The sequence below is a fragment of the Arvicola amphibius genome, chromosome 12 (assembly GCF_903992535.2).
Source record: "Arvicola amphibius chromosome 12, mArvAmp1.2, whole genome shotgun sequence".
NCBI classification, from domain to species: Eukaryota; Metazoa; Chordata; class Mammalia; order Rodentia; family Cricetidae; genus Arvicola; species Arvicola amphibius.
Genome location: NC_052058.2, coordinates 121,088,040 through 121,159,868, shown reverse-complemented (window position 1 = coordinate 121,159,868; position 71,829 = coordinate 121,088,040). Strand labels below are relative to the sequence as shown.

The 71,829-nt window shown below is 44.7% G+C and overlaps 2 protein-coding genes across 3 annotated transcripts; one reads left to right on the top strand and one right to left on the bottom strand.

Annotated features, from left to right (window-relative positions):
• Nucleotides 1–1,223: 1,223 nt before the first annotated feature.
• Znf473 (zinc finger protein 473) lies at nucleotides 1,224–12,697 on the top strand. Its single transcript, XM_042054046.1, is given in 17 exon segments — nucleotides 1,224–1,351; nucleotides 2,374–2,616; nucleotides 6,435–6,500; nucleotides 9,419–9,495; nucleotides 9,498–9,615; nucleotides 9,617–9,879; nucleotides 9,882–10,113; nucleotides 10,115–10,242; nucleotides 10,245–10,343; nucleotides 10,346–10,636; nucleotides 10,779–10,832; nucleotides 10,835–11,006; nucleotides 11,541–11,665; nucleotides 11,668–11,824; nucleotides 11,826–12,076; nucleotides 12,079–12,148; nucleotides 12,547–12,697. Coding segments are annotated over 17 exon segments (2,625 nt in total).
• Nucleotides 12,698–37,797: 25,100 nt separating this feature from the next.
• On the bottom strand, nucleotides 37,798–49,661 carry Izumo2 (IZUMO family member 2). 2 transcript variants are annotated; one of them, XM_038314340.1, is made up of 7 exons: nucleotides 49,430–49,661; nucleotides 49,275–49,349; nucleotides 48,111–48,197; nucleotides 47,925–47,945; nucleotides 45,419–45,499; nucleotides 41,907–42,030; nucleotides 37,798–37,840 (listed from the first exon to the last, which is right to left on the bottom strand). In XM_038314340.1, the coding sequence occupies exons 1-7, from the start codon at nucleotides 49,659–49,661 to the stop codon at nucleotides 37,798–37,800; spliced, it is 663 nt and encodes a 220-aa protein (XP_038170268.1). The 2 variants fall into 2 exon arrangements, with proteins under 2 accessions (XP_038170268.1, XP_038170269.1); XM_038314341.1 differs by lacking the exon at nucleotides 45,419–45,499.
• Between the last annotated feature and the right edge of the window lie 22,168 nt (nucleotides 49,662–71,829).

Here is a 71,829-nt window from a genome sequence, read left to right as displayed (position 1 = left end):
CACAGTGCACAGGACAGCACTCTGAACATTGACAGTGCTGAGCCTGTATAACCTGCTCTTGGTCCCTTCCTGGCTTCTTGCATATCCCGCTCCCCTTTTCCTGCTTGATAACTGTATAGTCTTTTCTTGGGCAGGTGGTTCAGGATCCTGTGGTTACTGTCCTCTTTGCCCACACAGCTCAGTCCAGTAGAACACACAACCTGCCAGGCGGTGGTGGTGCACGCCTTTAATCCCAGCACTTGGAAGTAGAGGCAGGTGGGTCTCTCTGAGTTCAATGCCATCCTGGTCTATAGAACTAATTACAGTACAGCTAGGGATACACAGAGAACCCTGTCTTGAAAAACCAAAAAGAAAGAAGGAAGGAAGAAGAAAGAAAAAAAATTGCACATGATCCCCACCAAGTCTGGATTGTATCTTTGGGATAGGGACTGGTGATCTGCTCTTTTCACTGATTGTTGCCTAATGAGTCCAGTAAGCTGTGGAAGTCTGTATCGGATTTTCTCGTCAGTAGCCAGCTGGCAATAATGACATGGAGACTTGTTATTAATTATGAAAGCTTGGCCTTTAGCTGTGCCTTCTTCCCACCAGCTCTTACAATTCAAACTAAACCTGTTTCTTTTTAAATACATTCTGCCACGCAGCTTTTACCTCTCTCCATTCTGTACATCTGACTTGTTCTATGGTGTCTCTCTACCCTCTTTTCTTCCCAGAGTTTCATTTTTCCTCAGAGTTCCCACCTATTCTCTTCTGCCTAGCTATTGGCCATTCAGCTCTTTATTAACCAATCACAGTGACACACCTTCACACAGTGTAAACAAATGTTCCACAGAAGTCATTCTGCGTAAGCCCTGTACTTGGTGAGCCTGAAGGCTCTTCCTCCTAGTTTCCACAGTCATCCCCCCTCCTTGCCAGGATTCTGAAACAGAACTTTAGAGAGGAAAAGTACTCTCATCTGTGCTCCCCAAGAGCACCCCAGCTTATTGATTCCTAGGAGCACTCAGAGCTCTCAGCTGTGCTCCCCAAGAGCCCCCCAGCTTAGTGATTCCTAGGAGCACTCAGAGCTCTCGCTGTGCTCAGACTCAACAGTAGGAACTCACTGTTAGTAGAAGAACACAGCGCAGTTGCCAGAATGCAAGCTTGCACAGCCCTCAGTGAAGTCACATGGATGCTCTGACTCTAGCAATGGAGGAGTGCTGGCTAGTTTCTTGTCAGCTTGACCCACGATGGAGTCTTTGGGTGAAGAGGGAACCTCAGTTGAGGAAAATGGGTCCTACTGGGTTGCCCTCCAGGCAAAAACAATGGTGCATTTCCTTAATTATCGGTGGTGTCACTCCTGGGCTGGCGGTCCTGGGTACTATAAGAAGCAGTCCTGAGGCCATGAGAGTAAAACTGTAAAGAGCATTTCTCCATGGCTTCTGCATCAGCACCTGCCTTGAGTTCCTATCCTGACCTCTCTTGGTGATGGAGTGTGATCTGAGATTTACGAGCTGAAATAAACCCTTTCTCTCCCAAGTTACTTTGGTCCTAGTGTTTGGTCTTGGCAGTAAAAAACCCTACCAAATCAAGAAATGAGAAGGCACTGCTCACGGACCCTTCCTCCCGAGTCTCAGAAGGAAGCGGGACTCCCGTGTAAAACACAGGAGCCAGCACGACTCTCACAGAGCAGCCAACACCGCCAAACCCACTGACTGTGTTGCAGCCTCATGGTAAGAGGGCAGACAGTGTCTACCCCAGTGCACATCCCACGGCTTCCCATCCAGCAGCGGCCCCCATGGCCGCCACCCTCAGCCTCATTTCATCTCCTCTAATCAGTCCGTTTTGTATTTTCCCAGAAAACACCAGAGAAAACTTATCCCTAAAGAAAAGACAAAAAAGTAAATATATCATGTGGTGGGCCCTTTCTTCCTTAGGATTTTATTATGCCAGGGCAGCTGTGTGTCCCTTCCATCCTGCCTGCCCCCACCCCCCCGCAGCTACAAGAACACCTCAGGAGGCTTCCGTCGGTGTCTTTCAGTTCTTAGGCTGTATCTCACAGTAAGAAGTGTGTTGACCTTGGCTCCTACACAGATTTGAACGACGTTCAGGCCAGAAAGCTCCTGCTTGCCCATCTGGATGGCCCGCTGTATCAGGATTGTTTTTCTCAGCAGACCCCAAAACCCAGCCTGATTTTCCAACCAGACATCAGGGAAGAGCTTGATGCTATGGTCAAAGGATGCCTGAAAGCCCCAGTACTGGCGGTGAGATAGGAGTGCTCTCTCCATTGTCTGACTCCGCCTGAGATCCCGCCCAGCCCCAGCAAGTCTTACCTGTTTTCTACACATTTTTGATGCCCAGACTCAAGAATTTACCTATTGTCTGTTGCCCATGTTACAGAGAGGACCTCACTCTGGCATGTTATGTCTCTGCCTTCAGAACAAGCATCCTGGTGCCTCTCCAGAGCCTTTTTACTTCAAGTCTCCACAAGGGATGCTTTCTACTCAAAATTTACACAGCCCCATGCCCTGTGGCCTCTGGCTTCTACCTTCTTCCTGGCTCAGGCACAGCTACAGCCACATTGGGAGTAAGTCAAGCCCGTGGCCTAATGCTGTCAGGCACAGCTGCTCTATCATCTCCAGTGTAGACGGTGCATCCCTGTGTGATGGCAGACGAGCCGTTTGCAGTGAGAGAGAGGGACGGCACCAGGGCAGGGCAGGCTTCAGACAGTATTTTCTGTCCCCGTAAGGAAGACTCAGAACTAAAGACTGGCAGGTTTAGCTCCGCCCATCTGGATAGTCCACAGTTCCTTGCTTACTGCCACCTGGGTACTGAGGTTTATTGGGGTGCCAGGTCCCCAAACCTCTCGGTCCAGAAGGAGAATGAATCATATGCCTTCTCATCCTGTCCCCTTGATTCTTCCGTGTTCTCCCCAGCGCTCTCTCAGTGTTCTCTCCCCCGGAAGGTCCCAAGTTTATATACCCACACAGACACAGTTAACAATTCTTTGGCAATACCAAGAATAACCAGCATGCATTTCACAGGGCTAAGAAATCAGACAAGGCTGACAGAACGGGTGCTTGTTAGTTTACTCGTCTCAGAGGGGGGCGTGGCTGTGAAGCCTGGGTGTATCTGAAGCGGGTAGATAGAGGAAGGGCTATGGTTTCCTAAGAGGGAGAGGGAGTTTGTGGTTCACTACAATCTGTGTGGTTAGTTTTGAGCAAGAAGTTTGTCATAGATGTAGAAAGAGGAAGGAAAAACGCGACCTTGCGGTGCACTCTGAGCATGTACTTCTGTGGCGCTGGGAACACGGCCCTGTGTAACCATGGCAACCAGCATCAACCGCTGGAGGAAGCAAGATGGTGCCTGATTCACATTTAGCATTTTTGCCAAATGCTAGCTGATTAAAGTGTTTCTCTTAGCACCAGATCAAGGCGAAACACTGGCTATGTAAAAATCCAGATTGCCTCTTCCAGCCCTGTGCTAAGCTGTGGGGCGCTCATCCCACTGATGCCCAGGAGAGAAGGAATTCCACTCTCTGGGGTGTTGAGTGGAGCGGCGGGCTGCGTCCCCCACCCGGCTAGCTTTGCTCAAAATAATTACATGGAAACTGTATTCTTTAAAACACTGCCTGGCCCATAGTTTCAGCCTCCTTATTGGCTAATTCTCACATCTTCCTTTAACCCATATTTAGTAATCTGTGTAGCACCATGAGGTGTGGCTTACCAGGAGAGATCTTAACCTGTGTCCATCTCGGAGAGGAGAAGCATGGCAACTCACTATGGCGACTGCCTGAAGTCTCCCCACTCCTGCTACCCAGCATTCTGTTCTGTCCTACTCCGCCTACCTAATTTTCTGTCTCTTAAAGGGCCAAGGCAGTTTTCTTTATTAATTAACCAATGAAAGTAACATAGACAGATAACTCTCCTCCATCACTGGGGCTGGTTTTAAGTAGATTTAACTGTGAGAACAAAGGTTTGACTGAGTGAATACTTTCACACTAGGGCCCCATGTTGGGAAAAAGGTCAATCCAGTTACCAGTACAGAAGGAGTTATGCCCAATAATTGATTAATACACTGCTGAGTATTTTTTGGGATGAATCCCACTGAAGAGGACACTTAAAAGAAATCCCCACACTAGCTCAGAATTGAGAATAATAGAGGGTTACTATTAGGGTAGAACTCACAAATCAGAATCCTCTGCTGGAACAGAAAAACAGCAACTGAATCCTGCAGCTGAAAAAGAGGCGGGAACGCCATGCTTTACATTGGCATAAATAGTATAAGAGGCCACGCCCCAGGGGGCGGGTAACTTAAAGGATTTCCTACAGCACTTCCCCTTTTGTTTAATAAGAGAATTCTAAACCTAATACAAAATTATATACAAAAAAATATATCAAGCAAGAAACAGAATAAATGTTCAATAATTATCCTATCCCAATGAGTTTAAGTCTTGTATAATAAATAATTGGCCAAGTCATGAGAGGAAAGTAACTACAACTATCTAGTCTTCAACCCCATCAAAGATCCGAGAAGGGAAATAATATTATTTGAGTAAGCAGGAAGTGCAATCAAGCAACTTCCAAAATGTCCAACAAATGACAGAGACAACTGGCTACCTGGGCAATCACCCAAAGTTTCATTTGCAGCGTTGAAGCAACCAACTTTGGCTAAGGCCTAGAGTAACTGACAGACCATTTTCAGAGGCAAAAATTTTTTTCAAAACCATCTTACCCTGTCTTGGCAAGATTTGACAGTCTTTTTCCTTATGTCCTGCTTAACCATGTACCTTGTCAGTGGCAGAGGCATGGGCAGTTCCTTGCCCAAAGGCCAGTTTTGCCAAGAAGAAAACAAACTCTGAGTGGAGTGTCTTCAGTGCTCAACATTCTCTCGGGAATAGATCGGTGCTGCCAGGAGCAATTGTGTCTCACTTCAACAGAACTCTAAGTTTTTTAAATGCCTTATTCTACAGCTCTTTGAAGTCGTTCAGATTATCTATCTATGTAGAATACAATCTCTATGTATCTAAAGAACCTGATTATTCTAACTATAAGTATGACAAACATAGATGATTATTGATCTATAATTCTTAATACTATATAATTTAAAGGACTAGACTTCATATTAGAATAATATACAATAAACAACTGTGCAACAAATGAGGACAATGATCTCAAAATGTAAACAATGTATAAGTATCTTGATAAGAGATAGAAATGTCCTAAAATTGTATCAATATACAAAAATGTTTTAAGCAAGGTAGAAGCATGCATGCATACAATATAAACAAAATAACTTTTTCTAGGTATACAAATATTGTGGACAAAAAGAAACATATTCAATATAATTTAAGTTTGTATCAATATACAAGAATCTATACTAATGTAAATTGCCTATAAATAATAACAAGTATTCACTCTATTACTCACTATTATTATTAGTGTGAGTAAACTCTACACTAATCTATTATCCTATCCAATTTCCTTTTTTTAAAAAAGAGATCCCTGAGCCTACAAAATTTCACCCCTACAACCCAACCCTATACCAATTATAATCAACTCCTAAATGATGTCCCTAACCCTGAGGACAACTTTGTTGGGAGACAGGACATGGTCTTCTAGAATTGCTTCCAGCTGTCATGGGGGCAATTTTCTTTCTGTGGGACCTGTGAAAGTAAAAATGATGTTGGTAAGTTCAAAGATTACTGTCTGGTATAGTTGCAAATAGTTTCTGAGTATTCTGTAGGATTTTTCTGAGCTTCCAATTTGGAATTCTGGCAAGAATGTTGTAAAAAAGTGCAACCATTTCAGCTAACCAAGTTGGAACCGTCTTGAGCAGCTGGTACCCAAACAGGTCTTGTAGTAGCAGTATCAGCATCATGATGTCATATCAACCAGGTGGGGTTGTTGTTGTGGGGCCCATCTTCTTCCTGAAAACTTCAAAGGTTACTGCGGGAAAATTCATTGTTTCATTGTGGAAAACTTACACATTATTTATATAGACATATACAGGCATATATATTCAAATCAAAGGTACGATAGAGACAAAAATAGGTATAAAAAATAAAAAAATTTTCTAAATTCTTTTTCTGATATGAGGCAGAAACTCTGAACATTTCTTTTAACAACTTGCTTGGATGTAGAGAAAGAATGCTATGTTCCCAATGACAGCGACCATCAAAAGGCAAATGAGGAAATGCAGGGGAATGCGTACTTCCCATGGTCAGCCTAGAGATGGCCAGCTGTGCTCTCACTGTATAATGCTGTGTACGACAGTACCTGGGAGGCCAGTAATGTGAGCTCTCCGAAGCCCCCTGCTTGTGCTAGTGCTCCTTGATGGTGAACAACTTGGGTATGAGTGCCCAGCTCTGAGTTCCGTTTCTGCCACTTCGTCATGTAGGTTTTTCCAAGCTTAGACAGCGAACTATGCACATGCACACATGTGTACAAGTGTATGTGCAGGTCTCCAATGGCAGCAGCCACACTTCACTGTCACCTGTGTCTTTCCCTGCCGCAACACATGCTGTGGTAATGAAAAGTCCTTGGCTGACTGACCTTCGTGTTTCCAGGACCCCTGATTCCTAGCACGAGAGGGGCCTTGATGTGGGATTCCCCTCTGTATGCTGTGAATACCATGGTTAATAAGAAACGGGCTTGGCCTGATAGGGTAGAGTAGAGCTAGGTGGGGAAAAACTAAGCTGAATGCTGGGAGAAAGGAGGCAGAGTCAGAGAGAAGCCATGGAGCTGCCAGAGACAGACATGCCAAAACTTGGCCGGCAAGCCACAGCCACGTGGCGATACACAGATTACTAGAAATGGGTTAAATTAATATGTAAGAGACATTAAGAAGCTAGAGCTAATGGGCCAAGCAGTGATTTATTTTTTTTCCAGTTTATTTATTTTTATTAAAAATTGCCATCTCCTCCCCTCCTCCTCCCCCTTCCCTCCCCTCCCCTCCACCCACACCCCCACTCCCTCCCTCTTGAGGCCAAACAGCCATCAGGGTTCTCTACACTATGTTGAGTCCAAGGTCCTCCCAACTCCCCCCAGGTCCAGGAAGGTGAGCAACCAAACTGACAAGGCTCACACAGAGCCCGTCCATGTCGTAGAGACCAAGCCCATCGCCATTGTCCTTGGCTCCTCGGTCAGCCTCCACCATCAGCCACCCTCAGAGAGTCTGATTTGGTCGCATGTTCCATCAGTCCCATTCCAAGTGGACTTGGTGGTCTCCCATTAGTTCTGTCCTGCCGTCTCAGTGGGTGAACGCATCCCTCATGGTTCTGACTTTCTTTCTCATGATCTCTCTCCATCCGCTCCTCATCAGAACTTTGGGAGCTCAGTCCGGTGCTCCAATGTGGGGCTCTGTCTCTATCTCCATCCATCGCCAGGTGAAGGTTAAGGCTCACAGTGAGCCCGTCCATGCTGTAGAGTTCACATTCATTGCCGTTGTTCTTGGTTTCTCAGTCCTCCTCCACCGTCAGCCACATTCAGAGAGCCCGGTTTGGTCCCCTGTTCCATCAGTTCCATTCCAACTGGACTTGGTGGTCTCCCGTTAGATCTGTCCCACCGTCTCAATGGGTAAACGCTCTCCTCACGGTCCTGACTTCCTTGCTTATGATCTCCCTCCTTTTGCTCCTCATTGGGACCTTGGGAGCTCAGTCCGGTGCTCCTATGTGGGGCTCTGTCATTTTCTCCATCCAATGCCAGGTGAAGGTTCTATGGTGATATGCAAGATATTCATGAGTATGGCAATAGGATCTGGACATTTCTGGCACCCTCTCCTCAGCTGCCAAGGACCTAGCTGGGGGCGTCTTCCTGGACACCTGGGAACCCCTCTAGAGTCAAGCCTCTGCCAACCCTAAAATGGCTCCCTTAAGTAAGATATATAATTCCTTGTTCCCATATCCACCCTTCCTATACCCCAACCATCCTATTCCCCCAAGCTCTTCCCATCCTCCACTTCACACTTTTCTCGCCCCATCCCCCCTCCCCCCATCCCACCCCACCCCTATGTTCCCATTTTTTGTCCGGCAATCTTGTCTTCTTCCAGTATCCAGGAGGATAACTATATGTTTTTCTTTGGGTTCACCTTCTTATATAGCTTCTCTAGGATTTTTACGAATTATAGGCTCGATGTCCTTTATTTATGGCTAGAACCCAATTATGAGTGAGTACATCCCATGTTCATCTTTTTGGGCCTGGGTTACCTCACTCAGGATGGTGTTTCTATTCCCTCCATTTGCATGCAAATTCAAGATGTCATTGTTTTTTACCGCTGAGTAGTATTCTAGCATGTATATATTCCACACTTTCTTCAACCATTCTTCCACTGAAGGGCATCTAGGTTGTTCCAGGTTCTGGCTATTACAAATAATGCTGCTATAAAAATAGTTGAACAGATGCTTTTGTAATAGATTGGGCATCTCTTGGGTAAATTCCCAAGAGTGGGATTGCTGGGTCCTGGGTAGGTGGATCCCAAATTTCCTGAGAAACCTCCACACTGCTTCCAAAGTGGTTGCACAAGTTTGCATTCCCACCAGCAATGGATGAGTGTACCCCTACTCCACATCCTCTCCAGCAAAGGCTATCATTGGTGTTTTTGATTTTAGCCATTCTGACAGGTGTAAGATGGTATCTCAGCGTTGTTTTGATTTGCATTTCCTGATTGCTAAGGAGGTTGAGCTTGCCCTTAAGTGTCTTTTGGCCATTCGAACTTCTTCTGTTGAGAATTCTCTGTTGAGTTCAGTGCCCCATTTTTTAATTGGGTTCATTAGCATTTTAGAGTCTAGTCTCTTGAGTTCCTTATATATTTTGGAGATCAGACCTTTGTCTGTTGTGGGGTTGGTGAAGATCTTTTCCCAGTGATTTAATTAATAGTTTCTGTGTGGTTATTTCAGGAGTCTGGGCAGCGGGGAACAAGCAGGCCTGCCTACAACAGGGCCTTAACATAATATTTCCCAATACCCCAGGGTTAATGTGGAAGAGTGGATAAAGGGGCTGGGAGGCCAACAAGAAACCTGTGACCAGATTTTTAGTTAATGATGATGACAGAGACAGGAAAAGAAGAGGGCTGAGACATTTCTAAGTGGTTTGAAGGAAATTGGTGCCTGAATCAGGATAGCCCAGTATACTAGGGTAGAGGACTGGATAGATGTGGAAGATTTCCCTGTCACCAAGCACCCAGGATGTCCCGAGTAAGATTTTGATGCTGTATGGTAGAGGGAGAAGGAGGTATGCCTGGAAGATGTCTTAGTGAACTTGGCTTCGTGGTCATCATGATCATGGCCATGGTTCTCCTCTGCTAAATCCTTACAGACCCTCAGCTCCCTTCATGACCATTCCGAGCTTTCCATTTCTTACTTGCTGCCATTTCCAGACAGGACGCCACTGACAGACGGGCTGGTCTCCAGACCTTTCTCATTTCTGTTTTCAGCCCACTAACCCAGGGAACAGAAGGCATTTATACATACTCTCTTTCTTTCTGAAGTGACCGAGACCAAGAGTTCTCCGTTGCAGCAGGGCTTCTCGAAGATGGCTTTTCCCTGATTATGGAGAAATTTTCCAAGGAGGAACTCAGCTTTGAGGGCTGTATAGGTGAGAGCTGGTTAGATAGTTTGCTAGGAGATCCAGAAAGTCCTAACATCTGACATTACAAATTACAAGAGTCATAAGTTCAAGAGCAGCCTCCGTCCTGGGCCTCTCCTTCCATAGAAGACGATGCTGTGATGTCTGATATTTGCCAAGAACACTGCTCCAGAGACACCGAGGGAAGCCGGGAGTGACTGCAGCTGTTACTTAGAGCGGAGCCAGAAGGACTCTGTCCAGGGAGAAGAGAAGCTGTATCAGTATAGCAAGTATGGGAAACGCTCCAGCCAGAGTCACCACCTCATCCAGCACTGGATTATCCATGCAAGGGAGAATGGCAAGAGCAGGCAAGGGGGCCCAGCAAGGCTGCTTTCCTTCTCATGCGTCCAGAGACTTGAACAAGCTATAAATCCTCCATGTGCTGGGAATGCGGGAAAAGGGTCAGTCAGGATATCCACACTGGAAGAAACCTGTGTAAAACTCAAAGTGATAACCTCAAAAATCCATCCAGGAGTCAAAGTAGCGAGCCACAAAAGCTGCTACAGAGCAGAGGTGCTCACAGGAAAACTGTGTAAGCTTCAAGGTTGGGACCAAGAAAAACTACCTGCTAGTAATAGTGACCCCCAAACACTGCATAAGGGGCCGTGTGGTGACAGTCCATCCATTCTTCATTCACAGCCTATTAAGACCAGAAAACTCCCACAAACACTAAGTCCTACAGATGTGAGAAATGTGGGGACCCATTCAGCCAGGCCTTTTCTCTAGCTGAACACCAGAAATCCCATAGTAGAAACTCTGTGAATGTGCTACATGCCTTGAAATCTTCCACGGAAGGAAACATTTTGTCCAACATCAAAAAACTTATTTTGCAAAACCTGTCTTCGAGTGTCAAAATTGCAAAAAGACCTTTAATCAGAGGTCATCGTCCACCAAACAGCAGACTGTTCCTACAGGAGAGAAGCCATACAAGTGTAGCTAATGTGGTAAAGCTTTCAACCACTCCTCCACCCTGAAGATCCACCAGAGGGTTCACAGTGGAGAGAAGCCTTACAAACTCACCGAGTGTGGGAAAACCTTCTGTCTGAGCACACACCTTAATGAGCATCAGTGAACCCCCTCATGCTGCAGGGGCTACCAGTGTCCAGAGCATGTCAGCCATCTCTCACATCTGTTCCACATCAGCTGAGCCATGCCACAAACAGGCGCTTTGCCTGTGCTAAGTGCAAGGAGACCGTAAAGTTGACATCAGCGAGTGCCTGGATGAATGCAATCAGTGTGAGAGCACTTTGTTTGCAGCTCAGCTCTGAATTGCCACCTGAGCCTTCACACCAGAGAAAATGGAAGTGAGGAGGCTTTAGGTCGGAACTCAAGGCATACTGAGAAATGCTTCAAGAGTAACAAATGTGGAAAAGCCTACAATCACAACAGATACCTTTGGTGGCATCAGAAGGGTCGCAACATCCTGTGTAGGGCCTGCAGTACAGGATGGTACGTGAGCCAGGAATAAAGCTAGAGATTTAAAAACACACGCACATGGCCGGGCGATGGTGGCGCACGCCTTTAATCCCAGCACTCGGGAGGCAGAGGCAGGCGGATTTCTGTAAGTTCGAGACCAGCCTGGTCTACAAGAGCTAGTTGCAGGACAGGCTCCAAAGCCACAGAAAAACCCTGTCTCGAAAAAAAAAAAAAAAAAAAAAAAACCAAAAAACAAAAAACCCACGCACACAGACAGAGACACGAGGACACGGGCCATCCTTGAAACAAAAATGCCAACTTTATTGTGCTCCCTTATAAATGGGTTCCTTAACTGATAGCCATGCCCCAGCTCTTGGGATTTCCAGAATTCACTCCCTGCCATCAGGAACTCATGAGGGTCTTGTGCTCAGAGCAGCTGCAGGCTGCTCAGTGCAGAGGAAAACAAATTGTTTTGTTCAGAGAAGCTGCAAGCATAGCAAGTTGTTTACAGGAAATTCAGGGCCCGGGGGTCCACAGCCCCCACCAATCCCATGAGTGTAACCAATGTGGGAAAACCTATGACCAGAGTATGCAGCTCACTTGCCATCAGGGCATCCATGCTCGTGTGAAGCCAAATGAACGCACTGAGCCTGAAACTGCGTGCGTAACGCCTCTGTCACTGAGCATAGCCTCCCAAGGTGAGCACCCATTAACAAATGCAACAGTGCCCAGCTTTTGAAACATCAGTTAATTCACACTGGGGAGAAACTCTTTACATGCCCTGAGTGTGGTAGAGCCTTTGAACAGAGCAACTCAGCGCCAGAGAATTCGTATGGCAGAGAAGCACTTCAGGTGTAGTGAACGTGGGAACGCGGTTTGTCAGAGTTGCTGCCTTTCTAAGCATCGGAAGATTCTCTCTGGGAAGAAGCCCTTTAAATGTGGTGACTGTGGGAAAGCCTTCAGCCAGAGCCCCTGCCTTCCTCTTCACCGCAGAGTTCACCCTGGGGAGAAACCATGCTCGTGTGGCACATGTGGGAAAGCCTTTTCCCAGGGAGCAAATCAGAGGAGCATGAGAGGACTCACAGTGGAGAAAAGCCTTCTATCCGTGGTGTGTGCGGTAAAGCCTTCTATCCATGGTGTGTGTGGTAAAGCCTTCTATGTGTGGTGTGTGAGGTAAAGCCTTCTATCTATCTGTGGTGTGTGCGGTAAAGCCTTCTATCTATCTGTGGTGTGTGCGGTAAAGCCTTCTATCTGTGGTGTGTGCGGTAAAGCCTTCTATCTATCTGTGGTGTGTGCGGTAAAGCCTTCTATCTATCTGTGGTGTGGGTGGTAAAGCCTTCTATCTATCTGTAGTGTGTGCGGTAAAGCCTTCTATCTATCTGTGGTGTGTGCGGTAAAGCCTTCTATCTATCTGTGGTGTGTGCGGTCAAGCCTTTGGCTTCAGCGCTCATCCGTCAACACCAGAGAATTCCCACCCAGGAGAACCACATTATCAAGATTGTCACAAAGCCTTTCATGGCCTTTCTGCTCTTAGCAAACACCAGCAACTTCACTCTTGTAAAGTAACAAGTAGTACTGCCCAGAGCCACTTGGTGACAGCAGAGTCGCCTACATCGGGAGGCTTTCTTATAAAGTCAGCCATTGAAACCAACACATCGCAAATGGCACCTCCCAATAAGTCCTAATAAAAGTTGATAAGACAAAATGTACAAATTCATATTTCATTTAGATCAGTGGTTCTCCACCCTCCTAATGCTGCAACCTTTCATACATCTCCTCATGTAAATTTCTGATGGTCTCAGGCAAACCCTGTGGAAGGGTCATTTGACCCCCAGAGGTGTCACAATCCACAGGCTGAAAACCCCTGATCTAGACAAAAACAGAAAAATTAAGGTGTGCAATTGCTGGATAGTGGTGGCACATGGGAGGTAGAGGCAAGGGGATCTCTGAGATCAAGACCAGCCTAATCTACAAAACAAGTTCCAGGACAGCCAGGGCTACACGAGAAGCCCAGTCTTGAAAGAGCAACAACAAAAAACTGTGTAATGTCAGGATTTAATGCTAGACTTTGGAGACAGTCTGCCTGAGTTGAATTCCAGTTCTGTCAGCCTTATGAAAGTCATAATAATTTCTCAATACTTCAGTTTCCTTATCTGCAAAATGGGCATAATATTCACATCCCTTGGAGCTGTGGTGAGGATTAAATAAATTTTAATACACTTTTTTAGATTCATTTATTTATTATGTATACAGTGTTTTGCTTGCATGTATGCTTACACACCAGAAGAAGTTACTAGATCTCATTATACTTGTTACAAATGGTTGTGAGACACCGTATGGTTGCTGGGAATTGAACTCAGGACCTCTGGAAGAGAAACCAGTGCTTTTAACCTCTGAGCATCTCTCCAGCCCCATTTTAAACGTGTAGCCCAGTCTGGCCTTGAACTCGTGATTCTCTTGCCTCAACCTCCTTCAGCAAATCCTGTTGGTGTGCACCGCCACAACCAGCACAAACACACATTTCTATTAAATATGAGAACTGGTGATTGTGGTTGATGTTCCCTGCATCATTCATGGCTTTTAAAGCTTTCTAATAGCCCAGGTTTTGCTCAACTCCTTAATTTTTTTTAAAAATACCTGGACTTTTCTTCCACCTGCATCTCTGTTTTGTTCTAGGTTTAACATGTGAATTTGTAACTTTCTAATTGCAAATTGCTAAAACTTTACTCATAATCTCCCAAACTCAGAGCACAGAGGATCACATATTCTCATGCCACCTCTTTCCATAATCTTCCTCCATTTGAATTATTACATATAAAAGAGCTAAGTCTGTCGTGAAATTAATGACTTCAAACATCTGGATTCATGAGTGAATTTTCCTAACATCAGGCAAGTTAGGAAACTGTCTGAGATGCTGAAACAAAGCAGCATACCAGGAAGATGTTGCTGGTAAAAACTGTGTATGACAGTGTTTGCAGGAATGGGCCACTCTGCCCAGTAGGCATCTGCCAGGCTACAGCCAGGCACACCAATAGGACTGCCCTCACCCCCAGGGTCTCTGAGTGAGAAACATGGCCCTGGTCACAGGAGTTTTCTCATCTGACAGGTGCCATCTTAAAGATACTTCTTTTCTGCCACAGCAAATTCTGAGGCCACCAAGGATTAATGGTGAGCCCAGAGGGTGAGAATCCTTCCTTTTGGGACTCCTGGCTTTTCTAAGCCCTCCCCAGTGTCTCCTTATCAGGTGTTGTACCCACCGAGCAGCCCCACCACATACTGAGCACAGAGGATCTTATGAGCATGGACAGTTAGCACATTCGGGATGCTTAAAATAGCTGGTGTATGCACACTGTTCTTAATTTTAAAAGTGTGAGACACAATCTCACTATACCCTTTGCTATTCTGAAACTCACCATGTAGTCCAGCTTGCTGCCCAAGTGCTGAGACTAAAGGTGCACACAAATATGCCCAGCCCTTTTTCTTTTCTTTTCTTTTCTTTTCTTTCTTTTTAAAGGCTTTCCCCTCCTTGGGGTCCTCTGACTAGGACAATTTGACATGGGAACCTGGCTTACCTTGAGCATTTTTTTTTCTAAACAGAATGTTTAACTTCCTGCATGTCATCTCTGCCTCTGGAACTAGCTAATCTAAGAAATAAACAGACTGTAAACAGAGTATAGGTAGCCAGGCGGTGGTGGCAGGGCACTCCTTTAGTTCCTGGGTTTGAGAGGCGGATCTCTTGAGTTCAAGGCCAGCCTGGTCACAGAATCAATTCCAGGACAGCCAGAGCTACACAGAGAAACCAAACCAACAAAAAACAAAGAGTATAGGCAGAGAGTCTGAAGGCAGCAATACACACTGGTGGGGTGAAGGTGCAGGTGCTGAGGGCAGTCGGACTCATGTGTACACACCCAATGACGGGCACGCATGAGCACGCGCTACAGAAAACAGTCTAAAGAAGTGCTCGGTGAGAGTTTGGGCCCCGTGGTAGAGACCTGAAGTCAATGCAAGTTGCTGGCGGGTGGGAGGGGACGAACAGACTTGCTTCTCTGACTGAAGTCTTGATTTACGTGTTGGCTCCCCCCACTCACCCTGGCTCCACATTTGATCAGATGCCGGCCAGGTAGATTCCCCACTGTCAGATGGGGAAGAGTTCCAGCTGGAGAGAGACTAAGTGAGGTCGGAAGTGCTGTAGACTCGTGGTACAGAGGAAAGAAAAGGGGGTGGGGTGTTCTGGCTACTCAGCCATAGACTTGGTAGTTTATACACAACAATTCCCCACAGTGCTGTGGCTGGAAGACCAGAGTCAAGGTTGGGAGGACTCGGGGTCTGAGAGGATGTTCCCCACTTCCTAGGTGGTACTTTGTCAGTGTTCTGCTTTGCCCAGGTCCCTGGAAGAATTAGGGGTGACCTTTGGCTAACAGTAGCCAGGGAGCCAGCTTCAGGTGAACCGACTGCCTTTGCTTTGCACATACACCTCTTAGCAAGTCAGTTTCCACACACCAAAACCTTTTACCTGGAGTCCTTTGAAGGCACCAAATGCCTGAGCAATTCCCAGTCACGAGAACTCATGGTTTGCCCGGTCATCTCATAACCAAGTTTTGCAAAGGCTCTGAACCCTTCAGGAAGCACTCAGATAAGAATCAAACACGTAGGACCTTGGACTTAACATAGTGAAGGGAACCCTGATGGCTCTTTGTCTTGGAGAGGGGTGGAGTGGGGGTATGGGTGTAAGGGAGGGGAGGGAAGGGGGAGGAGATGGAAATCTTTAATAAAAAAAAAAGAAAGAAACACACACACACACAAAAGAATCAAACACGTAAACAAAAGGAAGCATCACAAAAGAGTTCAAAGCCCAGGTGCTGCACTGGAATTGAAGCCAGGTACACCCTCAGCCTGACCTCTGCTGCACCTCCTCCCAGGGAGGGCTTGAAGTTCAGACTTCCACCTCTGCAGGCCTCACAGCACTCACGGTGCGTGTTAGGTTTCTAGATAGGAACTTGAGGAGTGCATTCAAGTCACGGCTTGTATGGAAAGGATGAGTGGAATGAGTGTTGGGGAAAGGCCGGTGAGGGGGCACTGAGAGGTTCAGATTCAAGGTGATGTGGGCAGAGAACAGCGGGTCAATGTGCATCTGGGAAAGCCTGATGCATTTGGAGGGGTGTTTGGGCGAGATGCTTCCTGTGTGGGTTTCTAAGCTGCTAGGACATAAACCTAGAACAGTGGGTGGGCACCTTGCTGTCATGAACGATAATTCTGTCTCCAACGTGAACCTGTAGGGCCAGAGATGTCCGGTTCCGTTCCCAACACCCACATTAGGTGGCTCACAACCACCTGGAATTTCCAGTTTCAGGGACTGGAAACCCTCTTCTGACCTCCATAAGCACCTGCACCCCCTACACACATAAATTAAAAAATAAACCTAACCAGGCCGGGCGGCGGTGGCGCACGCCTTTAATCCCAGCACTCGGGAGGCAGAGGCAGGCGGATCTCTGTGAGTTCGAGACCAGCCTGGTCTACAAGAGCTAGTTCCAGGATAGGCTCTAAAGCCACAGAGAAACCCTGTCTCGAAAAACCAAAAAAAAATAAAAATAAAAAAAAATAAACCTAACCAAAACTGAGGTACTACAGCAAGAGCAGAACACTGACAGCTTTAAACACCTGAGCCACCTGCTCCTGAAGGCGACCCTTTCACTATATTAGCTAATAATTCCTCCTCTGAAAGAAGCATATGGTTCTTAGTTGATAGGAAATCGCTAATAAACCATTGGAAAGTGAACAGGATGAACACATACCTGCAATGCCCCAAGCACCTTGGTGGCAGAGGCAGGAGAGTTGAAAGTTCAAGGTCAGGACTGAGAGATGAAGTGCTTGCCTTGGAAACATGAGGATCCTGGGAATCTGACTCTGAGGACTATTCCCCAAAGAAGGGACAAAGGCAGAAAGGATGCTCATTTCGTTCTAATGGGAATTCTGCAAGAAATGCGTAGCATCCAGAGCAGAGAGAGAAGCCTAGCAAGCAGAGAGCCCCAGTGGTGCCAACAGCGTGTGCGAAGGCAGGAACTGCCAGCAGGCTAATGCAGCCAGAATGTTCCCACAACACGGTTACAGCAAAGTAAAGCTACCCTGTTCAGAAGACACCAGAGCAGACACGGGAGCACTGTGACACGGGAGCAGGGCAGGTCATTGTCCTGGAAGTGAGGAAGTGGCTTTCCTACCTTCCGCTTGGCTTTCTGACAAACGCATTCAGAATACACACCGAAGGAGCAGGAACAACACACTCAAGAGAAACAACTGAATTTCTGAGTTAGGCAGATAAAAGGAATTGGTACTTTCATATTTCTGGGCATGTTTCAAATTATCCTTTATAATAAGCATACGTCACTTGACCAAAAAATTGTATGCATACATAAAGATGTCCAACATCATTGACAAAAATCCCCAGGAAGCCATTTCCCCCTTTTTGGATGGGAGCCTGGCTCCAGCTGTCCCAGAAGAGCAGTGAAAGAAGGAATCGACCATGAGGTCCATTTTTCTCATCTCTGCAGCCAAGGCAATGACCCTGCCCGATGGCAACAGATCTCCATAGTTACTGGTCTGCTCAAGACCGTGGGTGTTTTGGCAAAAGGGAACCAACCAGAGTTTTCCTTGAGTCATACATATGTGGTTGATAGGTTAAAACATGTTCAAGTAGGTGCTAACTGCCACTTGGAGAAGCCCATAGCGTGAAGCCAGAGAGGAGAGCCAGCCAGCACCACTTAGACTTTACCTTTATCTGTGCCCCATGACTGCAGCACTTCCCAGGACTGTTAAGTTTCTTTTTTTTTTTTTTAAATCTAAATTCTCGTTGGGCGGTGGTGATGCACACCTTTAATCCCAGCCTTCGGGATTAGAGGCAGGTGGATCTCTGTGAGTGAGTGCCAGGATAGGCTCCAAAGCTACACAGAGAAACCCTGTTTCAAAAACAAAGCAAAACAAAATCTAAATTCTCAGGGCTCAGCAGTTAGGAGCGTGCACTTACTGCTCTTGCAGAGGACCTGAGTTCAGTTCCCAGCACCCATATTGAGTGGCTCACAACCATCTGTAACTCCAGTTCCAGGGAATCTGGTGCCCTAGTCTGGTTTTCTCAGGTACCAGCACTAATGGGCACATGCCCATCCATAGACACATACATACACATACTAATAAAAATTAAAATCCTTTTTAGGAATAAAACTGGCTTAAGCTATTTTGATTCTTTATGCAAGAGTCCTCGCAGATCCATTATGTGTAACATGAAGGGGCCTGCTTGTTGGGGTATCTGTCCTGCCGTGTACCCCACAGCCTGCAAGCCCCAAAGAAAAATCACACAGAGAACTCCATAAGATTATAAACTGATTGGTCCATTAGCTCAGGCTACTTATTAGCTCTTGTAGCTTATATTAACCCATTGTTCTTATCTATGACAGCCACATGGCTTGGTACCTTTCTCAGTGAGGCAGCTCACATCTTGCTTCTTCAGTGGTCTGGGCAGAACTGCGGAGGGAGCTGAGCTTCCCAGAATACTCCTGTTCTCATTGCCCCACCTCTACTTCCTGTCTGGTTGACCCACCTATACTTCCTGACTGGCCAATCAAGCATTTATTTAAAACATGATTGACAGAATACAGACAATTCTTCCACACCAATTATGGAAACAATAGTGATCATTATTGCTGAGTGAGTAATTAGTATGTATTAAATGTCACCTGTCGGGCACTCAGCATTGCATGATTTGGTCGGTCCAAGATGAAACTTTTCGGCGTGTGTGGCAGCAGGAAGGGCCAGCCTCTGGCGAACTGAACAGCCACACAAAGGCATACTTATTGATTGTTACACAAAGTTGGTTTTGGATAAACAAGTCCCTCATACCAAAGTCTCTGACCTATATGTTTTTCTGAAGGAAAGCATCACGCCCACGTCACTGTTGGCAGTGCCCAGTAATCCAAGAGCCTCAGGTGTGCCAGGAGAGTCTTGTGACCAAAGTCCTGTGGAGCTGCATCAGAGAAACGACTCTATCCATTGCAGAAAACAATCAGCAGTTTCCACCAAGATTTCTCCAAGGGTAAAGGACTTCTAGAAAACAACTATTCTGTTCTAATGTTTCCCTTTGATACAGTGACTCTGCTAGATTCCTACAATACTCACCACGTACTATTCTAGTCTTGTTCTGTGTAGTTGGCGACTTACTTACCAAATCATCACCTGGATTGCCAATGGGCTGCTGGAACCAGAGACACAGGGCACGGAGGTCAACAGCACGGAAAGTGGCTTGACACAAAGATGGGCCCAGGGCAAGATTTCTTCAGAGAGAGCACGGAGGCCACAAGGATAGATGGTAAGGAGGGGCCATTGAGATGGCTCACTGGGTAAAGTCATTAGCTTCCATGCCTAACAATCTGAGCTCAATCCCTGGGACCCACATGATAGAACAGACTCTCAACAGTTGTCTTCTGACCACACGCGCACGCACGCGTGCGCACACACACACACACACAGACACCTGTGCATGTGTGCAAACTCAAATAAATGTAATTAAAATAAATTGGTGTGTGATTCCCCTCTGTACACTATGAATATGTTTTATTACTCTTGGTTAATAAGGAATCAGCCTTGACCTATGGCAGGTTAGAATATAGCTAGGTAGGAAAACCAAATGCAGGGAGAAAGAAGGCGGAGTCAGACAGACGCCATGTAGCTGCCCAAGAAGCAAGATGTGAGGTAACAAACCATGATATTTTTGGTAAAATATAAAATAATTGAAATGTGTTAATTTAAGATGTAAGGGCTATCTAGAAATATGCCTGAGCCATTGACCAAATAATGTTGTAATTAATGCAGTTTTGTGTGATTATTCAGGTCTGGATGGCCATGAAATGAAATCACAGTCTCCATTTACAATAAATATTTACAGTAAAGGACCAGTTAACTTTTAAAAAGAAAGGAGAGGGGCTGGAGAGATGGCTCAGAGGTTAAGAGCATTGCCTGCTCTTCCAAAGGTCCTGAGTTCAATTCCCAGCAACCACATGGTGGCTCACAACTATCTGTAATGGGGTCTGGTGCCCAATTCTGGCCTGCAGGCATACACACAGACAGAATATTGTATACATGATAAATAAATAAATATTTAAAAAAAAGAAAGAAAGAAAGGAGAGGAAGACAGGCCAGGCAGGAGGCCAGCAAGCCTGTACAAAAAGCCTGGAACATAGGAACATCCGCAGAAGACAAGGAGTCCCACGGCTGGAAGCTCAGGGGAGGGGCATGGTGGTACATGCCTGTAATCCTTGCCATGGAATGTTGGGGCAGCTGGCCCAATCCCTGCGTTCAGGGGCGTGGCTGCTCCAGCGGGGTAGCCATGCCCCTTAAATAGGATTGGGGAGCCGGAAGGTGCCCCGTTCGTTTGCCCCGCGCTCACTCCGCTGGACCCTTGGTTCTGTAAGTTCCCTTATCTCCCTTTGTATTAAAATTGAATAATTATAAAAGGACTATTTTTGGTTATTTCCAATCTTCGCTGCTTCATCTGGCGCCCAACGTGGCTACATCCACTTAAAAACCTTACGTGGGACAAACCGCGACTCGCTTTGGCCCCGTGGCCCGGCCGGTCGTCCCGCGAGCGCGCGCTCCCCCCTCCCTCCCAGACGAAACCGCGGCTTGCTCCGGCCCGCCAAGCCACCTGAAACCAGGCCTGCTGCCCGGGAGCTGTTTGCCCGGTCTCACGGGCTGCTCCTCGCTGCGGGAAACCGCGGCTCGCAGTGCGTCCCAATAGCCAGGTACTCGGCTCTGCGCCCCGTGCAGCTCGCGCGCCCCGCCACACTCCCCCTCCCCTCCCCACACCTCAGGGCGCCGTGTTGCCCGCCAAATCGTTTGTGAAGTTCTTGCAGGGAACCGAAGCCCCGCCCCGCCACTTCGCCGCTGCTTCCACAGCTACGGTGCTCTGCGCGGAACGCCATCTTTGGTTTCCTAAAACACGTGAAACTCGGGGCCCTACGCCATCTAGTGGCAGACAACGGTAATTACAGGTAATTTTTCATTTGATTAAAAATCAACCGTTCCGATTAACAATGTCTGACAATATCACTATTAACGGATTCTATAATTTGTTCAACTACACGATGACTGAATTTTTGAGTGATACAGATGTGGTTTCCCTTGGCTGGATATTTACAGGGCTTGGTATCTTCTTTATTTTTGTTTGTTTCATTACAACGTGGTTGGAAAATAAAAAGGAGATAGAATCTTTACAGGCAGGAGCTAAAAAACTAAACAAGGACATAAATGGTTTGGAAAACACTAATAAACAGCTTGAAAAGATGGTTGCAGCTCTCGAGGAAAGGGATAATAGACTTTCCTCTGAGATGGCTTTGTTACTTGAGAAATTTGGAACTTTCGAGGAGAAGTTTGAATTTCATGAGGAAAGGAATAACAGATCTCTCTCTGAGATGGCTTTATCACTTGAGAGAAAAATGCAAGGTATGGAGTCAGGAACAACGGATCTGAATCATAAGTTACAATCCCTGTCGGTAGGAACTGAAACATTATCTGAGGAGATTCGAACCGTTAAATGTATTAACAAGACTTTATCAAAGAGCTATGAAAGATTGCTGGACAGAATTTCAATACAAGATGGCACCATTCATGCCATGAAAATTCTGTCCAAGGATGAGACGTTATCGGTATTGGACAAACTTCATACCCTTGAATCCTCTATGAAAGCCTTGGAACATAATACTGGACAAGAGATTGAGGCATTGCAGAAGGCAATGGTAAATAGATTTGAAAAGATCGAGGAAATTATGGACTCTCATGAACAGGAGCAAATAGTACAAAAGAAAGTCCCAACCCCATCGAATAGAACTCTCCGGGATAGCTTCAATAGAACTCTACCTATTTTCCCAGTGATAACTACAGAAAAGGTGACTGGTTCTAAAAACCCTAAGATCACCAAGGAATATACATGGGAACCTATCCGTATGAATGATCTGAAAGAAATTAAACAAGCTGTTATGAATTTTGGGATGCATAGCTCCTTTGTTAAGGAGATGCTAAAGTCTTGGTCCCTTACAATTAACCCAACCCCTAGGGACTGGTTGGACCTAGTCTCAGCTGTGTTAGAGAACGGTCATCAGTTGAGCTGGAAGTGCATGTTTAGACAAGAGGCCAGGCTTTTAGAACAGCAGGAAAGATCAAAGGGAGTTGACATCACCCTAGATCAAATTATGGGTGAAGGACTTTATTCTGATCCTCTAGAACAAGCTAATTATGATGAACACACTCTATCCATATGTACTACCGCAGCCTTGAAAGCTTGGGACAGGGTTCAAGACCCAAGACAGAGAACGGAATCATATATCAGAGTTAAACAAGATCCGAGAGAACCATTTGTGGACTTTTTACATAGACTAACTAAAGCTGTACACATAGGGATATCTGACCCAGAGGCAAGGCAGGTAATAATTGAGTCCTTGGCTTATGAGAATGCCAATGTAGAGTGCAAAAGGGTATTGACGCCCCTAAAGATCAGATCAGCACCCCTGGAGGAATGGGTCTTACATACAATGAATATTGAATCGAATGAGCTTCACGCCCATCACGCCCATCACGCCGATAAGTGGGTAGAAGATGCCATTGCCAACGGTACAAGAAGATATCAGAATACCAAATGTTTTAATTGTGGCAGAATGGGACATATGAAACGGAATTGCAGACAAAGGACTTACAGAAATAATAATAATAATAATGCCTTTGCCAGGAATAACAGGAATAGAAGGCCTCAGCCTTCAGGGTTATGTAGGAGATGTGGGAAAGGCAGACACTGGGACAGCGAATGCAAATCATTAAGAGATAGGCAAGGAAATCCGTTGCAGGCGGGAAACGCCATGGGGGGCCTCTCGCAGGCCCCCATGGCGAATGTGGTCCAGTCATTTCCCGTTACAACGGAGAACATGCCTTGTCAGGACAATTAGAAATCCCCATGTCTGCTGTTGGAAGCGAAAATAGCCCAAGAGATGAATTACGTGTATTTTGGCAAACTTCTATAAGTGATCAAAGACCAAAGTTAAGAGTGTGTGTAAATGGCATTTTCATTACTGGCCTGCTGGACACAGGAGCGGATGTTAGTATCATTACTCCAGAATCTTGGCATCCGTATTGGCCACTACAGGATGTAAATGTTCGACTTTTGGGAATTGGGACCCTATCTCGAGTAAGGCAAAGCACTAGATGGGTCGAATGCATCGGTCCTGAGGGACAGATAGGAAAATTAAGGCCATATGTAGCTAATATTGCAGTAAATTTATGGGGTCGTGACCTATTGCAGCAATGGAATACTCAAATTAACATTCCTGCTGCCTCTAGAGCATATATTTCTGAGGAAAACATCAAAAGGTATTACAGATGGCGAAAACCAGCCATTCGGGCTGTACAAGAACACAAACCAATGGATGCCCCTCCAGAACCACCAACGGCCCTACCTCTAAAATGGTTGACTGAGAAACCGATATGGACAAAACAATGGCCTTTATCTGAGGAAAAGTTGCAAGCTTTAGAACAGCTAGTACAAGAGCAATTGGATGCTCAACATATAGAAGAATCTACCAGCCCTTGGAATTCTCCTGTATTTGTGGTTAAGAAAAAATCTGGTAAATGGAGAATGGTGACGGATCTCAGAGCTATAAACAGGATTATTCAACCTATGGGCTCTCTGCAATCTGGACTTCCTTTGCCTTCTCTATTACCAAAAGGATGGCCTCTCATAGTTATTGATTTGAAGGACTGTTTCTTCACAATACCTTTACAAGAAAAGGATAGAGAAAAGTTTGCCTTCACTGTGCCTACTTATAATAACTCTCAACCTACCAAGAGATACCAGTGGACCGTCCTCCCACAGGGCATGTTGAACTCTCCTACCCTGTGCCAATACTTTGTGAATCAACCATTACAAATAATACGCAAGATGTTTCCCAAATCCGTTATTTATCATTATGTCGATGACATATTATTGTCTGACTCAAACATGGATACCTTAGAGAAACTGTTTGAAGTGGTAAAAACAGTTCTACCTAAATGGGGATTACAGATTGCTCCCGAAAAAATTCAGAGAGGAGATTCTGTTGATTATCTAGGTTATAGAATAGGTTTGCAAAAAATTAAGACACAAAAGGCACAAATTAGGAGAGATCAGCTGCATACTCTTAATGACTTTCAAAGGTTGTTGGGAGACATTTCCAGCCTTCGACCGGCTGTTGGGATAACACCTGATATGATAGTTCACTTAAACAAAACCTTAGATGGGGAAAGAGACCTAAACAGTCCCAGAGAATTAACAGCTGAAGCAGAAAAAGAACTGACAATGATTGAAGAAAGATTGCAAGAAGCACATGTGGATAGGGTGAATCCAGAACTCAGTAGTATTCTCGTTATATTGCCTTCAAAAATTTCTCCTACAGGAATTCTAATGCAAAGAGATGATATTATTTTAGAGTGGCTCTTTCTACCTCATAAGCCAAGTAAGAAATTAAAAACCTATGTGGAAAAGGTTTCTGAACTAATCATAAAAGGTAAATTGAGACTTCGCCAACTAGCAGGCATAGACCCAGCAGAAATCATAGTGCCTTTCACCGCTGATGAGATACGAAAATTGTGGGAAGATAATGAACCATGGCAAAGAGCTTGTGCTAACTTTTTAGGAGAAATTAATAACAACTATCCAAAAAGCAAAAGGCTTAACTTTATAAAGAGAACTTCTTGGATTCTTCCTCGAATTGTCCGTGATGCTCCGATAACTGGAGCCCGCACGTTTTATACTGATGCTAATAAATCAGGGAAGGCAGGCTACAAATCAGAAGACTTGAGTAAGGTGGAACAAAGTCCTTATGATTCTGTCCAAAAGGCAGAGTTATTTGCCATTCTTATGGTGCTAAGGGATTTTAAGGAACCTCTTAACATTGTTACTGACTCACAATATGCAGAAAGAGTTATCTTACATATTGAAACTGCCGAATTCATACCTGATGATACTGAGCTAACCTCATTGTTTATCCAGGTACAAGAAATGATCAGGAACAGACTTTGCCCTATGTATATAACACACATCCGATCCCATACGGGTCTGCCAGGTCCTTTAGCACGTGGCAATGCAGATATTGATCAGCTATTGATTGGTAGTGTGCTGCAGGCTTCCGAATTTCATGAAAAGCATCATGTCAATAGCAAAGGCTTGAAAAAAGAGTTTTCTATTACATGGCAACAAGCTAAGGAGATTGTAAAGAAATGCCCTACTTGCTCTTTCTATAACCAAGCACCACTGCCTGCAGGGACTAATCCAAAGGGCACCAAAAGGAATGAAATTTGGCAGATGGATGTGTTCCATTTTGCAGAATTTGGAAAATTAAAATACGTACACCATACCATTGACACTTATTCAGGATTCCAATGGGCAACTGCTTTAAGCTCAGAAAAGGCCGATTCAGTAATCACTCACTTATTAGAAGTCATGGCCATCATGGGTATACCTGCGCAAATAAAGACGGATAATGGTCCAGCTTATGTCTCTAGAAAAATGAAACGGTTTTTTACCTATTACAATATTAAGCATGTTACAGGCATACCCTACAATCCTACAGGTCAAGCAGTCATTGAAAGATCAAATAGGACGATAAAGGAAATGTTAAACAAGCAAAAGGGAGTGGAGAATACCCCCAGAAATAGATTACATAATGCTTTACTAACTTTGAATTTTCTCAACGCTAATGAAAAGGGGACAACGGCTGCAGAGAGACATTGGATAATGGAAAAGTCTGTTGAATTAAATCAACCAGTTTATTTCAAGGATGTGCTAACCTCACAATGGAAGCCAGGGGATGTGCTGCGCTGGGGAAGGGGTTTTGCTCTTGTCTCCACAGGAGAAGAAAAATCGTGGATACCATCAAAATTAATAAAGGTTCGGTTTGAAGAGGAGAACCCCCTTGGAAAAGAAAAATAACAATTCATGCACAAGGATGGTGACCATACTGATGGTAAGAAACGTATAGTACGGGGGCAGGGTTCTTTTCTTATCCCCACAGGAAGACGCTCACCTTCAAAGGACCTGAGGGACCCTGCATACCTTGAATATTGATGAATTGGAACCAATTGCAACCCAACAAGGATCAGCATTAACATTGGGTAAGCTCGGTGAGTATAAAAAACAATTTTTGTATGTGTGTCAATATGCATTTCTTCATAGATATTCAGAGCTGGTTTCTTGGAGTTGGACTCTGGCCCAGTCCCTCTCCAATTCCAAGCTTGTTTATAAGAGATTTCTCAGAGTTTCTGTCTCAGGTTAGGAGTAAAATTATGAGACAGAATATTAATAACAATAATGTTGATAATGGTACCAATATATTTGCCTTCTTTGCCTTCATTCATATCTATGGTTGTTTTTAATGCACCTTTCATTGAAGATATGCACGTATACGTCTGTATGTGTCCTTGTAGATAATGCTTATCTCTCTCGCAACAAACAACAAAATTTTTTTTCTTCAGTAATCTTTGCAGTTTCCAGGATGAAGACGGGGCCCCGCAACATCAACTCCAACTAGTTATTATGACGTCATGTTTTAGTAGCGCTAATATTTGGCCTGTTTTTTGGTACCAATTGCACAGAACACTTTTGAATGGTGCACATTTTTGAAACATTCTGGCCTCATTTAAAAAAAAAAAAATTCAGAGGCTGGACACATTTTTCCTAGACGAAATGTTACCCTGGGTATTCTACCATCATTTGCTTTCACAGGAACCCCTGGGAAGAAAAGTCGCCCCTATGTCAGCTGGAAGCAATCTTGGATGACGACGCCCCCCCTCCCAACAAAGTTTACCCTCAGATTTAGGGACACTAATTGGTGGCTGTCATAGGGTGGTCGGGTTGTGGAAGGCTTTATATGGACTCAGGGGTATAAATTAAGTGTATATCTATATGTATTAAAAAAAGGGGGGGAGGGAGGGATTAACTGGTGATCTGAAGGAATAATTGATTTTTGTGAGTTGTTGTTTTTCTTCCTTTTTTTTTCTTTAAAAAAAAAACAAAACAAAACTATATGAGTGTTGATTCTTGTATATTGATATGTTGAACATTGTATGAGAGTATGATACTACCTCTGTTTGAAACAATTGTTATATTGACATTGTTTACCATATTGCACTGTACATTTCTACCTCAGATATTATTTATGTAAGGACCCTGTTTACATTTGGAAATCATTGTCTTCATTTTTTGCACAGTTGTCTATTCTATTAGTCATACAGTTACATAAGTGTTGAGAATTATATGTTGGTCATATTTATATTTAGGACAATCAGGTTTTTTAGACACATAGAGGTTGTATTTAGTATAGATAGCATAATCTTCAACCTCTTTGAAGAACTGTAGAACATGGCCTTTAATCTAACCTACAGTTTTGTATTTATGAGACACAATCACTCCTGGCAACAATGCTCTACTCCCGAGAGAACGTTGAGCACCAAAGACACTCCACTGGGAGTTTGTCTTCTACTTGGCAGAACTGGCCTTGGGGCAAAGAAAAGCCCATACCTCCATTACTGACTAAAGTACGAAATATCCATAAGTGGATAAAACAGAATTGTCTTATCTTGCCAAGACAGGATAGGATAGTTCTACTAAAGGTTCCTTGCCATTGTATAATGGTATGTCAGGTTTTTTCAGGCCTCAGCCAAAGTTGGTTGCCTCAACATTGCTATCAAGACTTCGTGTGGTTGCCCAGGTAGTCAATTGTCTCTGTCTTCTGTTGCACTTTTTGGAAGTTTCTCGTTTGTGCTTCCTGGTTGCTTTGGTAATTTTACTCTCCTTCTCAGATCTTTGATGGGGTTGAAGATTAGATAATGGTAGCTACCTTCTAGATTATTTAGACTTCTCAAAGTAGAGTGATTAGAAAAAATTCTTCGTTAAATACTTCTCGCCTGATATTGTTTACTTTTTGTAATTTTATATGATCAGTTCCCATTGTATATAGTTGTATTTGGTTTCTGAATCTGTCTTATTTAGACAAAAAAGGGGAGATGTTGGGGCAGCTGGCCCAATCCCTGCGTTCAGGGGCGTGGCTGCTCCAGCGGGGTAGCCATGCCCCTTAAATAGGATTGGGGAGCCGAAAGGTGCCCCGTTCGTTTGCCCCGCGCTCACTCCGCTGGACACTTGGTTCTGTAAGTTCCCTTATCTCCCTTTGTATTAAAATTGAATAATTATAAAAGGACTATTTTTGGTTATTTCCAATCTTCGCCGCTTCAATGGAAGGCTGAGACAGGAAGCTCAGGGGTTGGAGGTCAGCCAGGGCTACAGAGCAAACACTATCTCAAAGCACACATAGAAAAGAAGGTGAATTAGCCGGGGCTAGAATGTTCTGGTTGTTTGATTTATGGTGAAACTCCTCCTGGCAAGGCTCCATCCAACCCCACTCCTCCACAATGAAGTGATGGGGAATCTCTGTCAGCCAATGAACTTTAAGAGGTGGGACTAAATTAGGGTGTGATCTTTTGGGTACCAGGAAAAAGAAAGCCCAGTGGCCCAGGGTTAGCTCTCTCTCTCTGTGTTTCCTGAACTACATAGCTGAATCTGGACTTCTCGTTCCTGTTTCGTGAATTTGCTCCTTATAATGATGATGATGATGATGATGATGATGATAATTATATAAATGTACACACACACACACACACACACACACACACACACACACACACACACACACCACATATATATATATATATATATATATATATATATATATATATATGGTCTATCTTGTAGTTAGCCTGGTATTTTCTGACCTGAGATACTTCAACAATGAAGTCCGTCCACCACCACACACCCTTGAGGTCATCAGATATGTGAAGGACAGGACAGGTCAGAACCAGTGTCCTCACTGGCACCTCAGGGGAGGACCCTTCCCATGTGTGGCTTTCCTGCCCTCTGCTGGAAGGCCTGAAGAATGTACTAATTTTTTCTTGTCTTTTTTTTTTCTTTTTTGAGACAAAGTTTCATTATATAGCCTTGGCTAGCCAAACTCAAAATAATCCACCTACCTCTGCCTCTAAGCACTGGGATTAAAGGTGTGTGCCACCACAACCGGTTCCACTGCTTCTTGGTACGTACTTACTGCCTGAAAACAATCACAATAAATACATGAAAGGGTAAGATGCTAACCCCATGCTAGCTGAGTTTGTGCAGCATGTGATCCTCCACATGTGCACATGGCAACTGCTGTGTGCAAGATACATGAAGAAGTCCGGCACTCTCCTGGACTCAGTCTCCGAGGCTTCCCTAGAGCCTGACCCAGGGATGCAGGGATGTGACTCAGGAGTGAACACAAGCATCCTATCCCCACTTACTAATGACTGGAAGACTGAGGTCTCATCTCAGTGCACACTGCCTCTACCGTCCTGACTCCCCACAAACCCCATTACTATGGCCCTTTCCTACATGGGAAAGGAAAACAGAATGCCAGATCGTACATGGAGAAGGGCTGTATTTACGGAGGTCACAGGGTCACCTAAGGCAAGAGAGTCCAAATTCCTCTATTGGTTCTAAACGTCTGCCCTGGTGGTCTAGGGCTAGTGTGTTCCAGGCTGGTCACAGGGCCAGGTGTGTTGGTGCACAACTTTAATTCCAGCACTTGGGAGGCAGAGGCAGTTGGATCTCTGATCATGAGGCCAGCCTGGTCTACAGAATTCCAGGATGGCCAGGAGCTGTTAGACAGAGAAACCCTGTTTTGAAAAACAACAAACAAACAAACAAAACCAAGACTACTTTGAATTTCTGATCCATCTGCCTCCACGTTCCAGGTTTGCACCTCCACATCCTATTTACATAGTGCTGGGGATTGAACCCAGCGTTCTGCGTCCTATGCATGCACTCTGCTATCTGAGCTACAGTCCGGCCCCTTGGTTTTTTTTTTTAAGATTTATTTATTATGTATACAACATTCTGCCTCCATGTATGCCTGCACGCCAGAGGAGGGCACCGGATCTCATTACAGATGGTTGTGAGCCACCATGTGGTTGCTGGGAATTGAACTCAGGACCTTTGGAAGAGCAGGCAGTGCTCTTAACCTCTGAGCCATCTCTCCAGCCCGCCCCTTGGTTTTTATACAGCTTCTGGGAATGGAACTCGGCTTCTTAAGCTTGCAAGGCAAGAGTGTTACTGACCGAGCTATTATTTCCCTGCCTGACCTTGAACTTCTGATCCTTTTCTGGCCCCCTCCCACATACTGGGACTCAGGTGAGCACCAGAACTCACGGGTTATTCCAGGCTGGGGATGGCACCCAGGGCTTTGTGCTTAGGAGGTGAACACCCCATCAACAATACATTTTGTTGGGATAGCTATATGGCTGCCTGGTGCCTTTCTTCTTCCTTCCTTCTCCCTTCTCTCTCTCTCTCCTCTGTCTCTCTCCTCTCTCCTCTCTCTTCTCTCTTCTCTGTCCCCTCTCTCTTCTCTCTCTCCTCTCTCCCCTCTGCCCCTCCCTCCCCCTCCCTCCCTCCCTCCCTCTCTCTCTCTCTCTCTCTCTCTCTCCTCTCTCTCTCTCTCTCTCTCTCTCTCTCTCAGCATTCTCGCTCTTGCTCTTTCTTCTTTCCTCAGTCTTTCCTCTGGCATCTAGCCATTCCTCTCACTTCATGGGAATTTCCTGGGGACATGAACAATGGATAATTAAATTATACTGAAATTATAATGGGATGAGAACTTCTGGGGATCATGACCTGGGATGGGGAGACAGACGTTTATTAAAGAATTACAACATGGCAATTATCACAGCTTCAGTTCTGGCATCAGGGGGGTTCCTGTGGGAACCAGGGAGGCAGCTGCTACCTCCCACTAGGCTGAGTGGGAGTGGGGAAAAACCGACTTTGAGAGAATCTAAGGTGTTTCACAGCCTGGCAAGGTAGGGCACGCATACCTGCAATCCCAGCTCTCAGGAGACTCATGCAGGGGAACTGCTGTGAGCTGGATGCCAGTCTGAGCTACATAGTGCATTTGAAACTAGCCTGGGCTGCATAGTGAGCTCCAGGCTAGTCTGTGCAAAAAAACAAGCTCCAGATCAGCCTGGGCTACAGGGGCTGGAGAGTGGGCTAAAGGGAGAGGCTCCTGTGCTGCTCCTGTGGTAGACTCAAGTTCAAATCCCAGCACCACACTGGGCAGTTCACAGCTACCCATGATTCAGTTCCAGGGAGTCTGATGATACTCAAAGACATCTGTGCACCTGTGTGTGCACGCACACACACACACACACACACACACACACACACACACACACACAATTTTTAAATCTTTTTTTTTTAATGTGAAAACAAAACCAGAAGGTTGGTGAAGTGGCTTAGTGGGTAGAGGTGCTTGCGGTCAAGTTTGATAACTGGAGTTCCATCCCTGGTCCCCCAAAGTGAAAAGAAAGAACTGATGTCCTGAGTGTCCTCTGAGCCTCCCCACACACCTTGGGCACCCCTACCTGAAATAAGTAAATGCAGAAACTAAGAGAAGAGTTTGCACTTTCTAGCAAAGCCAGTGTTCAAAGTCTGAAGTTGGTGGGGGCCAGGCAAGGAAGTAGCTAAGACAATGTGTGGACAGTTAATATCTCACTTCCTGATGGTAGCAGGCTCTTCTGTATGAGGCCCGTCTTGAGTTGGGTGAGCAGACAGCTGTTTTCGGGTTCTCGCATCTCTCTACAGTGAACTGTAGAGGTAATGAATAGTCATGAGAAGTGGATAGTTTATAATAAAGGATAGGATGCAGAGAATCCTGGAGGTGTTGTGGAGCATTATTATAATTAGGCAAAGATGTGCTACATTTGTTTATGCTACAGAATATTACTTAACTGTGTAAAGGTGTTTGTTTATGTTGTGGGAACTCCTTCAGCAACAGCCTTTAAGATACCAGCTCACTTTAGGCATGGTCTCACGTACTATAAGTGCAGATTAAAAGCATATGTGGCCCTTTTTCTGCTGGATTTGGTTCCAGTTCTCAGTGCATGCCAAAGATTATGGATTGCTACCCTTACTGTGAGTTTATTCACAAACAAATAAAACTTTGTTATTGTTATACTCCAGACTATTGTGGAACTCCTTGGTACAACTATGTTTGTGCTGCATTTCTTTAATTGTGTAAAGGTGTGCTGCATTTGTTACTCCCTGCCTGCCTAAGGCACCTGATGGGTCTAATGAAGAGCTGAACAGCCGACAGCTAGGCAGAGAAAGGCTAGGCATGGCTGGTGGGCAGAAAGAATAAATAAATACGAGGAGAAATCTAGACTCAGAACAAAAAGAAGGTGGGCAGTGCTAGGACTCACTTTTAACCCAGCAGATCTCTGTGAGTTCAAGGCCAGCGGAGAGAGTCCCAGGACATGAAGCCAGGCAGATACCAGACAGACAGACAGAGAAACAGTGAAAGTAAAATATACAGAAAGTAAAAAGCCCAGGGCAAAAGGTAGAGAAAGAGGTTGATTTAAGTTAAAGGAGGTATCCAGAAACAAATCCAGAAACAAGCTGGCATTCAAAACTAAAAAGTCTCTGTGTCATGATTTGGGAGCTGGTTTGATGACCCAAAAGAAAATTCCTGGCACATGGTGGACTGTCATATCTCATATACGACCAGGCTCCAAGAGGCCAAGAAGGGAAGAAAAATCAGAAAGGTGAAAAGCAAGGTCCCCAGTGACCTTTATGGATCATAAACATGGTGCACACCTCCCCTGACTTCACATAACTTAATGCTTAATGAAGCATGCCTCCTGGGCTGAATAAAGGACAGGTTTTGTTATTTTTGTTTTCCTTTTTTTTAAAGGATTTATTTATTTATTATATATACAATGTTCTGCCTGCATGAAGTTGGCACCAGATCTTATTACAGATGGTTGTAAGCCACCATGTTGTTGCTGGGAATTGAACTCAGGACCTCTGGAAGAACAATCAGTGCTCTTAACCACTGAGCCATCTATCCAGTCCTTATTTTTGTTTTTAAAGACAGGGTTTCTCTGTGTAGCCTTTGGCTGTCCTGGAATTTGCTCTGTAGACCAGTTTGGCCTTGAACTCACTGAGATCAGCCCACTTCTGCCTCCTGAGTGCTGGAATTAAAGATGTGCACTGCTGACTGTAGCTACCACCCACCCCATGGCTTTGCTTTTAATGCTGCAGCTGTTGCTCACATGCTAATCTCTAGAGTTTACTGCTTCACTCTTTCCTGCTGTGCTTCCCTTCTATGGTCTTTTTCTCTGTGTTCTAAGGACTTCCATAGTGAGAATGGTGAGTTTGTTTGTTTTTGTTTTTTGTATCCCATGCATAATAAGTAAACAGGCCAAGGAGAACTACAGAGTCAGAGGTTTTTGTCCTAACCACTTGGTCCCAATAAATACACAAAAACTTACACTAATTACAAAATGTTTGGCCAATGGTTCAGGCTTATTTCTAGCTAGCTCTTACATTTAAATTAACCTATTTCTATTAACCTATTATTGCCATGTGACTGGTTTTACCAGTCCTCTAGCATCTTGTTCTTTGGGTGGGTCACTGGTGTGTGCTCCGACTTTGCCCTTCTTCATCCAAGTCCTCAGTTTGGCTGTCCTGCCTAACTTTACCCAGCCTTGTTATAGGCCAAACAGCTTTACTGTGAACCAATATGTATTCACAGTGTTCGGGATTATCCCACAGCAGAGAGCCTGGTCTTGAATTGCTCCATTTTCAGCACAACTGTCACAACACAATGTTGGTTTGTTTCTAGAAGCCAATAATTCCCATCCGCCAGCACAGCAGGCGCAAAGTGATCATTAATATATGACAATTAAAAACAAATCAGTCACACCTTTAATCTTAGCACTTGGGAGACCGAGGCAGGCAGATCTCTTCTGGGAGATGTGCAGTGCTCTGCAGCTGGTTGGATTCCGGAGTGTTAGCACCTGGCTTTCATCTGCCTTTTGTGACTGTTACCTTTTCTGTCCGCTACCTACTTTCTGGAGTATGTAAATTTATCTGAGAGTTTCTGAGGGGTTCAAAGACTATTCAAAACCTGGTTACAAGAAGGCTCAGCAAACCAAAACATCCTGTGACTTTGGAATTTCTCATTGGCATTCTCTCTTTGGGGAGCTTAGATGAGAAGTTTTGATAAATGGAAACTGACTTGCTAAAGGTGTGAACTTATAAAAACCTGTGTCACTACAGGACCAGTTACGTGAGCCAGGAACTAAGCTGGAGACTTAAAAACACATAGACAGAGACACACAGTGACAGAGAGACACGGGGACACAGGTCATCCTTGATACAAGAATGCCAAATGCCAAACTTTATTGTGCTCAGGGGCAGCTTCTATAGGGATCCTTAGCCACTGCCCAGCTCTCGGGATCTTTCAGCTGCAGGCCCACCAGTCTGCCATCAGGGTCTTGTGCTCAGAGCAGCTGCAGGCAAAGAAAGTCAAGGGGCCAGGGATCTGCAGCTCCCAACAGCTCCCCCTTTTCTCTATAATTAGACCAGGCCTGTCTTGGGTTGCAGGAGCACATATTCACATCTTACCCATCATAAAGAATGCAAGGCCTCTGTCTTAGGTTGCCTGCAACAAGCTCCTGTTTGACCCGTCTCTGGCTCACTGGTCTATCTGTAGCCTGCTAACCCACACTGCTCTTGGAGGAAGCCCACTTTCTCGGGCAGATAGCGATTTACCTCACTGCTGCTGCAGCTGACGCCTGTAGAGGCAGAGCAACAGAACCCCCCAGCTACAGATATTCCTAGCTGTTTAGCGCGCCCTCTCTGCCCCGCAAGATCGGCTTCACTCTGTGAATTCCGCTTTTAAATTGCATGGCCCATAGGATTCCCCGGATGACCCATTTGCCTTTTGAGCTTTCGCTGCAGTTGCGGTCCATGCCAGAAGCCTGACTCCCGAGGAGGAAGACAGGCTTTCGCAGAGGTGAAAATCGTGTGGCCAGGGACGCCTGCCATTCAGTTTTCACTGCCCTGTTATTTGGCCCAAGGTTTGTCTCAGTTCTGCTACACTAACCCCACCCATTTTCAAGCACAGGTCACTCCTGCTGCCTGGGCCAAGACCAACTCACAAAGCGCTCTCCAGACAACACCAACACCTGCACCAGCTCCTGGGACTTCAACATTGGTACCAACTCTTCTGGATCAAGAATACCTGCCAACCAAAATCTGGTTTTATCTGCTATTGTGTCCCATTTCATAGGGCCAATAATATTTTTTTCTCCTAGCCACCTGCCTTCTCATCTCCCTCAAAAAGCAGCTGCCTGAGGACTCCAGGATGACAGCAAACCGCATGCTGCTCCATCCACTCTTCTCACTGAGCTTCAGCGCACCAACTCTCAGTTCTCCCTTCTCCCATGCCTGCAGGAAATAGCCGGACTTGAGCCAACGCCCCTTTATCCAAAGAGATCCTAAAATGTTGGTCATAAATACACCTCAGCTCCTGTCACATTCCTATATCCAAAGAGTCTGGAATGTATATTAAGTTGAGGACATAACCCCAGCCCCTGGCAGTCATCCTTGGGGCGCCAATGGAGCAGAAAGCTCTGACTCAGGCCCCCTCTCCATGGGAGTTGCCTTAGGCCGGACTCCACCTCTGGGAAAGCCCACCCACTGACCCCATCCCAGGGAGGGTCAGGATTACTCCCACAGGATAATTAGGATCGCCCTGGAAAAGGGTTTTGCGTGTGCTCTCCCTCTCTGTCTCCCCCCACCATGCTCCTTGCTACCCGAGATCGCTGAATTTATTAAATGAGGGCATTTTTGATTTGGTCTAGTCTGGTTTAATTGGACTTATTTTGCATTGGCAGAGAGGCTCTTCTCAAGATTTTTCCTAAAAAAAAACAACAACCCTGTCTTGAAAAACCAAAAACCAAAAACCAAAACCAAATCAAACAAACAAAAACAAAACAAACAAGCAAAAAACAAAATGGTGGTGGGAGGCTGGAGAGATGGCTCAGTGATTGGCCATTCTTCCAAAGGACCAGGGTTCAATTTCTAGCACCCACATGGCAGTTCACAACTGTCTGTAACTCTAGTTCCAGTGGACCTGGCGTACAGGCATACAAGCAGGCAAAACCCCAATGTACCTAAAATATATAAATAAATTTCTTTTAAAATTCAGTAAAAAGAAATGAGAAAACAAACAACCAACCCCCCCCCAAAAAAAACCCCAAAACCCCCAACAAATCACATTGTAGCTACATTGGGTAGAGTGCTTGCCTGGTGCACATAAAATTCTGGGTTTAATCCCCAGTACCAGATCAGGAATTCAAGACCATCTTCTGCTACATATTGAGTTCGGGGTTAGCCTAGACTACATAAAACTCTGTCTCATCAAAGAAAGTTCTTACTAACCCGGAGCCTGAGATGTTGCCAAGCTCCTGGAGTAGCTCAAGGGTGTAGCAGATGACAGCCAGTCGAGCAGAGAAGGCCTGACATTGGTTCCGGCCTCCTTGCCCCACCAGCTGCCAAGGAAATCAAGGAACCCACAGCTTGAAGCGCCTACCACCAGCCATAGTCCCAGGATGAAGTGCGCCTGAGCGGGTTGCAGACAGGAACTACGATTCCCAGAATTCATTGAGCCAAAGGCCAAGGTCGTCTAAGCTCTCCCATCGGAGTGTACGGGACTCTATAATGACAATAAGCTGGACTGAAAGCTTTGACAAGTGAAAAACGTGTTGATACACACTTTTTTCAGGCCTTTACAAAAACTGCTTGGGATAACGGACTCCAAGGTCACAGACAACTGGCGCAAGAACAGAGACTTTGGATAATGAAATTTTCTGCGCCAAGAGGACGCTAACTATGTGAACTCTCTACCCCCCTCAATTCCTTTTGCCTGCTTTTTCTTCTCTCCTTCCACGTCTGCCTCCCTCCCATCTTCTTTTTCCTCCTCATACAACATGTATGTCTTCCTTTTTTTCATTTTTATTTCTTTAAAATTACTTTATTTTTTCTGCTGCTTAGCTCTTTTCTCCACGTGTACAGTTCATAATCCCATTAAGGGGATGGCGCCAGCCACAGCAGGCAATCCTTCACACCTCAATTTATGGACTCAAAATAACACCCGAAGTATGCATGCCCAGAGGCCCATCTTCCATGTGATTCTAGATTCTGTCAAGTTGACGACACTAACGGTCACACCCTGCCTGTCTTAAAAAAAGAAAAAAAAAGACACTCTCCCTCCCCTCACCAAAAAAGGTAAACAGAGGTGGGGATGTACCTCGGGGTGGAATGCCTGTCTAGCACACTAGGCAGGGTGTTCAATGCCCAGTACTTCTCAGAGCACCTACTGAACCAAAGTGTAGCGATGAGGGTGGCGGGCCGCTTCCCACCACCCAGCTAGCTTTACCCGAAATAATTACACGGAAACTGTATTCTTTTAAACACTGCCTGCCACATTACTTCTAGCCTCTTACTGGCTAACTCTCAGATCTTGCTTTAACCCATATTTAGTAAGCTGTGTAGCACCACGAGGTGGTGCCTTACCGGGAAAGATCTTAACCTGCGTCTGTCTCAGAGAGGAGAGTCATGGCAACTGCCTCACTGCCTTCTTCTTCCCAGCATTCTGTTCTGTCTACTCCGCCTACCTAATTTTCTGTCCTATAAAAGGGCCAAGGCAGTTTCTTTATTAACCAATGAAAGTAACACATAGACAGATGACCCTTCTCCATCACCAAAGGTCCGAGTGTCCACATGGAATGGGCAGACACTAAGGATTGTCATCGATTTTATTAAATGTATTTTCCTTTTACAAACACCAAAGTCCCTGGCCTACTTCAGCAGCAGTTTTCGATTTTGTCTGTATGTACAAGCCCTGGACAGACAGAAGGAAAAGGAGGAGGTTAAAATGGGCCAGGTGGGTACGCCTGTGATCATGGCACTTGGGAGGCTGAGACAAGGGGACTGTGCTGAGAATCAGGCTAGCCTTGGGTACAGTGAGACCATATCTCAAAAAACCTAAAACCTGAGGATGCAAGTTGGCCCAGAAGGTAAAGCAAGCTGCCAATAAGTCTGCCAGTCTGAGTTTTATCCCCAGGACCCAGATGAGTGACAATGAGAACAGACTCTAGAGAGTTGTCCTCTGACCTCCACATGCCTGTCCTGGCATGCGTGTGTGTACACAACAGACGACAGACAGACAGACACACAAAACGATAGGTAGGTCTAGATAGCTAGATGGCAGGATGGAACTGAAACACACACACCAGGGGCTCAACCAGAATCATTGCTAGTTTCTGGTCAGGACTGGGAGAATGTGGAATCATGGGAACCAGGAGTAAAGATGGACAGGATGGACAGAAGGAGACATAACAGAAGGACAGATCAGAGCACCATGATTCAACAGCATCCCGCCAAGCTGTCTCCCACTTCTCAATACCCAGCTCTTGCCCAAGTGGCCTTATTTGGGAAACAGTCTTTACAGGCATAATTAAGACAAGCTGACATCATCCCGAGTTTAAGTTGGGGCTGTATCCAAACACTGGCATCATTATATGAGAAAGGTAACGCCTCACTGTGTCTCAGGGAGAAAATAAAAAGCCTACCCGATGGATGGAAACTTAGATGTCACTGGCTGGGCCCAAATGACATGAGGCTGGAGATGGGACTCAGTGAGTAAAGTGCTTGGGCACTGAAAGCCTGGAGCCCACCTCCAGCACCAACTAAGCGAGGCATGGTAGTAACCCAGAGAGTTGGGGGCAGGTCATTTTCAGCTACACTGTGATTTTAAGACTAGCCTGGGCTACATGAGACCCTGCCCCCAAGATCCAAATAGAACAAAACAGAGAGTAAGATGAAAGCCTGGCGTCCTTTGGTTTTCATTCATCTCCGCTGCTTCCCTGCCTACCCGTCCACATAGGGCTAATCTCAGGGATTATCTCCCTAGAACCTGCTCAGACCCTGTCTCTCCCACTTACACACTGGGTCACAAGGGCTGGGGAGATGGTTCAGCAGTTAAGAGCACTGACCACTCTTCCAGAGGAAGAGCACTCTTCCTGAGTTCAATTCCCAGCACCCACCTGGCAGTTCACAAATTGAAGACACAAATCTACTGCCAGCTGTTTAGTGTCCCATCCCAGCTCATCCCAGAGGTCTATATGGTGCACACACTCTATACACATCAAAATCAAAGTCAAAATATCAGCCCAAATCCAGGCGCACACCTTTAATCTCAGTACTTGGGAGGCAGAGGCAGGCGGATCTCTGTGAGTTTGAGGCCAGCCTGGTCTACAAAGTGAGTTCCAAGACAGCCAGGGCTGTTACACAGAGAAACTCTGTCTCCAAAAATTGAAGAAAAAAATAGATTCTCCCTGGATGAGCTGACACTGAGCAGCGGTGATCTCGTGGGAAAGGATATCCTCACACAGAAGCAGGCCTGAGGTTAACTATCACACTCTGGCAGGACTGTCCGCCTGCTCGTGGTGCCCACCACGACTCCAGGCCCTCTGCGGTTTGAATGCAAATCTCGAGTCACCAAACTGCAGCTGTGATGCTTTAATCTCATTTTCCCAGCATGGCCATCTTCCCTCCTACCCACCAGGGACTTCTGTTCCCTTCCCTTGGAGGGAAGTGGTTAACCCAGTCATTTGGAATCTTACATGAAGTCAGAAGCAAAGCTTGGCTGGAAGACACAAACTCAGGAATGTCCAGGGTTGCCAGCTGAGAGACAGGCGTGGAATATAGTAATCCACACCTGCCAACTCATGACAGGGCGTCTGGCCTGCACATTCAAAGCGTTACATGTTTTACGTTTATTTACTCATTTATTTTTTTTGTGTGTTTGATCGTGGCTGCTATGGCATGCATGTGGAAGTCAGAGGACATGTGGGAGCCAACCTGGGTTATCAGGCAATTGGCTTTATCCACTGAGCGATCTGGACAGCCCCAGATAATGACTTCAAGTGGAAGGAATTGAACATAGGCCTCAGACATGCTGCTCAAATATTCTACCACTGAGCCACACCCAGCTCCTCACTGGGGGATTCTAGGCAGCTGCTCTACCTCTGAGTCACACTCCCCAGCACTGCAAAGAATAATTTTCTGTAGCTCTAAGCAATCTCACAAATAGAGGTGCCCTCCTGTGTGCCCCGGCTATGTAGCATGAGCTGTTAAATTTCATTATTAATGCCAGAGTAATACTTGCCATCCCAGCACTAAGAAGTCTGAGGCAGAAGATGAGTTCCAAGTTAGCCTGGGGTACTTGAGACCCTGTCTCAAAATATTAACAGCTGGACATGGTGACACATGGCTTTATTCCCAGCACTGGAGAGAGGCAGGCGGATCTCTGTGAGTTGGAGGCCAGTCTGGTCTACCGAGCAAACTCCAGGGCAGCCTCATTTACATAGTGAGATATTGTCTTAAAACGTTTAACAGATGGGCACTTCGGTGACAATGCTGATGAAGAATATTTGTTCACAACCCAGCTGGGACAAACTGGCTTTGAACAATACATTCACCTTTTAAAAAATTTTTCAGACAAAGTCTCATTATGTATCTCTGGCTGGTCTGGAACTCTGTAGACCAGGCTGGCAAACTCACAGAGATCCTCCTGCCTCTGCCTCCCGCGTGCTGCATCACCACTTCCCAGCTCCAGCCTCCTTTTAATGGAAGAAGGGACTCATAAAGAGAGGAAATAAAACTGGAGAACTTCAGTCGCTTGTGACTTAGGGGTGAGGGATATAGAAAATGAGGGGTACAGGGAGAAAGGTGGGAAGAGAGAGAAAATACAGGAACGAGAGGGACAGAAGAGCTGAGGTGATGGTTCGGGGGTTCAGAGTACTTACTGCTCTTACAGAGAACCCAAGTTTGGTTCTCAGTGCCTACACAGTAGCTCACAACTACCTCAACTCTAGCTAACAGGAATCCTAGACACCTGCCGGTCTCCATGGCTTCCCATACATACATACAAATATATGCATAATTAAAAATAATATCTCGCTGGTAGTAGTGATGCATGCCTTTAATCCCGGCACTCAGGAGGCAGAAACTTGCAGGTACACCACAGCCACGTGGTGATACACAGCTTAAAAGAAATGGGTTAATTTGGCTGGGCGGTGGTGGCACACATCTTTAATCCCAGCACTTGGGAGGCAGAGACAGGTGGATCTCTGTGAGGTCGAGGCCAGCCTGGTCTACAAGAGCTAGTTCCAGGACAGGTTCCAAAGCTACAGAGAAATCCTGTCTCGAAAAACAAAAACAAAAAAACAAAAAAAGAAATGGGCTAATTTAATATGTAAGAATTAGTTAATAAGAAGATTGAGTTAATAAGCCAAGTAGTGTTATTAATTTCTATATGTTAATTATTATATTGTAATAATATTAATAACTATATGTTAATATAGTTTCTGTGTTATTATTCAAGTCTGGGCAGCCAGGAAATGAATGAGCGGTCTCCGCCTTCAGGAGGGGTACTGAAGGACATAGTGATGGGAGGTGGACCAAAAACAGGCCCCTTTATGCAGCCAGTTTTTCTTTCTTTCCTACTTACTCCCCTACCCCATTTCTCTTTTCCATTTTTGAGACAGGATCTCATGTAGCCCAGGCTGGCCTCACACTCAACTGTTTAGCCAAGGATGAACTTCTAATCCTCCTTCCTCCACCTCCCAAGTGTGGTGATGACAAGATTGTGACATTATACCTGATTTATCTAGTACTGGGGATCAAACCCACGCCTTCGATCATACCAGGCAATTACCAACTGAGCCACATCCCCACCTCTCCCCACACTCTGAGATAGCATCTTGTTGTGTTGCTCAGACTGGCTTTGAACTTATAGCCATCCTCCCGCTTCAAGCCTCCCAAGTGCTGAGGTCAGAGTAGAGGACCACCACACCTGGGTGGTATCCATGTTTGAGGGACTTAGAGGGTTAGGGGTGACTTACACGATCAGGATGATCACGAAGGCTAGGATAGCCAGTCCTATGGCCACCAAGTCGCCCACCAACACCATGTTCCTCAGCTTGCTGTCAGACTGGAACTTGAGAGCCATGCGGGGCTGCCCATCCACTGGCAGTTGGAAGTGGAACTCAGTGCCAACCTGACACCCTCTGTAACCTCCTCCGCCCCATCTGTTCATTTGGTTCACCACCCAGTGCTCTGAAGTACCATTTGCCATGGCAAACACTATGGCCCAGCCTGGCCCAGCCAAAATCCAGGGTGTAAGCAAACCTCACTTTTTGTTGGATATGGAAGGAGGCAAGAAGTTGGATCCCAACCCAAAAATAGAAATGGGTTGAGGTGGCTACAACTGTGATCTAAAACACTTGGGACACTGAGACAGGAGGTTCTACTCTAAGCTGAGGGCACAGTCTGGGTCTACAGTGAGACCTTGTCTCTATAAAAGGAGGAAGGAAAGAAGAGAGAGAGAGGGAGGGAGGGAGGGAGGGAGGGGTGAGAGAGAGAGAGATGAGAGAAGAGAGAGAGAGCAGAGGGAGGAGCTGATGAGCGAGGAGAGGAGATGAGAGAGAGGACGAGAGAGAGAGAGAGAGAGAGAGAGAGAGAGAGAGAAAGGAAATCTTTCCAGGACCATGTCCCACCATGATGCCATGTTCCACCTTGGTGATAAAGGACTAAACCTCTGAAATAAAAGCCAGCCCCAGTTAAATGCTTTTTTAAATTATGAGTTGCCATGGTCATGGTGTCTCTTCATAGAACACTAACAGAAGTTGGTAGCAGGGAGTGGGATATTGCTGTGACAGGTCTGACCATACAGTTTGTTGGTGGAATGTGGATGGGGCTTTGGAGTAAGAAACCAGTTGAATGCTTTAAGTGGGTTTAATGGGCTACATTAGTAGGAGTGTGGAAGACGGTGGTGCTGAGAGATTATGACAGCCTGGCTCAAGAGGTTTCAGAGGAGAATATTAAGAAGTGGCCTAGAAACTCTTCTTGTGATATTTTGGCAAAGAATGTGGTTACTGTCTGCCCTTGTCCAAAAAAAATCTGCCTGAGGTTAAATTGAAGAGTTCTGAGCTAATGGTATTGGTGAAGGAGACTTCAAGACAGCCTAGAATTAGCCATGCTACAGCGGCCACACTTCTGCAGACCTACAGTGGAAAGGAGTAGCCGAGCAAGGGGAAATATGGAAAGTACAGTTTGAGGAGAAAAGAAGTGCCAGGAAGTGGAACGGAGCTGTGCTCGTTGCTCAAGGTAAAGAACCTGATGCAAAATGGAATAAGAGGTGTTTTGAGCTCAGGGCATGCCCCGCTCATCTAAGCTGTCAATCTATGAAGCGGAATTGAAGAAAAGCTTAAGCAATGAAGAAAGCTATGGCTGATTAAAATGCATTTGAGGGGCTGGAGAGATGGCTCAGCGGTTACGATCACTGGCTGCTCTTCCAGGGGTCCTGAGTTCAATTCCCAGCAACCACATGGTGGCTCACAACCATCTGTAATGAAATTTGGTGTCCTCTTTTGGTGTGCAGGCATACATGCAGGCAGAACACTGTATACGTAATAAATAAGTAAACCTTTAAAAAAAAGAAGCGTATTTGAACGAAGAAGCCAGCTTCTAGCTCCAGCAAACAGCAGAACTGGGCAGATTCAGCCATATGGTTCTGAATTTAGAATCAAAGCAAGAAGAAAGGGGTTTGGAATCTCCCTCCATGGCTAAGGAACGCTGCTGAGGGCAGGCATGTGTCAGGGCTGTCTGTGAATGGAGGCTGTGGAAGTTTGAATGTAACTGGATCCATAAGCTCATAGGGAGGGGCGCTACTGGGGGCTGCGGTCTTGTTGAAGTAGGTGTGGTCTTATTGAAGGAAGCTGTCACTGTGGGGGTAGGCTTTGCGGTCTCTTTTGTTTAAGGTTCATTCTGTTGCTTTCTGTTCAAGATGTAGCCATCACCATGTCTTCCTGCATACCACCATGCTCCTACCATGATGATAATGGACCAAACCTCGAAACTGTGAAATGTTTTCCTTTATAAGTATTGCCGTGGTTATGGTATCTCTTCACAGCAACAGAAACCCTAAGACAGAGGCCTAGAGAGGCCGTTATGTGAAGCTGTGAAGGTCAAGCCTGGGTTGCCTTGAAGACCCCCAGAGTCAGGGGAGAGCTGCTGACAGGGAGTGGAACCAGCCCAAGATAAAGAAGTGGGTTACGGTCAACAAAGCTGAAAGGCGGGATCTGAAGGGCGTTTTGACGTCAGACATGGAGCTGCAGAGTTAGTCCAGCCTCTCCTCACTACGCCCCCTTTCCTCCCTTTTGGAACGGTGATGTGTGTTCAGCGCCACTGGGTGTTGATATGTGTGATCTGCTCTTTTACTTTCCAGGGAGTTACAGGTAAGAGATTGCCTGACTCCCAGAAGAGACTTCGGCCTTTTAAACAGTGCTGACACTATTATAGACTATGGGGACTTTTGGATTGGAGCATGCACTTTGCATTGTGACAGGACTACAGGCCAGTGGGGGGCCAGGGAGTGGTGGCTTGAATGACAATGGCCTAAATGATGACAATGGCCTAAACTCCTGAAACTATAAACAAGTCCCAATTCAATGCTTTCTGTTGTAGGGGCTGCTGTGGTCATGGTGTCTCTTCACAGCAACAGAACATGGTATATATAGGGAGATGGCTCAGTGGGTAGGAGCACCGGCTGCTCTTCTGGGGGAAGGCTTGATTCCCAGCACCCACATAGTGGCTCACAATTGTCTGTAGCTCTTAAAAATTTACATCTTTAAAATTGAATAAAATCAATATAATAATAATAGCATAAAACAGTGGGTAAAACAGAGGTAGAGGGGTGTAGATGCAGTTGGATGGAAAGGGATACTTTAGGAGGTGTCACTGAGGAGCCTCCCTGAAGCCATGGCTTTGAGACCTAGATGGAGGGAGGGGAACAGTAAGAGCATGGAGAGCAGGTACAATGTCCAGGAGGATGGACACTGTGCTCTCTGCTGTGAGGGTGCATGTGTCCGTGGGAACGATGGATCAAGTCAGTCTTCCTATGCTTTCCACGTCTGAGGATATCTGTTATAGACCGGTAGCTGAACATGTGTTACATTTGTTTATGCTGTGGAACATTTGTTTAATGATGCAAATGATTTGATTAATGATGCAAATGATTTGTTTAATGATTTGTATGTGTGCCAGAGATCAATGTCAAGTGTCTTCTTCAATTCCTCTCCACTCTGATTTTGATGTAGGGTCCCTCACTGAACCTAGTGCTTGCAAATTCATTCAGGCAGGTCAGTGAGTTTAGTCATCTCTTCAACCCTACCCGGGCTGGGTTTGCAGACTGGAGCTACTGTAGCTCAGGCTGGCCTTGAACTCCAGACCCTCCTGCCTCAACCTCCCAAGTGCTGATGGGGAGCCTTGAAATCCACCTCCAGAAGGCCAAGGACTTGAGGTCCCCGACCGCCTCTCACATAGCACCCCTGCCTTTTCCAGACCCGCAGCTTACCATAGCAGTACTTCTCCTTGATGCATCTGGGGGTGACTTTCTTGCAGTGGAAACAGTCCATGACCTCCTCCTTGAGCAAGTCTGAGCAGGGGGAAAGGGAGACGTGGAGAAAAGCAGACCCCAAGAGCAGGGAGGGAACAAGGCAGAAAGGAGATGGGGTCCCTGGGCCTCTGAAGGTTGGAAGTCACTGCCCAGCACAGCAGATGGTTTATGTGACAAATGATTCTTTTCTTCCTTTTTTTTGATTTTTTTTGAAACAGTTTTTCTCTGTGTGGCCCTGGTTGTCCTGGAATGCACTCTGTAGACCAGGCAGGTCTTGAACTCAGAGATCTGCCTGCCTCTGCCTCTTGAGTGAAGGATTAGAGGTGTGTGCCACCACTCCCAGCTCCAGAAATAATTTTTCTATCATCGAAGAATTAAATGGAATTTCCATAGGCCATGTGGCTCAATGCTCTGGTTCTGATCATAGGATATTGGGGGTGGTGCTAAGCACAGAATTCAAGGTGTTTAGTATTAGGCGGGGGCTCTACCACTGAGCCACACTTCAGTTCCTCACTGGGGGCTTCTAGGTAGAGGCTCCACCACTAAGCCATACCCCAGCCCCTCACTGGGGATCCTAGGCAGGGGCTCCACCAATGAGCCACACTTCAGTCCCTCACTGGGGGATTCTAGGCAGGGCTCCACCACTGAGCCACGCCCCAGCCCCTCATTGGGGGATTCTAGGCAGGGGCTCCACCACTGGTCTACACTACAAAGTCCACTATTTTTTTTTAAATCCTGAGACAGCATTTTGCTAAGTTACTCACGTTAGACTTGAACTTAAAATTCTCTTGCCTTAGCCACCCTCAGAGGCTTCTATGGCAGATCTGGGCCAGCCGCTCGTTTCTTCCCTTTTGTAGACACTTAACCAAACGTTTTTTTTTTTTTTTTTTTTTTTTTTTTTTTTTTTTTTTTTTTTTTTTTTTTTGTTGCGGTCATTTTCCATCTTACATATTCCTGTTGTGTGTATGCATGGAGCTTAGAAAACAACTCTTGTGAATCTGTTCTTCCATCGCGTGGGGTCTGAGGACTGAACTCAAGCGTGGTAGCAAGCACCTTTACCTCCTGAGCCATTTGGTCGGCCTCAACAGTTACTGATTTTTGCACCTGCTACTTTCCAGTCTTGGAGCCTCATCTGGCAACGGTGGGCATTGTGCCGGTTCACCTGGCTCCTCCTCTTCCTATGCAAGTGGGAAGACATTTCCCAGGATCTTTTCCACCTGGCTCCTCCTCTTCCTGTGCAAGCAGGAAGACATTTCCCAGGATCCTTTGTGGGGAGTAGCACCCACATGAGCTATAATGAATCAAAGGAAAATGAACTATGGTGGGTCATGCTAGGCACAAAACTTCCTGTGTGCTTCCCTAGTTCCTGAGGCCAGTGTAAGCCATCAGCATGGGGGCAGTGGAAGTTTGAAGAGCTACAGGACTCCGCAGGATATAACCCGGAAAGCTACAGGACTCCCCGCCGGATGTACCTGGGAGAACATTTATCATGTTGAGCCATTGAGATGTGGAATTTGTCAGTGCCACACGCCCTATGACACCCACAGCTGCAGGTGCCAGTGAGATGGGACAGCTGGTAAAGGTGCTGGCCGCCAAGACTGGTGACCTGAGCTCAATCCTAGAGACCCATAGGGAAGCTTTCTTCTGACCTCCACATGTGTGCTATGCATACACACATCCTAATAAAATAAAATGTAAAAACAAACAAAAAAGCAAGTCTTGAGGTTAATGTGGTGACTCTTGAAATGCCAGCACTGCTGAGGCTGAGGCAGAAGGATTGTCATGAGTTCCAGGTCAGCATGGGTTATAGAGTGAGAACCTGAGTCGAGAAGGGGGAGGGGGGGAGGGGGAGAAGGGAGAGGAGGGAAGGGGAGGAGGGAGGAGGAGGAGGGGGTAGGGGGAGGAGGGGGAGGAGGGGGAGACAGAAAAAGCCCAGTGGGTAAGATGCTTAGAACAGAAAAGTTGAACATGGTGGGTATCGCTTCTAATTTCAGCTCTAAGGAGACAGAGGCAGGGGATGCCGAAAGCACTGAATAACCAACCTACTCAGTGAGTTTCCTGACACTAAGAAACCTGTCTCACAGACCAAGGTGGGGGCCAAAGAGGGCTCAGAAGTTAAAGCATTTCCTAATCTTGCACAAGACCCAAGCTCAGGTCCTAGCACCTACAGGGTGGCCTGCAGGCATCTGCAGCTCCAGTTCCAGGGGACCTGATGCCCTCCTTTGGATTGCATGGGCACTGCATGGGTGCGAACATGCCTTTATAGAGCACACATGCAGATTAAAAAGATAACTGAAAACAACACGGCAGATGTGCCGGGGCTGCCACTCAAGTGTCATGACGCCTCTGGCTTCCAAAGGCGTGCATGGATGTGCACATGCTTGCACACACACACGTGGCATGTGGCGTCAGGGTTTGAGAGGAATGGGGAATAGGTGTGGGGGGCAGGAAAAGCAGGACTCACGACAAGCTTTGTGGTCGCAGGCTGGAAGAGAAAAGAACTGGTGTGAGTGGCACGGAGGCAGAGGTGGCTTCAGAAGGGAGGAAGAGAGGGAAGGGGCAGATCTGGGGAAGGAGGGGAAGGATGCTGGGAGTCACAGGGGAGGACTTTGGGAGGGTAGGGACTGTGATAGGGAGGCTGGGGAGACACCTTTTACTTCATAGGCTTTTAATGCTTGCTTTAGTTCCTTGACGGCATGTTCCCTGAGGCTCACCAGCTCTTCCAGCAGAGGACCATCTGAGGAGGGAACAGGTGCTCATCAGTGCGGAGCTCCACTTGAACCACTTGCAGAATGAGTAAACTGGCCTGCAGATATGGCTCAGGGATTAAGAGCACTGGCTGCTCTTACAAAGGACCTATGTTCAATTCCCTGTACCCACATGGTGATTCACTACCATCTCTAATTGCAGTCTCAGGGGGATCTGGTGCCCTCTTCTGACCCCCACAGGTACTGCACACATGACACAAAATACATGCAGGCAAAAACACCAATACACGTTAAATTTTAAAAAAGAAAGAAAAAAAAACCGCCCCAGATTTTAGAGATTTTCATTTTGGTTCTTTGCAAAAATAACGGTTTAATGTCACAAAAGAATCTGAATTCTGCAAGGCTCCTAATTGTTTGGGAATGAAAATATGTGCGCAGACTGTATGATTGAAAAACTGGCTGGTCCTGGTGACTCCTGGCAGGTGGAAAGAGCTGCACGGCTGGCCTTGAACTCACTCTAACTAGGGTGGAATTCTAAGTCACGATCGTCCTGCCTGAGCTTCCTGAGTTGCTAGGATGACAGGCTCGGGGTAGACTGGTGGAAAGGTTACTGCAGATGATAAATTGCTTGGAAGGCAGCTGTAGAGAGAAGGAAGGAAGAAGGATAGAGAGGCTTGGTCTGACCTTAGGTGGAACTATGTTTATTGACTGCGAGAGCGCAGATGGCCCGAATGCCTATAAGGAAGATGGGACTTCTATGCGGCAGAAATGATTTCCGTAGTCTGCAAAAGAAGCTGGAAATTGTAGTCTCGACAAACTCTCCATTTATAAAAACCGTAGTGTCTGAGAAGCGTAAGAAAACAGAAATGTGTGGCCGATCACGTCTTGTGATGGGCATCGTGGAGATGGGAGTGTCCCGCATACATCTTCCACTCGGTGGGACTCTGGTCACCTGGCCTCTCTGAGCCTCAGCTTTTCTCCCTCTCCGAAACGGGAATCTCAAACGTCTGCCTCACAGTAAAGGACACAGGCTTTTGTTAGCTACCCTGGGGAGCCGTGTAGGAGCGCGGAAAGGGAGCCCAGGAGGTGGCTGAAGGGTCCCCTACCTGTCAGAGAGTTGGCCTTTATGTGCTGGGTCTGGTTTGTGAAGGAGGTCACCATGTTCTCCAGGTTATCCACACCTGCAGACCAGAAGGGAGGCGCGTCACATCAGGAGGTCCACCCCTGCCCCGGCCTCTCCCCCACGCACCCAAGCACACACCCACTTTCCCCACGAATGCCTTCGTGGCGTAGTCCCTGAAGAAAGACCCCTCCATGCCCAGCAGCAGAGCCTGCGCGCGCGCCTGCAGCTCTTCCAGGTGGAAGCGCTTGGGAATGATGGCCACGTGCAGCTGGCTGAGCGCACCTTGCACCAACTGGTCGCATTGCAGGCAGCCCCAGCCCCCGGGGCTGCTCAGGCTGCACAGAAGCGCCAGGGCCAAGGCCAGAGGCATGGTGGGGGCTTTGTGACATCACAGGGGAGGTCCCAGAATGCTCTCAAGATGTATCCAGAACTCTGGAATTCAGTCACTTAACACACTTGTTGAGCATCTGCCGGATGCTGCTTCGTCCCCAAGAACCTAAGACAGAAGCATCCAGTCCTCCTGTCATTTAAATTCACTAATTTAACAGATTTTCTTTCCTTCTTTTTTCTTCACTTTTCTTTCTTTATCCTCCTTCTCTCTTAAAAATATTTAAAATTTTGAGGCCAGGTGTGGTGACACACACCTTTAATCCCACCACTATGAAGGCAGAGGCAGGCGGATCTCTGTGAGTTCTAGGTCAGCCTGGTCTACATTGTGAGTTCTAGAACAGCCACGGCTACATAGTGAGACCTTGTCATATTCGTGTGTGTGTGTGTTTGAGAATTTCATATAAGCATGCAATGTATTTTGATCATATTCATTCCCGACCCCCAGTCCAGGCCCACCCTCACCGTTTCTCCTTTTCTTCCTTTCTCCAGTCTTCCCCATCTCTCTCCTCTATTTTTCTTCTAAGATTGTGTTGTGTGATGTTTTACTCCTCTGACTCTTTTGGCTTTGGCGGTGGCAGCCATACAGCTCCCAAAAAACCACACACGGAGGCTTGTTAGTTATGTTGCCTGGCCTTAGCTTGTTTTTTTTTTTTTTTTTTTTTTTTTGCCAGTTTTTCTTAAATTATCCCATCTACGCTTTGCCTCTGGGCTTTTCCTGTTCTTCTGTGTATCTGAGTTTCACTCTTTGGCTGGGTGGCTGGCTGCTGGTGTAGGAGGGCCTTCTGTATTTGTGTTGATTTCATTGGTTGAATAAAGAAGCTGCCTTGGCCTTTTGATAGGGCAGCCCTTAGGTGGGCGGAGTAGACAGAATGCTGGGAAGAAGGGAAGTGTGGCAGATGCCATGATTCTCCTGCCCAAGATGGAGGCTGGTTAGACTCATGCCGGTAAGCCACAGTCAAGTGGCGATACACATTAATAGAAATGGGTTAATCAAGATGTGAGAGTTAGCCAGTAAGAGGCTAGAGCTAATGGGCCAGGCAGTAATTTAATTAATACAGTTTCCACGTGGTTATTTTGGGGGTTAAGCTAGCCAGGCGGGATGGAACAAGGGGCTCCCCGTGCTCCAGCTACTACAGGCTGTGTAGCTGGGTGGCTCCCCCTGATACCCCCTCTCCCTGCTCTCTTGCTCCTCTTTTTCCTTGTTTCTCCTTCTAGTTACACTCTCTGCCTGCCAGCCATGCCTATTCTTGCTCCTGCCTTGCTATTAGCCATTCAGCTCTTTATTAGACCAGCAGGTCTTTTAGACAGGCAAAGAATCACAACTTCATAGAGTTCAACAAATGCAGCATAAACAAAAGTCACATACCTTAAAATAATATTCTACAAGTGTGTCATGTAGCCCAGGCTGGTTTTGAACTCTATATTTTTCTGAGAATGACTTTGACTTCCCAGTCCTGAAATCATGGATTACAGGCGTGCAGCACTCTCATGGCTACCTTACCTAATTGTAACTGCACTTTTAAACGTTGAAGGGGCCAGTGAGACAGCTCAGTGGGTCTTCAAACCTGAGGACCTGGGCTTAATCTCCAGGTCACAGGGTGGAGGGCAGAACTGACTCTCTAAAAGTTGCCCTCTGACCTAACAGTCACCGTGACATGTGCCCCTCCCCCAACACACATGTAATTAAAAATGTTTGACACTGAACTTCAGGGTTGAAGAGATAATGCTTCAGGGACGTGTAAATCTAGTTAATCTTATTAATAAAAGCCAGGAGTCAGATATCGGGGTAAAAACCTGAAGGATTGGAGAAGCAATGGGGCAGCCACCAGTGACTCCCCACCTCTTCTCTTCCTCTGTCCAGAAGGCCTAGAATCTCTCTCTGACCCACCTTAGCACTTCTTGTCTCCTCTCTGCACAGACCTCCAGGCCTCTATGGTAGCTAGTAGCTTGCTCTGACTCCCAGCAAGCTCTATTAGTCAGAACACAAATAAAATATTGCACAACATTTCCTCCTTTTTGTCTAAATAAAAAGTGAAGGTTTTAACTAACATAGTAAAACTAGATACAATTAGTACAATAACTATATACAAATATATGCAGGCAATAATTACATTAACAATGTCTAGTTCATTATCATTTTACAAATTAAGAGAAAATACTCCATTATCTATTCTATCTTGGTGAGTCTTGTATGACTACATACATGGTATAAGTAAAAAGGCTGCCGAAACCCTGGAGGGTTAGGTTGTCCATCATATTGCCCCTTTAAATTATAAATTTATAATTAATATTTTCGGTATTGAATTTTACCTTTGGTTTAGTTAGCTGGAGTAGGTGCAATAACCATTACCTTCCAGTAGGTGTCGTGGTGCAGTTGGAGCCGCGTGGCTGGACTGAATCTGATTTTAGAGTTAAATGCTAAAAGATATGCTCAGATTAAAAACAGTTATTTAGTATAAATCACAGACTGTGTGTTCCGCAGTACTCCCTGATTGGTCAGCAGTCGTGAGCAATAGAATAGCAAATGCAGACAAATTATTAGAAGCCGCAGAGCAGCTGGCTAAGACCGGGGAAACCCAAGTCTCTCCTGAATTTCTGCAGCGTCGAAAAACTTGACCCAGAGTGGCTCCAAGTCCTCAGGCACCCTGCCCCCCTCCCCCGCAACTGTACAGCTCTGAGGTGTTTAATGAGGAAATATAAAGAACCGCCATTCCTCAGAGCTACTGCGCAAGAATTCTATGCCCAAATGAACTACCAGCTGTGCGCACAAGCCATGGCTAAGGTGGGCTGAGAGAGGCAGCGTGGGCTGAACGTGTGCACCGCACCCAGCAGAAGCCTAAGGCCTGGAATTCTATATCTGATCGTTGGGTGCCAAGTGTTGAAATAACCAGGCTAGCAAAGGATAAAACAATTATATTTTATTTATTATAAGGGGGAAAAACTCAGGAAACAGGAAACGAGAAATCCAAGCACAGCAATGTCCTGCGGGAAAAGGCGCAGAGAGAGAGAGCACACAGAGATGCACACTTTTTACCCTGGGTCCCAGTGAAACCCACGCCTTAACTAAGACCCGCCTCTTAAAGATGATTGGCTAATAAGGTTCCCCACCATCCCAAGCATATATATATATATATATATATATATATTACTGTAACCCATTTAGAGGTTTATTTTTTCTTGTCTGAATCTGTCTTATTGCATATCTCTGTCTTTTGCTGACCACATGAGTCTTTAAATAGCTAAGCAGAATGTCTAGGACCAAAGTGGCAACTTAGGGCTCTGCCCCATTCCTTAGTTCTAAAAGCCTAGCTTCATGGTGGAGCTGCTGGTGAGCCAAGGTTATTGCCACAACTCTGGGTAGTTTCTGGATCCACACTGCCACCAAGTAGTGCATCATCCACTGCTTATGAACCCCATTTAAGTATTTGGTAGTGGGGCCTCTAAAAAGCCTCACAGTTTTTGCTGCTAAGGCTGAGTGGGGAAGAGATCTCTTAAAGGATCTTAAAGCAATTTCACCGCCAGCAAACAGAACCCACTGTAGAAAAAGTGGTTACCAAGAAGCCATGTTTAACTCCGTTTTTGTGTGTTTACAATCCTTTTTTGAGCTCTCTCAGTTTTTTTTAAAAAAATATTTATTTATTTATTATGTATACAGTATTCTGTCTGTATGTATGTCTGCATGCCAGAAGAGGGCACCAGACCCCATTACAGATGGTTGTGAGCCACCATGTGGTTGCTGGGAATTGAACTCAGGACCTTTGGAAGAGCAGGCAATGCTCTTAACCTCTAAGCCATCTCTCCAGCCCAGCTCTCTCAGGTTTTATGTGTAAATTCTTGCCCCATGTTGAGGTGAAGCATTAATCGAGTTAACCTTATGGGTAAAAACTAGGAGCTTCCAGGCAGCACATAGATGAATAGAAATGGGTTTGTCCCAGGCAGCATAGTGTGGTTGTGTGGGTTCATGTGGGTGCCTGAAATGAAGACTCAGAGACACCCTGAGAGTGAACTTAGCCTCTGGGGCTGTGGGGGGGGGCTCAGTCTTTGTGGACTGAAGCTCTTTCCCTTTGTCTCTTGGCATTTTAATTCTTTCTCTTTACACTTTACCTAGTATATTTCCATATTTCTAAGCAAACTGAATGAAGCTTCCAAAAACACAATGCCAAGTGCAAATATCTGATTCGTGAGGTACCACAGTTTTCTGGGTTTCCTTTTTAACCAAGTTTTGCATTGGCTTTGTAACCATAGGAAACTCTCAGACAAGATTCACATAGGGCAACAAAAGGTATCTGTAACACAAAGGATAGATTAAGGCTGGGTTCTGACTCCAGAGCTAGACCAGGTATGGCTCAGCGGGGGTTCAAGACTAGAGAGGGTTACTTGTTAACCCTCAGTCTCTAGTCCTCAGCAGGACTCTCTGTTACAGGACTAAGTTGTAAGAGCTAGTTAGTAATAGGTCTGAGCTATTGGCTGAGAATTTATAATTTATATGAAGCCTCCCAGTCAATTATTTGGGAAGTGGCTGCTGGGAATTTGGGAACAGGCGGATGGGAAAGAAACATCCGACTACAAATGGTACCCATGTTGGGTGCCAGACGAAGCGTAAATCTAGTTAATCTTATTGATAAAAACCAGGAGTCAGATATCAGGGTAAGAACCTGAAGGATCAGAGAAGCAGTGGAGCAGCCACCAGTGACTTCCCACCTCTTCTGTTCCTCCATCCAAAAGAGAGGTAGAGTCTCTCTCCACCCCACCTTATCACTTCCTTTTTCTTCTCTGTATAGACCTCTAGACCCCTGTGGTTAACTAGTGGCTCTCTGAGTTCAAGGCCAGCCTGGTCTACAAGAGCTGGTTCCAGGACAGGCTCTGAAGCTACAGAGAAACCCTGTCTCAAAGGAAAAAAAAATAAGCTTTTTAAAGTGAACTTAGGTTCTGTGTCATAAAACTTGGTATGTTTGGGACAATTAGAGTATGTGAATCTATGTCAAGTAGAAATGTTAGGAGATACAGATATGGATCACAAGTTTTCATGACAATCACATTGGCACTGTGGTCCTCAGAATACAAAGAGTTAATGCAAGAAAAAGCACTGGGGCAGTCTCTCTGCTGGTTAGTGTGCAAATCTAATGACCACACTAGCAAGGTCCTCCTCAGTCTCTCTGCTGGTTAGTGTGCAAATCTAATGACCACACTAGCAAGGTCCTCCTCAGTCTCTCTGCTGGTTAGTGTGCAAATCTAATGATCACACTAGCAAGGTCCTCCTCAGTCTCTCTGCTGGTTAGTGTGCAAATCTAATGATCACACTAGCAAGGTCCTCCTCAGTCTCTCTGCTGGTTAGTGTGCAAATCTAATGACCACACTAGCAAGGTCCTCCTCAGTCTCTCTGCTGGTTAGTGTGTAAATCTAATGATCACACTAGCAAGGTCCTCCTCAGTCTCTCTGCTGGTTAGTGTGCAAATCTAATGAACACACTAGCAAGGTCCTCCTCAGTCTCTCTGCTGGTTAGTGTGCAAATCTAATGACCACACTAGCAAGGTCCTCCTCAGTCTCTCTGCCAGTTGGTGTGCAAATCTAATGATCACACTAGCAATGTCCTCAATCTCTCTGTTGGTTAGTGTGTAAATCTAATGATCACACTAGCAAGGTCCTCCTCAGTCTCTCTGCTGGTTAGTGTGCAAATCTAATGACCACACTAGCAAGGTCCTCCTCAGTCTCTCTGTTGGTTAGTGTGCAAATCTAATGATCACACTAGCAAGGTCCTCCTCAGTCTCTCTGCCAGTTGGTGTGCAAATCTAATGATCACACTAGCAATGTCCTCAGTCTCTCTGTTGGTTAGTGTGCAAATCTAACAATTACAGTAGCAATGCCCTGAACGTGATGGTAGTAAATGCCATTAATCCCGGGGCTCGGAAGACAGAAGCAGACATATCTCTGTGAGTTCAAGGCCAGCCTGATCTACAGAGTGAGTTTTGGGATAGTGAGGGCTACACAGAGAAGCACGGTCTCAAAAAAAAACCAAAAAAGGTTCTGGAGAGATGGCTCAGCAATTAAGAGCACTGGCTGCTCTTCCAGATGACCCAGTTTCAATTCCCAGCTCCCACATGTCAACTCACAACTGTCTCTACCTCCATTTCTCAGGGATCTGACACCCTCACACAAAGACACAGACAGGCAAAATACCAAGGCATACAGAATTTTCAAAAAGCAAAAAACTCTCAAAATTTCATTTTCATTTATTATTACTATTATTAGGTTTTCCAAGACGTAGTTTCTCAGTGTAGTTCATGACTGTTCTGGAACTCACTCTATAGACTAGGCTGGCCTCAAACTCAGAACTGCCTGCCTCTGTTTCCCGAGTGCTGAGATTAAAGGCATGCACCACCACTGCCCAGCTAAAAATAATTTTGTGTATGTGTGTGTGTACTTTTGTGGGTTTATGTACACCACCTGGATGCAATATCCAAAAAGGCCAGAAGAGGGCATCATATCTCATGTAGCTGAAGTTATAGGCATTGCGAGCTACCCAGTATTACTGCTGCGACCCAAGATCCTCTCCACAAAATCAGCACTTGCTTCTGTCGATTCCTCTTTCCAGCCATACGTGTAGCAGGCTTTTTTGGAATGCTAGCCCCCAAATCATGACATGGAGACTTATTATTATTATGAATGCTCAGCCTTAAGCTTGGCCCACTAGCCCTTATAACTTAATTTATTAGACCAATCAGGTGCCTTAAGCAGGCAAGTGCACAAATTGAAACAAAGGCAACACATGTTTACATAGGTAGACAAATATTCTATTCCACAATGCACACCCTCTTTTTATGAGTGAGTGGAGAGAACCAGACCACGTCTCTCTGCCTCACGAATGATGGGTGTACAGGGCTGGGTCTCTATACTTGGTCAGCTATCTTAGCAGGATGGAAAGAGCTCCACCAGCTGATGTACTTCTCCAGCCCCTGAGAGCTTTTTATTTTGATTTTAAAAGAAAGTGTAAGTACTTTTCATAATTTTATTTATCATTTATTTTGAGACATGGTCTCAATATGTAGCCCTGGGCTGTCCAGAAACTCACCTTGTGGACCAGACTGGCTTTGAATTCACAGAGACCCAAGTGCCTCTGCCTCTTGAGTGCCGGGATCTAAGGCGTGTGCCACAATGCCCAGCTATAAAACTTTATTTATTTTTGTCTTATGTGTATGAGTGTTTACTTGCATGTATGTCTGGGAATCATGTGCATGCAGGGTCCATGGAGATCAAAAGTGAGTGTCAGATCTTCTGGAGTTACAGTTGGCTTTGAGCCTCCACATAGATGCTAGAAATTAGATCTGGCTCTTCTTCAAGAGCGGTCCATTCTGTGAGTCATCTCCACAGACAAACACTTTGTGTTGTGCCCAGATTACGACCCCCCGGAGACTGTAATAAGCAAGGTTTAACTAGCATAATACAAACATGTTTGGAACTCATCTCCATCCCCATTGCAGTGAGGTAGAGAGAGGAGTTGCATTTCCTCTGTGGGGTTAGTCTTCTAAAGGTGTAACTACTAAGAGGCTTTTTGAAGCTGCTTTGGCATGGATGCAAGGCCTTTTGCTCTGTCTCATCCTGCTGTGTCAGCTAGGGTTTGTTTGTTTATTTGTTTGTTTGTTTGTTTGTTTGTTTATTTATTTATTTCTTAGAGCAAGGCAACTGTTCCTGAGTCAGGCCATCTTTATCAGCCTGTGCCAGGTGGCTGGCTGGGCTGAGTTGAGTGTTCTCATACTTGGAATCTCCCAGGTGGGAGGGGGAAGGCCACTATCTTCCTGGGAAAACATTCTGCTAGGAAATTTCTTCTCGCCCCTTTGAGAATAAGGGGTGAGGGTCTTACACTTTTTTTAAAAATTGCATCTATTTTGAGACCTTTTAAAAATTACACTTATTATGAGACTTTGTTGTGGAATATTTAACTACATAAAGATGTGTTACATTTGTTTATGTTACAGAATATTAATTTAAATGTATAAAGGTGTGCTACATTTGTTTCTGTTGCCTTTGTTAGTGATGTAAAGATGTGTTACATTTGTTTTAATTTGCGCACTTGCCTGCTGAAGACACCTGATTGCCCTAATAAAAAGCTGAATGGTCAACAGCTAGGCAGGAGAGGGATAGGTGGGGCTGGTGGTCAGAGAGAATAGATAGGAATGGAGGAGAGGAGAATGATGGAGAAAGAGCGGGACACACCTCGGTCCAGAAGCCAGGCAGCTGCCACCAGCCAGAAGCTAAGGTCAAGCATAACTAATGATAAGTCTCCATGTCATGATTTGGGAGCTGGTTGGAGGCCCAAAAGAAAACCTAGTATACCATATATATATATATATATATATATATATATATATATATATATATATATATATGTGTGTGTGTGTGTGTGTGTGTGTGTGTGTGTGTGTGTGTGTGGTGTATGTGTGTATATATAATTTTTGAGAATTTTATATGTATATAAAATGTATTTTGATTCTATTTATTCCCTATTTTCTCCAAATCCTCCCAGGTCCACCCCACCTCATTCCTATTTTTCTCTTCTTCCTATCTCTAGTCCTCCCTCTCTCCCTCCCCCTCTATCTCTCTTCTGAGACAGTATGTTGGGATGAGTGCAGGCAGGGGTCAGAGGACAAATCTGGGACTTTCACCATCTGGGTCCAGGGCCAAGCTCAGGTCATAAGTTTTGGTGACAAGTGCCTTTACCCACTGCACCCTCTTGCCAGCCCCACCCTTTCACTTCTGGAGCCCTGACTTTCCTGGAACTCACTGTGTAGCTAAAGTTGGTGTGAAACTCACAGCAATCTTCATGCCTCTGCCTCCCAAGTACTGAGTTGACAGACATTCTCTAAACTAGGATTGTTTGGGTTTTCTAATGTAGATAATGAAAAGGTTGAAGCTACCATCATATTGGCGAACAGACATGGCTGGTTTAGCGTGGGTGCGGTGAGTTGAATTCAGTGTGATTAAGTTAGTTGAGGAATAATGGAGGACATCCAGGATGCTATTGCTCCATGCAGCCACCAGAGGTCGCCCACACTAGACAAATGCTCTCCCTGACCCCACTTGTTGGTACCAGGATTATTGTTCAGACCAGCACATTTGAGATCACAATTTGAGATAGGAGCCAACCTGTTGACTTGTACATGCTTTTCCTCTTCCACAATCAAAGTTCCCCATTTGGAATAGTGAGCCTGACAAAGGCTACACATTCCTCTGCTTCTAAACCCAGAATCCTCGAGTCCAGGTGTGAGGTAGGAACAAAGAGGACACAGAACTGGTTTGATTTCTCAGATGCAGCTACATTAAAGAGTAATTTCGTAGGGGCTGGAGAGATGACTCAGCGTTAACTGCTGAGGATCGGGTTCAATTCCCAGCACCTACAATAGCAGCTCACAACAGTCTGTAACTCCAGTTCTAGGAAATCTGACACCTTCATACCAAATGCACATAAAATAAAGTTACATATAACAAGACAGGTATCAAGCAAGAATTATAGTTCCAATATTTATATCTACTTTATCTTTTATCATAACTAAAGAAAACTATAACTATCTATTCTTCAACTTCATCAAAGACCCCAGAAGGCTATATTACCTAAGTTAACAGAAAGTGCATTGTAAGCAACTTCCAAAACTCTAGAACTGATAGAGACATCTTGCTGCCTGGACAATCACCCAAAGTCACCCAAAGTTCTTTTGTAACATTGGGGCACCCATCTTCAGCACATAGTATCTGGCAGACTTTTCCATGAAGCAGGAAATTTCAAAGACAGTTCCTTCTGTATTGGCAGTTTGTCAGTCACTTTCTTCTGTGTCCTGCAGAATTTCTGGCAGACTCTTTCATAAAGCAGGAATTCCAAAGTACTGTCTCACCTTTAGGCAAGTTTAGCAGTCATTTTTTTTTGTGGGTCCTGCATGTCCAGTTCATACAGCATAACATCAAACAGTCCAGGCAAAAGCAGTTTCTTGCCCAAATGGCTAGCAAACTCCATAAGGAGCCTCTTTGATGCCCATCATCCTCTTGAAGTAATTGGTGCTGCTAGGAGCAGATGTGTCTCATTGTCATGAAAATTCTTAAGTTCTTAAAACAGTTTATATGTCATATTCTGAAGGTCTCTAAAAGATTTGAAGAATATCTAACTAACTGAAATATATTTCTATATATCTAGAAAACCTAAATAATTATGACTACAAGCTTGACTAATATAGATGATTATATATTAACCTATATTTCTTAATTATACATTACATTTTAAAATGAACTACACAAACACAATACCTCCATCAAGAACAGAAATATATATATAATTTGATCTTAAATTTGTATTAATAAACCAAGATCCATACCAATGCAAATCTCTATAGCATATCCTCCTTAAAATGTAAACAAACATCTATAAACAATATTTGAGAATTTGGGCCTAGTTCTCTCCAAACTGCTTCCTGATTTTGTAGGGTGAAGTAATTTTGGGGGGTGTTCAAGGCAACCTTTCGGGGGTCTTGATCCATCAAATCTCATTAGTCTGGGAGAAAGTCACAGGTTCTCATCCTCTGTGGAAACAAAAGAAGAGCCTCTTTTCCAAACCATCAAATCCTTAGGCCCAAATTTTGAAGTCACGATATTGTTAAAGTATATAAGGTGGCTTCTCTTCACAATCCAAGCAGTGAATGTCTCTCTGTGCTTAGCTCATTCACCATCAAGGAATTCAAAGAAAACACAATGGTATACGCAGTCCAGACCCTGTAATTCCATCCTTATGTGGCTTATTTTTCTTTACTCCTTTAATCTATGACTGTCTGTACTCATCTCTTTAAAGACTTTGCTTTATTTTTTTAAAAAAATAATTTACTTCTTTTTATAACTCTCTATACTCTTTTTCTTCTCTTTGCCAAGACTATGTAAATTTATCTAACACCGTAACCCATTTAGAGGTCTTTTTAAAATCTGAATCAGTCTTTATTGTGTATCTGTAATTATTTCTGACCAGAAGCGCCTTTTTTATTGCTAAGTGGGCATGGATAGGACCAACTCCACCATCCTGCCTGTTGGCTCTGCCCAGTCCAACATGGCAGAGGTCTGTTCACTGCCTCTGAGACTGACGGGTGGGAGCCATGCTCACCACGTCATGCTCACCTCTGTGGTGCCAGAGGGATAGCAAGCAACCTCCGCTAGCTGTAATGCCCCCCTGGGTCATACCTTGTAGGAGAAGGGAGACCACTTGTTGGTCCTGGCTGCCTGGCTAGCTTAGACCCCAAATAACCAACCAGAACCTATATTAATTAAATCACTGCCTAGCCCATTAGCTCTAGCTTCTTATTGGCTAACTCTTACATATTAATTTAACCCATTTCTATTAATCTGTGTATCGCCATGTGGCAGTGGCTTACTAGCAAAGATTCAGCATGTCTGACTCTGGCAGTGGCTCTATGGCTTTTCCCTGACTCCACCCTTCTTTCTCCTGCATACAGCCTAGCATTCCCTACCTAGTTCTGTTCTTCCCTGCTGTAGGCTCAAAGCAGTTCTTTATGGCCGGGCGGTGGTGGCGCACGCCTTTAATCCCAGCACTCAGGAGGCAGAGGCAGGCGGATCTGAGTTCGAGGCTAGCCTGGTCTACAAGAGCTAGTTCCAGGACAGGCTCTAGAAACTACAGGGAAACCCTGTCTCGAAAAACCAAAAAAAAAAAAAAAGCAGTTCTTTATTCATTAACTGATAAAAGCAACACATAGACAGAAGGACCTCCCACACCATTTCCCCTTTTCTGTTTAAACAAAAAGGAAAGTTTTAACTTTAACACAGTAAAATTACATATAACAGAACAGGTATCAAGAAAGAATTATAGTTATAATATTTATATCTACTTCTATATTCTTCAACTCTGCCAAAGACTCCAGAAGGATATAGTACTACCTAAGTTAACAGGAAGTGCATTGTAAGCAACATCCAAAACTCTAGAAATGACAGAGACATCTCGCTGCCTGGACAGTCACCCAGAGTTCTTCTGTGCTGTTGGGGCATCCATCTTCAGCCTACAGGCCCATAGTATCCAGCAGACTTTTCCATGAAGCAGGAAATTTCAAATACAGTTCTGCCTATATTGGTAGTTTGTTAGTCACTTTCTTCTGTATCCTGCAGAATATCCTGGCAAACTCTTTCATAAAGCAGGAACCCCGAAGGACTGTCTCACCTTTAGGTAAGTTCAGCAGTCATTTCTCTGCTTGTCCTGCATGTCCAGTTCATCAAGCAGTCCAGGCAAGAGAAGTTTCTTGCCCAAATGGCTAATGGACTCCATAATGAGCCTCTTTAGTGCCCATCTTCCTCTTGAAGTAGATTAGTGCTGCCAGGAGCAGATGAGTCTCATTATTGTGAAAAGTCCTAAGTTCTTAAACATTTTAAATGCCATATTCTGTAGTCTTTGAAAGGTTTGAAGAATGCCTATCCATCTGAAATATATCTCTATATATCTAGAAAACCTAACTAACATGACTACAAACGTGACTATTATAGATGTCTATTACATTTTTAAATGAGCTGCACAAACATAATACCTTAATCAAGAGCAGAAATATATGTATACATAGTATAATAAATTTGACTTAAATTTGTATCAATAAACCAGGATTCATACCAATGCAAAGTATCCATCTCTATAGGATATCCCCCTTTAAATGTAAACAAACATTTATAAAAAATATTTGGGAATATGGGCATAGTTTTTCTCTAAACTGCTTCCTGCTGTTTATTGGGTAAAATAATTTTTTGAGGGTGTTCAAGGCGACCTTTCAAATGGTCTTGGTCCATCAAACCACACTAGTCTGGAAGAATTCCACAGGTTCTCATCTTCTGTGGAAACAAAAGGAAAACCTCTTTTCCGAAGCAACATATCCTTAGACTCAAATTTTGAATTCAAGATACCTTTGAAATATATATTTTGGCTTATTTTAGTAGTCCCCAGAATCAAATGTGTCTCTGAAGTCAAAAAATTCAAAGATAACACAATAATATACATAATCTAGACTCTCTGTGAGTTTTCCATCTTTACATGGCTTGTTTTTACTGCATTGCTTTTTGTACAAGTTTAATATTTATTTTATTATCTTTACTCCTTTAATCTATGACTGTCTGTATTCTGTCTCTCTCTCTTTTTTTGGTTTTTCAAGACAGGGTTTCCCTGTGGTTTCTAGAGCCTGTCCTGGAACTAGCTCTTGTAGACCAGGCTGGCCTCGAATTCAAGAGATCCGCCTGCCTCTACCTCCCGAGTGTTGGGGCAGCTGGCCCAATCCCTGCGTTCAGGGGCGTGACTGCCCAGGGGAGAGGGGTACCTTTAAAAAGAACCGGGTGGCAGAGAGACGCCCTGTTTTTTTTCCCGCGTCACCCTCTGCTTCGCTGGAGCCTTGGCTTTGTAAGTGTCCCTCTTTCTCCTTTTATTAAAACTGATTTATTCTAAAAGGACTATTTTTGGTTATTTCAAATCTCCCGCATCATTTTGGCATTCCAACGTGGGGCCCCCCTTTCTCCAGGGGCCTGCAACCCGCTGTTTCCTGGCTGGCCCAGCCCCGTAGACACCAACGTGGAGGAACTCCCGCGGGGTTGTCCGCGGCAGTTTTTCCTTTTCTTTGAGCTGCCTGCATCTTAGTGTGGGAAATCAAACCGCGCGTGCCAATCTGAGCCATGTCGAGATTGTATTTCCCCTTCCCCCTTCCCTTGGAGCGCTCAGCCCCGGCCGCCTGTCCGCTCGCCTGCTGGGTCGCCCCTCCTGCAGAAGGACTCCCGCTTGTGCAGCTTTTGCAGAGATTCAACGTTGATTTTAAGCTAGCAGATCGTTCTGCCTGAGCCTCCCTGTCGCCGCTGTTTCTCCTGCCGCTGAGAGCTCTGCACACCCTGGTCCAGGATGCCATCTTTGGTTTTCCCAAAAACTCGTGAACCTAGGTGCACTGCGCCATCTACTGGCAGACAACAGTAATTACAGGTAATTTTTCTTTTGATTGAAATTAAACATTTAGATTGAAAATGTCTGATAATATCACTGTTAAAGGATTCTATAATTTGTTTAATTACACGATGACTGAATTTTGGAGTGATACAGATGTGGTTTCCTTTGGCTGGATATTTACAGGGCTTGGTATCTTCTTTATTTTTATTTTTTTCATTACAACGTGGTTGGAAGATAGAAAAGTGATAGAGTCCCTACAGGCAGGAGTTAAAAAACTAAACAAGGACATAACTGGTTTGGAAAATAACTTCTGCCACACCAATAAACAGTTTGAAGAGAAGTTTGCAGCTCTCGAGGAAAGGAATAGTAGAGCTTCCTCTGAGATGGCTTTGTCAATTGAGAAAAATATGCAAGAGATTTGTAAATGGCTTGAAGCTCTCGAGGAGAAGTTTGAATCTCATGAGGAAAGGAATAACAGATCTTTCTCTGAGATGGCTTTATCACTTGAGAAAAAATGCAAGATATGGAGGCAGGAACAGCTGATTTGAATCATAAATTGCAATCCCTGTTGGTAGGCACTGAAACATTATCTGAGAAGATTCGAACCGTTGAATGCATTAACAAGACTTTATCAAGGCTATGAAAGATTACTGGACAGAATTTCGATACAAGATGGCACCATTCATGCCATGAAAATTCTGTTCAAGGATGAGACATTATCGGTGTTGGACAAACTTCATAACTTTGAATCCTCTATGAAAGCCTTGGAACATAATACTGGGCAAGAGATTGAGGCATTGCAGAAGGCAATGGTAAACAGATTTGAAAAGATTGAGGAAATTATAGACTCTGATGAACAGGAACAAATAGTACAAAAGAAAATCCCAACCCCATCGGTAAATAGAACTCTCTGGGATAGTTTTAACAAGACTCTGCCTATTTTTCCAGTGATAACAACAGAAAAGGTGACTGGTTCTAAAAACCCTAAGGTCACCAATGTAGAGTGCAAAAGGGTTTTGACGCCTCTAAAGATCAGATCAGCACCTCTGGATGAATGGGTCTTACATACAATGAATATTGAATCGGCTGATTTTAGTACGGAGGCCTGGGTGGAAGAAGCCATTGCCAATGGTAAAAGAAGACATCAAAATACCAAATGTTTTAATTGTGGCAGAATGGGACATATGAAATGGAATTGCAGACAAAGGATTTACAGAAATAATAATAATAATGCCTCTTCCAGGAATAACAGGAATAGGAGGCCTCAGCCTTCAGGTTTATGTAGGAGATGTGGAAAAGGTAGACATTGGGACAGTGAATGCAGATCGTCAAGAGATAGGCAAGGAAATCCGCTGCAAGCAGGAAATGCCATGGGGGGCCTCTCGCAGGCCCCCATGGCGAATGTGGTCCATTCATTTCCCGTTACAACGGAGAACATGCCTTGTCAGGACAATTAGAAAACCCCATGTCTGCTGTTAGAAGCAAAAACGGCCTGAAAGATGAATTACGTGTATTTTGGCAAACTTCTGTAAGTGATCAAAGACCGAAGTTAAGAGTGTGTGTAAATGGCATTTTCATTACTGGCCTGCTGGACACAGGAGCAGATGTTAGTATCATTACTCCAGAATCTTGGCATCCGTATTGGCCACTACAGGATGTAAATGTTTGGCTCTTGGGAATTGGAAGCCTATCTCAAGTAAGACAAAGCACGAGATAGGTTGAATGCATAGGGACAGAAGGACAAATAGGAAAATTAAGGCCATATGTAGCTAATATTGCAGTAAATTTATGGGGTCGTGACCTATTGCAGCAATGGAATACTCAAATTAACATTCCTGCTGCCTCTAGAGCATATATTTCTGAGGAAAACATCAAAAGGTATTACAGATGGTGAAAACCAGCCATTCAGGCTGTACAAGAACACAAAGCAAAGGATGCCCCTCCAGAATCACCAACGGCCCTACCTCTAAAATGGTTGACTGAGAAACCAATATGTACAAAACAATGGCCTTTATCTGAGGAAAAGTTGCAAGCTTTAGAACAGCTGGTACAAGAGCAATTGGATGCTCAGCATATAGAAGAATCTACCAGCCCTTGGAATTCTCCTGTATTTGTGGTTAAGAAAAAATCTGGTAAATGGAGAATGGTGACAGATCTCAGAGCTATCAACATGGTTATTCAGCCTATGGGTTCTCTGCAATCTGGACTTCCTCTGCCTTCTTTATTACCAAAAGGATGGCCTCTCATAGTTATTGATTTGAAGGACTGTTTCTTCACCATACCTTTACAAGAAAAAGATATATAAGTAGCCATTCACAGTGCCTACTTATAATAACTCTCAACCTACCAAGAGATACCAGTGGACCGTCCTCCCACAGGGCATGTTGAACTCTCCCACCCTGTGCCAATACTTTGTAAATCAACCATTGCAAATAATACGCAAGCTGTTTCCCAAGTCTATTATTTATCATTACATAGATGATATTTTATTGTCTGATTCAAACATGGATACCTTAGAAAGACTGTTTGAAGAGGTGAAAATAGTTCTACCTAAATGGGGATTACAGATTGCTCCTGAAAAAATTCAGAGAGGAGATTCTGTTGATTATCTAGGTTATAGAATAGGCTTGCAAAAAATTAAGACACAAAAGGCATAAATTAGGAGAGATCGACTACGGACTCTTAATGACTTTCAAAGGTTGTTGGGAGACATTTCCAGCCTTCGACCGGCTGTTGGGATAACACCTGATATGATAATTCACTTAAATAAAACCTTAGATGGGGAAAAAGACTTAAACAGTCCCAGAGAATTAACAGCTGAAGCAGAAAAAGAACTGACAATGGTTGAAGAAAGATTGCAGGAAGCACATGTGGATAGGGTGAATCCAGAACTCAGTTGTATTCTTGTCATATTGCTTTCAAAAATTTTTCCTACAGGAATTTTAATGCAAAGAGGTGATATTATCTTAGAGTGGATCTTTCTACCTCATAAGCCAAGTAAGAAAATAAAAACCTATGTGGAGAAGGTTTCTGAACTAATCATAAAAGGCAAATTGAGACTTCGTCAACTAGCAGGCATGGACCCAGCAGAAATCATAGTGCCTTTCACCGCTGATGAGATAAGAAAATTATGGGAAGATAATGAACCATGGCAAAGAGCTTGTGCTAACTTTTTAGGAGAAATTAATAATAACTATCCAAAAAGCAAAAGGCTTAACTTTATAAAGAGAACTTCTTGGATTCTTCCTCTAATCGTCCATGATGCTCCGATAACTGGAGCCCACACGTTTTATACTGATGCTAATAAATCAGGGAAGGCAGGCTACAAATCAGAAGACTTGAGTAAGGTGGAACGAAGTCCTTATGATTCTGTCCAAAAGGCAGAGTTATTTGCCATTCTTATGGTGCTAAGGGATTTTAAGGAACCTCTTAACATTATTACTGATTCACAATATGCAGAAAGAGTTATCTTACATATTGAAACTGCCGAATTCATACCTGATGATACTGAACTAACCTCATTGTTTATCCAGGTACAAGAAATGATCAGGAACAGACTTTGCCCTATGTATATAACACACATCCGATCCCATACGGGTCTGCCAGGTCCTTTAGCACAAGGTAATGCAGATATTGATCAGTTATTGATTGGTAGTGTGCTGCAGGCTTCCGAATTTCATGAAAAGCATCATGTCAATAGCAAAGGCTTGAAGAAAGAGTTTTCTATTACATGGCAACAAGCTAAGGAGATTGTAAAGAAATGCCCTACTTGCTCTTCTATAACCAAGCACCACTGCCTGCAGGGACTAATCCAAAAGGCACTAAAAGGAATGAAATCTGGCAGTGGATGTTTTCCACTTCGCAGAATTTGGAAAATTAAAATATGTACACCATACCATTGACACTTATTCAGGCTTCTAATGGGCAACTGCTTTAAGCTCAGAAAAGGCCGATTCGGTAATCACTCACTTGTTAGAAGTTATGGCCATCATGAGTATACCTGCACAAATAAAGACGGATAATGGTCCAGCTTATGTCTCTAGGAAAATGAAATGTTTTTTTGCTTATTACAACATTAAGCATGTTACAGGTATACCCTACAATCCTACAGGTCAAGCAGTCATTGAAAGATCAAATAGAACTATAAAGGATATGTTAAACAAACAAAAAGGGGTGGAAAATACCCCCAGAAATAGATTACATAATGCTTTACTAACCTTAAATTTTCTCAACGCTAATGAGAAGGGGACAACGGCTGCAGAAAGACATTGGATAATGGAAAAGTCTGCTGAATTAAATCAACCAGTTTATTTCAAGGATGTGCTGACCTCACAATGGAAGCCAGGGGATGTGCTGGGTTGGGGAAGGGGTTTTGCTCTTGTCTCCACAGGAGAAGAAAACTCGTGGATACCATCAAACTTAATAAAGGTTCGGTTTGAAGAGGAGAAGCCCCTTGGAAAAGGAGAATAACAATTCATGCACAAGGATGGTGAACATACTGATGGTAAGAGAACTATAGTTTGGGGGCAGGGTTCTTTTCTTATCTCTACAGAAAGACGCTCACCTTCAAAGGATCTGAGGGACCCTGGATATCTTAAATACTGATGGATGGAAACCAGTTGCAACCCATCAAGGATCAACATTAACACTGGGTAAGCTCTGTGAGTATGAAAAACAATTTTTTGAATGTGTGTCAATATGCATTTCTTTTTTTTTTTTTTGGTTTTTCAAGACAGGGTTTCTCTGCAGCTTTTTTAGAGCCTGTCCTGGACCTAGCTCTTGTAGACCAGGCTGGCCTCGAACTCACAGAGATCCGCCTGCCTCTGCCTCCCGAGTGCTGGGATTAAAGGCATGCGCCACCACCGCCCGGCTTATCCATTTCTTTATAAATATTTAGAGCTTTTTTTTTTGGAGTTGTGTACCGGCAAATGTACCGGCAAGTACCAGCGGTACCGGCGGTTGTAGGGGTTAGGGAATAACCACGATAGTCCTTGTATAATTAATCAGTTTTAATACAAGGGGAAATAAGGGAACTTACAGAACCAAGGGTCCAGCGGAGCAGAAGGTACGAGGGGGAGAGCAAAACGGGCTCCTTCCGGCGCCCCGATCCTATTTAAGGGTATCCTACTTCCCTGGGGCAGCCACGCCCCTGAACACAGGGATTGGGCCAGCTGCCCCAACAGAGTTGGACTCTGGCCCAGTCCCTCTCCAATTCCAAGCTTGTTTATAAAAGATTTCTCAGATTTTCTGTCTCAGGTCAGGAGCCATGTTATGAGACAGAATAATTATAATAATAATGTTAATAATGATACTAATATATTTGCCTTCTTTGCCTTCCCTCATATCTATGTCTGTCTTTAATGCACCTTTCATTGAAGATATGCACTATATGTCTGTATATGTCTTTGTAGATAATGCTTATCTTTCTTGTAACAAACAACAAATTTTTTCTTCAGTAATCTTTTCAGTTTCCAGGATGAAGACGGGGCCCCGCAACATCAACTCCAACTGGTTATTATGACGTCATGTTTTTGTAGCGCTAATATTTGGCCTGTTTTTTGGTACCAATTGCACAGAACACTTTTGAATAGTGCACAATTTTGACAACATTCTGGCCAGATCTCCTCAAAATATTCAGAGGCTAGACACATTCTTCCTAGATGAAATGTTACCCTGGGTATTTTACCATCATTTGTTTTCACAGGACCCCCTGAGAAGAAAAGTCGCCCCTATGTCAGCTGGAAGCAATCTTAGATGACGACACCCCCCTTCCCAACAAAGTTTACCCTCAGGTTTAGGGACACTAATTAGTGGCTGGTATAGGGTTGAGGGGTTGAGGAAGGCTTTATATGGACTCAGGGATATAAACTACATATATGTATATATTTATTTCAAAAAAAAGGTGGGGAGGGATTAACTGGTGGTCTGAAGGAATAATTGATTTTTGTGAGTTATTGTTTTTTGAAAACTATATGGGAGGGAAGGGGGAGGAGGAGGGGAGGAGATGGAAATTTTTAAATATAAAAAAATAAACCATGAAAAAAAAAAGAAAAAAACTATATGGGTGTTGATTCTTGTATATTGATATATTGAACATTGTATGAGAGTATGATCCTATCTCTGTTTGAAACAATTGTTATATTGAGATATATACCATATTGCAATGTACATCTCTACCTCTGATATTATTTATGTAATGACATTGTATACCATATTGCAATGTACATCTCTACCTCTGATATTATTTATGTAATGACATTGTATACCATATTGCAATGTACATCTCTACCTCTGATATTATTTATGTAATGACATTGTATACCATATTGCAATGTACATCTCTACCTCTGATATTATTTATGTAATGACATTGTTTACTATATTGCAATGTACATTTCTACCTCAGATATTATTTATGTAATGACCCTGTTTACATTTGGAAATCATTGTCTTCATTTATTGCACAGTCGTCTATTCTATTAGTCATACAGTTAGATAAGTGTTGAGAACTATATGTTTGTCATATTTATATTTAGGATAATCAGGTTTTTTTAGACACATAGAGATTATATTTAGTATAGATAGCATAATCTTCGACCTCTTTGAAGAGCTGTAGAACATGGCCTTTAATCTAACCTAGAGTTTTGTACTTATGAGACACAATCACTCCTGGCAATAATGCTCTACTCCCGAGAGAACTTTGAGCACCAAAGACACTCCACTGGGAGTTTGTCTTCTTCTTGGCATAACTGGCCTTGGGGCAAAGAAAAGCCCATACCTCCATTACTGACTAAGATACAAAATATCCATAAGTGGATAAAACAGAATTGTCTTATCTTGCCAAGACAGGATAGGATAGTTCTACTAAAGGTTCCTTGCCGTTGTATAATGGTATGTCAGGTTATATCAGGCCTCAGCCAAAGTTGGTTGCCTCAACATTTCTATCAAGATTTCGTGTGGTTGCCCAGGTAGTCAATTGTCTCTGTCTTCTGTTGCACATTTTGGAAGCTTCTCGTTTGTGCTTCCTGGTTGCTTTAGTAATATTACTTTCCTTCTCAGGCCTTTGATGGGGTTGAAGATTAGATAATTGTAGCTACCTTCTACATTATTTAGACTTCCTGAAGTAGAATGTTTAGTAAAATTTTTTTTATATGTTCCTCACCTAATATTGTTGCTTCTTGTAATTTTATATGATCTATTCCCATTGTATATAGTTGTATTTTGTTTCTGAATCTGCCTTATTTAGACAAAAGGGGGAGATGTTGGGGCAGCTGGCCCAATCCCTGCTTTCAGGGGTGTGGCTGCCCCAGGGGAGAGGGGTACCTTTAAAAAGAACCGGGTGGCAGAGAGACGCCCTGTTTTTTCCCCCGCGTCACCCTCTGCTTCGCTGGAGCCTTGGCTTTGTAAGTGTCCCTCTTTCTCCTTTTATTAAAACTGATTTATTCTAAAAGGACTATTTTTGGTTATTTCAAATCTCCCACATCACCCGAGTGTTGGGATTAAAGGCATGCACCACCATCACCCGGCTGTATTCTGTCTCTTTAAAGACTTTTTTTTTTTTACTTTTAAAAAAGCATCTACTTCTTTTTATAATCTCTGTGCTCTTTTTCTTCTCTCTCCCAAGCCTATGTACATTTATTCAACACTGTGACCCATTTAGAGTTCTTTTCCATCTGGATTTGTTTTTATTGCATATCTGTAATTCTTTACTGTCCAGGAGTGCTTTTTAAAATGCTAAGTGCTTCTTAAAACTTAAGCTGTGCCATTACTAGGGTATATATGGTACTTCCTGCTTGCCCTACTCAGCACAGCATGGCAGAGGCACTTGTGCCTCTGAGCCACACACCCCACTTCCAGGCACACAGCCAGTCCATGTTGCCACCAAGTAAGTCTCAGCATGCTGCTCACAAACCCCAACCAAATGGTTGGTTTTCCGAAAGAGTCAGAATTCATGTTAGCAGCATGGCCCACGACCAGGAAGCTGCCTTTTTTAAACCATGGCTGCTACCACTGAATCAGTAAGACCTCTCTTAAAGAAGCCACAGCATGCTGCCTCAAGCAAGGCCCATTTGGAAAAATCATGTGGCCAAACTTTATTTTTAGTGTCTAGAATTTCTTTTCAAGCCCTCCAAAGTTTTACATGGATTTGGTTCACCACGTTGGGCACCAGTCTGTAGGAGAAAGGAGGCCTCTTGTTGGTTCCCGG

Coding starts and splice junctions, on each gene's coding strand:
- Izumo2 (XM_038314340.1), bottom strand. CDS start 49,661: ATGCCTCTGGCCTTGGCCCTGGCGCTTCTGTGCAGCCTGAGCAGCCCC. Junction 48,198..49,274: donor AAAGGCCAACTCTCTGACAG/GTAGGGGACCCT, acceptor TTCCCTCCTCAG/ATGGTCCTCTGCTGGAAGAG. Junction 47,946..48,110: donor AAAAGCCTATGAAGTAAAAG/GTGTCTCCCCAG, acceptor TTTCTCTTCCAG/CCTGCGACCACAAAGCTTGT.